Genomic DNA, 72,089 nt, shown 5'->3' with positions numbered 1-72,089 from the left:
TGCCTCTTGACAGTCAGCCAATCTTCTGTCCATGCTAGTATCTTCCCTGTCATACTATAGGCTCTTATCTTGTTAAGCAACCTCATATGTAGCACCTTGTGAACGGCTTTCTGAAAATCCAAATATACAACATCCACTGACTCTCCTTTGTCTGTCCTGCTTCTTATTTCCTCAAAAAATTCCAAAAGATTCGTCAGGCAAGATTTCCCCTTAAGTAACCCATGCTAACTACAACCTATTTTATCATGTGCCTCCAAGTACACTGAAACCTCATCCTTAATAATGGACTCAAATACCTTCCCAACCACTGAAGTCAGACTGTCTGGCCTATAATTTTCTTTATTCTACCTTCCTCCCTTCTTAGAGTAGAGTAACAGCAAGTCTGCAGTCCTCCAGAACCATTCCAGAATCTAGTGATTCTTGAAAGATCATTACCAATTCCTCTACGATCTCTTCAGCCACTTCTTTAAGAACCCCTGGGTGAAATCCATGTGGTCCAAGTGACTTCTTTACCTTCTGACCTTTCAGCTTCCTGAGCACCTTCTCCTTAGCAATAGCAACTACACTGAATAATGCCCCCTGCCACTCAAGTTTCTGGCATACTGTTGGTGTCTTCCACAGTGAAGACTATAGAATACTTAAGTTCATCTGAAATTTCTTTGTCACCCATTACTACCACTCCAGTGGTATTTTCCAGCAGTCCGATATCCACTCTTGCCTCTCTTACTTTATATATGAAAAAAACTTGGTATCCTCTTATATTATTGGCTAACTTACCTCCATATTTCATCTTTTTTCTCCTTATGGCTTTTTTAGTTGCCATCTGTTGGCTTTGAAGTGATTCCCAATCCTCTAACTTTCCACTAATCTTGTCATATTATATGCCCTCCCTTTGGCTTTTCTGCTGTCTTTGACTTCCATTATCAGCCACGGTTATGTAATCCTCCCTTTAAAATACTTCTATATCTTTGGGATGCCTCTATCCTGCACCTTCCAAATTGCTCCCAGAAACCCCAGTCATAGCTGTTCTGCTGTCATCCCTCCTCATATCTCTTTCTAATCAACTTTGGCCATCTGCTCTCTCATGAGCTCAGGGCATAGATCAACACTATGATATGAATTATGCTATTGTAGCCATTAGCAAGACTTGATTGCAGAAGGAGCATGTCTTGGAGCTCAATATTCTGGTGTTCCATTGGTTTGGACATGACAGAGTGGGAGGAGTTAAAGGAGTGGCGGTGTTACTAGTCAGGGAAAATATCACAGCAGTGTTCTGTCAGGACAGACTGAAGAACTTGTCCAGTGAGGCTTTATGGGTAGAACTGAGAAATAAGATAGATATGACCATGTTAATGGAGCTGTAGTACAGACCACCCAACAGTCCTAGGGATTTAGAGGAACAAGTTTGTAAAAAGATGTTGTAAGAAACATAATGTTGCGACAGTAGGTGGCTTTAACTTTGCACATATTAACTGGGACTCCCATACTGTAAAAGGACTAGATGGGATAAAGATTATCAAATGTGTTCAGGGAAGTTTCCTTCATCAATATGTAGATATCCCAATGAGAGAGCATGTGATACAGTACTGGATCTGCTATAGGGATTGAGACAGGGCAGGTGACAGAAGTTTGTGTAGGGGAACATTTTGAAATTAATGGCATTGTTGTCACTAGATTCAAAGTAAGTATGCAAAAAAGTTAGGTCTGGTCCTTGGGTTGAGATTCTAAATTGGAGAAAGGCCAATTTTGATGGTATCAGAAAGGATCTGGCAAGTGTAGATTGGGACAAGCTGTTTTCTAGCAAAAGTATAAGTGGGAGGCCTTCAAAAATGAAATTTTGAGAGTGCAAAGGTTGTATGTGCTGTATTGAATAAAAGGTAAAGAATGAAAGTGTAGGGAATCTTGGTTTTCAAGAGATATTGAGCCTAGTTAAGAGAAAAAAGGAAATGCATTGCAGGTATTGGCAGGTAGGAACAAATGAGGTGCTTATGGAGTACAAGAAATGCAAGAAAACACTGAAGGAATAAATCAGGTGGACTAAAAGAAGGCATGAAGTTGCTCTAGCAAACAATGTGAAAGAGAATCCCAAGGGATTTTACAGATATGATAAGAGCAAAAGGATTGTAAGAGTCAAGATCGGTCCTCTGGAAGGCCAGAATGCTAATCCATACATGGAGCCAAAACAGATGAGGCAGATTTTAAATATTTTTTTGCATTTGTATTTACTTGGGAGATGGACACAGAATCTATAGGAGTGAAGCAAAGCAGCACCAAATCCTGTACAGATTACAGAGGTGGTGTTTGCTGTCCTAATGCAAATCAGGGTGGATAAATAACCAGGGCCTAACAAGGTGTTATCTCGGACCCTATGACAGAAATTGCTGGGGCCCTAACAGAGATATTTAAATCATCCTTAACGACAGGAGAGGTACCAGAGGATTGGAGGATAGCCAATGTTGTTCCACTGTTTCAGAAAGGCTCTAAACACAAACCAGGAAATTATAGGTTGGTGAGATTGACATCAGTAGTGAGAAATTTATTAGAAGGTATTCTAAGGGACCAGATATAAAAGTACCAAATAGACATGGACTGACTAAGGATAGTTAGCATGGCTTTGTGTGTGGTAGGACATATCCAACCAATTATATAGAATTTTGAGGAAGTTACCAGAAAAGTGGATGAAGGCAAGGCAGTGAACGTTGTCTACATGGACTTTAGCAAGGCATTTGACAAGGTCCTGCTTGGGAGGTTGGTCGAGAAGATTTAGTCATTCAACATTAAAGATGAGGTACTCAATTGTATTAGACATTGGCTTTGTCGGAGAAGCCAAAGGGTGGTAGTGGATGGTGTCCTCTCTGACTGGAGTCCTGTGACTAGTGGTGTGCCATAGGGATTGATGCTGGGTCCTTTTTTGTTTGTCATCTATATCAATGACCTGGATGATAATGTGATTAAATGGATCAGCAAATTTGTGGATGACACCAAGATTTGGGGTGTAGTGGACAGCAAGGAAGGCCATCATGACTTGCAGAGTGACCTGCATCAAAGTGGGCTGAAAAATGCAGATGGAATTTAATGCAGACAAGTGCGAGGTTTTGCACTTCGGTAAGACCAACCAGGGTAGGTCTTACACAGTGAGTGGTAGGGAACTGAGGTGTGTGGTAGAACAAAGGAAGTTTAGAATACAGGTCCAAAATTTGTTGAAAATGGCACCACACATTGACAGGGTCATAAAGAAAACCTTTAGACTTTTGGCACATTGAACTTCATAATTCAATATATTGGGTTCAGAAGAACAAGAATTACTCCGGTAGTGCCCCCTTAACCATTACCCATCCCCTTTTCCCCCTTCTCACCTTATTCCCCAGTCCATCCATCACCTCTCTCTGGTGCTCCTCCCCCCTTTTCTCTCTCCATGGCCTTCTGCCCTCTTCTATCAAACTCACCCTTCTCCAGTCCTGTATCTCTTTCACCAATCAACTTCCCAGCTCTTTACTTTATCCCTCCCCTCCAGGTTTCACCTATCACTTTGTGTTTCTCTCTCCCCTCCACCCACCTTTTAAATCTACTCCTCAGCTTTTTTTCTCTAGTCCTGCTGAAGGATCTCAGCCCGAAACGCCAATTGTACTCTTTTCCATAGATGTTGCTTGGCCTGCTGAGTTCCTCCAGCCTTTTGTGTCTGTTGATTTATTGAGTTCAGGAGATGGGATGTTACGTTGAAGTTGTACAAGACATTGGTGAGGCCTAATTTGGAGTATTGTGTGGCATGTTGGTCACCTACCTACAGGAAAGATGTAAACAAGGTTGAAAGAATACAGAGAAAATTTACAAGGATGTTGCCAGCTTTGGAGAATGCGAGTTATAAGGAAGATTGAATAGATTAGTACTGTATTCCTTAGAATGTAGAAGATTGAGAGGAGATTTGATAGAGGCATACAAAGTTATGAAGGGTGTAGATAAGGTAAATGCAAGCAGGCTTTTTCCAATGAGGTTGGGTGGGACGACAATCAGAGGCCGTGGGTTCAGGGTGAAAGGTGAAAAGTTTAAGGGGAAATTTCTGCAGTCAGAGGGTTATGAGAGTGTGGAATGAGCTACCAGCACAAGTGGTGCATGCGAGCTTGATTTCAATGTTTAAAAGAAGTTTGAATAGGTACATGGATGGTAGGAGTATGGAGAGCCATAGTCCCAGTGCAGGTCGATGGAAGTAGGCAGTTTAAATTGATTTAGCATGGACTAGATGGGCTGAAGGGCCTGTTTCTGTGCTGTACTTCTCTACACTTCTGGAATTTTGTTTATTCCTCCATAATACTGATACATCTGATTTTTAGCTTCTCTCTCTCAAACTGTAGGGTGAATGCGATCACATTATGATCACTGCCTTATTAAGATCCCTAATCTAATATGGTTCATTACCCAATGCGGAATTTTCCCAAGTGGGCTCAACCACAAGCTGCTCTAAAAAGCCACCTTGTAGGCTTTCTACAAATTCCCTCTTGGGATCCAGCACCAACCTAATTTTCCCAATCTACATGCATATTGAAATCCTCAATGTCTATCGTAACAATTGTCCTTTTTAGATGCCTTTTCTATCTTCAATTGCAATTTGTAGCCCACATCCTGACTACTGTTTGGAGACCTGTATATAACTCCTATCAGGGTCTTTTTCCCCTTGAGGTTTCTTAACCCTACCCACAAGGATTCTACATCTTCTGATCTTATGACTCCTCTTTCTAAGATTTGATTTCATTTTACCATCAGAGCCATCCTGCCCCCTCAGCCTACCTGCCTGTCCTTTTGATACAATGGGTGTCCTTGGATGTTAAGCTCCCAACTATGATCTTCCTTCAGCCACAACTCAGTGATGCCCACAATGTCACACCTTCCAATCTCTGTTATACAAAATAATCTATCTTATTCCTTATGCTGTGTGCATTCAAATATTACACCTTCAGTCCTGTATTCATCCCTTTTCAATTTTGCTCCCATGTAACATTTCAACTCATTCCATTGACTGCAATTTTGCCCTATCATCTCCTGTCCTTCCTCAGTCTCACTGCTTCAGCTTGTATACCAACTGTTCCATCCTGAGCCCCATCAATCTGGGTCCCATCTCTGCCAAATTAGTTTAAACTATCCCCAATAGCTCCGGGAACCCTGCCCACAAAGATATTCATCCCCATCAAGATCAGGTGTAACTTGTCCATATCATACCTTCCCCAGAAGAGATCCCAATGATCCAGAAATCTGAACCCCTACCCCCTGCACCAATTCCTCAGCCACACATTCATCTGCCAAGTCATCCCATTCCTACCTCACTGGCATGTGGCACAAAGCTACCATTCAGAGATTATTGCCCTGGAGGTTTTGCTTTTCAGCTTTCTTCCAAACTCCTCTTTAGGACCTCCTCACTTTTTCTGTCTATGCCGTTGGTACCAATATGTACCACAACTATCAGCTGCTCACTCTCCCCTTTTAGAATGCCGTGGACCTGATCCAAGATATCTCTGACCCTGTCACCTGGGAGGAAACATACCATCCGTGTGTCTCTTTCACATCCACAGAATCTCCCGTCTGCTCCTCTAACTATGGAGTCCCCTATCACTACTGCACTCTTCTCCCCACTCCCCTTCCAAGCCACAGCACCAAACTCAGTGCCAGAGGCTTGACTGCTATGGCTTTCCTCCGCTAAGTCATACCCCCAACCCCCAGCCATATCCAAAGTAGCATACCACTTTGAGGGGAATGGCCATATTTGTTTTAAAGTTGTTCAAAATATTTTTCAGATCTGTAAGAAGTTCAGGATTTACATTAAGACTTTTGTTAGTCCAATCACAAACAAGAGAAAACCTGCAGATGCTGGAAATCAAAGCAACACACACAAAATGCTGGAGGAACTCAGTAGGCCAGGCAGCATCTATGGAAAAGAGTACAGTTGACATTTTGGGTTGAGACCCTTTGGCAGGATTGGGAGTTCCTCCAGCATTTTGTGCGTGCTGCCAACGTTTTTGGTAGAACAAGTTATTGAATTAACAAGGCATAATTATGTAGAAAAACGCAGTTTGGAGTTAAAATAAGTTGCTTTATGACTCTACTTACTCCAGCCATATTAGTTGCTTCCTCCATACAGGAAGCTTAATGTTGAGGAGAAAGGAGTAAACAGTTGCTGCAGAACAGCTTGTCCCAATGGCTAACAGCAGAACTGTTCAATGGCATGAACTCTCATCTGTGGATCCAGAAAGTTGACAGTTCAAGTGAATGTCATCGATCTGAAACTGGAACCAGTTTTGAGTTGATGCAGATTTGATGGCTCACACAATTTCTCATTTCTGTAAGGCACTAATTCTTGGTATTTCTGGAAATGTTATATCTTAAGAGTTTCAGATTCCAATTGCAGTCATCTAATAATTCTAAATGGTTTTTACAGTGACCATTTCAAACATTTGCCTCTGACTACCAGTAACATGGAAAACATTTCGATCTAAAATTTTAAAATATATGATATTGCTTTACAGGTTCATTAAGCTGGTAATGGTGATGAGCAAATTATTACATTCATATACGAAAGAAGGATCCTAATACAACAATCAGAGCTTTCATTATATTTATGTGCCAAACAGTTAACGAGAAGGAAACAATGTGAAAGTCAAAAAATATTGCTTTTTTTAAAAAGTAGAGCTGAAATTTTAATTTATTTTCAAAGTGGCTGAAATCGTCATGCTAAGAACAAGATATTATACACAGCCCTAGATGTTTTTTGAATTAAGTGACCTGCTGGGACATTTCTGATTTCTGTTGGAGGTCAGCTATATTTCTGGGAATTGGACCCACATCTGAGCCAAATCAGGCAAGAATGGCAGGTTTCCATTTCTAATGCAATCTAGAATTCTAGATGATTTGTTTCAACTCTTGGATTTAATTTAAATTTCAGGGTTTATTTAATTAACAGATTTAAATTCTTCTGATACTTTAAGGATTGACTTGCTAGTCCACTCATTTAATTAGTTTGTTGCCATATCTATCATTAAAAGATAAAATTTAAAGGTAATTTCCTGAAAATTTTCCTTTAATCAAATTATGTACATGTTCAGTACTTAATATTTGAGTAATATTGTAAATGTATTGTTTGATTAAGCATTCTTTGTTTACACAATTCATTATGGATTATATGTAAAAGTATGTGAATGATATCTGTCATCACACACCATGTCATAAGTGTGTACCTCACTGAAGTAAAAAAAAGAAGACACATTCTCCTGGGCTCCCATGTTTTTCTTTCAATTAGTTATATGTTTTAGAGTTACAGAACATCAGTGGCGATGAGGAAATTTAAAACTAATCCAAGATGACCTCCTACCTGAAGAGCAGCAAGACAATTGAATGGGGGAGGGGGACAGCATTCAAAAACAGCTCCTGAATGAAGTACAATTTACATTTAAAAGATCAGTTGAAATTGCTGTATCAATGGAAACAACAGCTAGAGACTCAATTGAGCTGCAGTCAGGGTTGAAAGTGAGTGTTAAAAAATTTCAGCGTCTGGACTACGGGTGCCAACCTGGGGTCCACAGAACCCTCAGTTAATGGTAGGGGTCCATGGCTTAAATATGGCTGGGAACCCCTGGTCTAGATGGAAGCCTGGTTGGCCAAACAAATTGTGTTACTTCTGTGACAGGGGCTCTAATACACCATACAAATGCAAATTTAAAGGTGAAACTTGCAGAAAATGCAACAAAGTAGGGTACTTACAAAGAGCATGTCAGGCAGACAGAACTGAATGGACTACACAGGGAAGAGAAAATATAAAAAGTTAAGTTGCAACATCAAAAAGAGCACTAATCTGCATGGTGTTAATGAAAACTCTGATAATGATGAGAGTGACACAGGACTTGGTAGCCTTGAGATTTACAATGTGAAGATTATCAAGAGACACACAATATGGCTTACACCAGAAGTGAACAGTAAATCAATTAAAATGGAACTGAACACTTGCTCAGCTGTTTCTGTCATTCCACAAAATGAGTTTGAATGACATTTCAAAGATACTGAACTGAAGCCTGCAGATATCTAACTAAGAACCTACACTGGAGAAAAGTTAACTCCTGTGGGAATGACATCCATAACAGTGAAATACAAAAGCAACATGCCTCATTGGGCTTGCATGTGGTAAAAACAGGAGCACCAGCATTGTGGGTCATGAGTGGCTGAGATAACTACAACTTTATTGGAGATCCATCCACCATTGGCATGCCACATCCCCTGCAATAGAGTCAACTGAAAGCAAATTAAGAAAGGTACTGGATGATGCCACAGCAGTGTTCAAGGATGGCATTGGAAAATCAAACATATCTTGAGGAAATTAGTGTAAAATGAAAACGCTTCAAAGTTTTACAAAGCCCATTCAGTTCCTGATACTATCCATGATAAAGTACCCAGTGAGCTAGATCACATGAACACTGAAGGAATTCTTTCAGATCAACACCCTCTGCCCAGGCTAGAGGATATCTTTACAGGCATTTTTGGAGGAAAACACCTCAGCAAAGTAGACTCATCTGAGGCCTACCTGCAGATGAAGATGGAAGAGTTGTTGTGTTCACTCTCCTATAACTACTGATGAGACTCAAAGCTAGACAACAGAACAATGTGGAATTTGAAACACTTCAACCGGTACCTGTATGATCATCAACCACGAGTGTCCATTTTCAATCTACAGAAGGGTGTTCCACAAACAGCAGCAGCACCAATGCAGAGATGGGCTCTGTTTCTTGGAGGACACAATTACAAGATCAAATCCAAGAGGACAACTAATCATGGAAATGTTGAAGGATTGTCCCATTTACCCTTGGAAAAGGAAATACCTGACAAATTTATAAAAGAGGACACTCCTCTTGATGTATTTTTCCTAATGCAATTCAAAAGTCTCCCTATTATGACAGAAATGATCCAAAGAGAAACCAGAAAAGACCCCACACTGTCTCAGGTCTACGTGGCCACCCAAAATGACTGGAATGTGCAGCAGAAATTCCAGTTCCCCATTTTTACCAGCACCAAAATGAACTTGCCCTTAACAGGGGTTACCTTATGTGGGGATTGAGGATTGTTGTACCATTCAAACTGAGAGCTGAAGTATTGGAGGAGCTACATGCTGGTCATCTAGGCAAGGTCAAAATAAAAGTCTTGGCTTGAACCTTTGTCTGGTGGCCTGGGATAGATCAGCAGATTGAGCAGCTTGCCATGCCCTGCTCAGGATGCCAACATGTTCAGAAGAAAGATGCCAAGAGCAAATGAAATGAAATGAAATCAAGTTTAATTATCATTCAAACCATACATATATACTGTACCTGTAACGTAATTCAGAAGAGTGAGCAAAGAAGCACATTCACTCAAAAAAACATATATATAGTTCAAGACCCTGAGCGACAATGTCTGGCGATCAATGGTACAGTATCCTGGCGGTGTGCAGACGCACACAATCCAGCCTGTCATTCCACTGCTTCAACACAGGAGGGCAGCACTGACAGGAGAGGCCAGGCCCCAGCCGAGCACGGACACCACGCTGTAACGCTTCCCTGTCTCCGTACTTGGTCTGCAGCAGCAGGCAAGCCCAAGACCTGAGGCCTAGTCCTCGTTACAACTGAGGCTGCACAGCTCCCATATCATCTGTCCCTCCACCAGATGAGGATAAAAGGCTGCAGCAACTTACACTATCACTGTCCAACAGAGTCTTGTGATTGCAAATGAAATGTCAGTGCCAATCTCCCATGGTTATACTGCAGTGCCTCTCCATCCCTGGGTGTGGCATCCATTGCCCTGGCAGAGGATTCATGTGGATTTTGCCAGATCATTCATGGGAACAAATTTCTTGGTAGCAGTGGATGCAGCTACAATGTGGCCAGGAGTGTTCCCAATAGCCTCCACTACAGTGTGCACACTGTTGATGTGTTAAGAATCCTTTTCTCAAGGACTGTTTTACAAAAGCACTAAGTGACAATGGACCAGTTTCAGTCATTCCTGAAAATGAATGGAATAAGACATATTACACTTGCACCATACCACCCAGCCACAAACGGCTTGGCGGAAAGGTTTGTTCAGAGTCTGAAGAATGCATTGTGAGCAATGTCAGGAGAACACAGTACACTTAAACTGAATCAGAAGCTTGCTAACTTCCTCCTGATGTATCACAATGCAGCACGCTCCACGACCAACAATTCACCAGCTATGCTGTTCGTAGGTCATCCCTTGTGCCCACACTTGGATCTCCTCAAACCCAATATCAGAAGGGGTACGCAGGACAAACAGCTGAGACAAATTGAAGTCTCCTCAAACAAGGAGGTTCAATGTTTCACTCCTGGACAAGCAGTCCTCACGAGGGACTACATATATGTATATATATATATATATATATATATGTTCAGATACATTCTAAATTGAGTTGGAGTTTATGGCTAAGTAGGGAGGAGTGTTGTTTATTTAATATTTCAGTAATATTTGAGTAATTTTGTAAATATATTGTTGATTAAGCATTCTTTGTTTACACAATTCATTATGGGTTATATGTGAAAGTACATGAATGACATACATATTCACACCACAATGTCATAATTGCACACCTCCTTAAAGTAAAAAAAAACAAGACACGTTCTCCTGAGCACCCAAGTCAAATCAAGTCAAGTTCAAGTCACTTTTTATTGTCATTTCGACCATAACTGCTGGTACAGTACACAGTAAAAATGAGACAACGTTTTTCAGGACCATGGTGCTACATGAACAATACAAAAACTACACTGAACTACGTAAACCAACACAAAAACTACACTAGACTACAGACCTACGCAGGACTGCATAAAGTACACAGAACAGTGCAGGCATTACAATAAATGATAAACAAGACAGTAGGCACAGCAGAGGGCAGTAGGTTGGTAGTCCGATGGCTTGGGGGAAATTCTGTTACATAAATAAACAGCCGAATGGGGGCGTCTGGGATTCCGTCCGTTTCTGTACTTACACCGAGTATTTCGTTGCCACAGATGTAGTCCAATTTAATGTCCACTGGAGAGCAGAATGGACGGGAGAGCCAACCGGCTAGGACTTACTTTTCTCCTGGCCCTGACTCCTGCCCGCTCGCCTTGCTTCTGCTTCCTCGCACACCGCTTATGACGTCCCCACCTCCGGCCACTGGCATCAGGCGACTCCGAGGACTGCAGGCCCGATTCCCTCAGCAAGCCGAGGTCGCGCAATCCAACCAGCAGATTTTCATGAAGGTTTGTTTTTGGACGATCTCTGTATTGTAGCAGTACCTGGCGATGGTAGATAGTCACTCTGTTATCCATTACCCTAAACCCTAACTGTGCCTTAAAATTAAATTAAATTACTAAATTAAAAACTAAATTAAACTGGCACCAGATCCAAAAGGCCGCTGCTGCCGTGTGCAGCGCAGCCTACTGGTTACCCATGTTTTTCTTTCAATTACTTTTATGTTTTGGAGTTATAAAACATAACGATGCACATTATTGCTTGGACCTTTCTCTTGCTGTCCACTTTTGTGTTGATTACTCCTTTTATCTGTCTTTGCAAATTTGTATTGCATCTGGACTTTGTTTGGGACATTTTTCATTTCTATTTTTGTATGCTTCCTTGTATTTGTTTCTCTAAACTGCATGTTTATAGGCACCATAGCTTTTTATTCCAGCTATAATTCAATACTGCAGACAAAAGCTGGCAATTCCCACCATGTTCATTATCAGAACTTTATTGGACATGTGCTAAAACCTGTAAGTATTGTTCACAACCAAAGAAATTCCAAGCTATAATGTTTCTCATGTTCCTTCTGGAAAAACCCTACCTTAGGTCTTTAAATAATGACAGAATAAGATAATATAGTAATTAGATCCAACATACTTCTCAGCACAACTTATTTACACTAATGATCAAAAGATCGATGCACTGCCTGAGATGCTCCTGAATGCATCAGATTATGCTGAACCCAGATTCAATGATTACTGCCGTCTGCTCTAAAATTTCTGAATAAAGATGAAATTGACCTTGACTATGATGTTTTCTTGTGGTCAAGAAGCCTCTGAATCCAACCATCTGCAGCAGCAGATGAAGAGTAGCATATTAAAGCAAAAATAAATTCAACGGCCACTTTAGTAGGCACACCTGTACACCTGCTTGTTCATGCAAATATGTCATCAGCCAATCATGTGTCAGCAACTCAATGCATAAAAGCATGTAGACATGATCAAAAGGTTTAGTTCTCGTTCAGACTAAACATCAGAATGCGGAAGAAATGTGTCCTTCTTACGATGTTATTGGGTTTGCTGACCACAAAGTTCTAAACTCATATGAAGAACTTAAGCCCCATTGGATACAAAATAGCCAAGAGTACTCTCACTGAAAGGAGATTATACTGTAACTACCCAATCTTCAAAGATTAGTTTGCTTCCCTGTTTATTCTCCATGGCAAACTTAGCTGCCAATGCCCACTATTCAAGCAGTGGGTCCCCTCTTCCTGCCAAGGGAAAGATATTACCAGCTAACAATGTAATTTAAAACACATTTCACTTATTTTCAGTGATACACATTTAAACCTACACAACACTTTTAAAATACATTTAAAACTCACAGAGGATTTCTACCTTAAACATATCCAAATTACAAACCATTTCTAAACACAAAGGACAAAATATTACCAAAACACAGGTATGATTCCTATAAACTAAGAAGACATACAAGTCATCTGTCTTAGGAACCGAAGCTAGAGGAATGGATTCTAATTCACCCGGTGTTTCTTGCACGTTTCTTGATTTCACAAACCTGTGATATTTCCACAGATGTCCTTTCTACACAAATGTTCCAAAAACTTTTTGGAGACACAGTTGCTAGCTAGCTATAATTAATGCTATAAAGTGAATTTTCTTGATTACATAAACCTTCCAACTATAAACAAAATAGTTCTTTGATATGCAGTGTGATATTATCCATTTGGTCTGCAAACTTCTTTGAACTAAGCAATTTAGTCAGCTTGTTTGTTTTGAAGCAAGCCAAATTAAATAACCCATTGTCTTATACAGCACCTCTTTGAGCTACGTGGGATGAGCCAGCCAGTCTGAGCTATAAAGAGAAAAGCTGTGTTTTAAGCATCAAGCTGATTACTGCTTTCCACTTACATGTTAAGAATTGAAGACTGACTCCCTTTTAAGACCAGAAGCTAAACAAAGCATATTAGTTGGAAGCTTACTTATAACTGTTTGTGATCTTACAAGTGGCAGCTGCTATGTTTGGAAAGTGAATTTAGCAAACATGAACGAGAGGCCTAGAAAGCGAATATCCATCACATACCGTGGGATGATTATTGGTGCCGGACTGAGACACTTTCTGAAAGTTTGAGTATCTCGGAAACTGCTGATCTCCTGGGAATTTCATGCACATCAGTTTCTAGAGTTTACAGAGAATGCAACGTAAAACAAAACAAAGCATCCAGTGAGCGGAAGTTCTGTGTGCAAAAGTGCCCTGTTAATGAGAGAGGTCAGAGAAGAATGGCCAGACTGGTTCAAGCTGACAGGAAGGCAACAGTAACTCAAATACAATAGTGGCATGCAGAAGAGCAACTCTCAACACATAATACGCTGAACTTTCAAGTGGATCTGCGACACCAGCAGAAGGCCACAAACGTACACTCAATAACCACTTTATTAGATACAGGAGGTACCTGATAAAGTTGCCACTGAGTGTTTATTCGATGTTTGCACAAGCCCATGGACCTAAGCTTATTTCCATTTCTATATTTTTATATAAAGTGATAGGCCAAAACAAATCTATTTGAGGCTAGAAGTCTGTAAACAGAATGCTTATGCTTTTTATGTAGAGATTAATATATCTAAGTACTTAAATTTTATCAAAAAACATTTGGAGACATGCACTATCCAGGAAAACATTCCCACCTCAATCCCAGAAATACTCATACAAACATACACAGGTGTTATTTCACAGCACCTTAACCTCCAAAAGCAGGTGGGCTTAACACAAATTTCCCCATGGGTGAAAGAGACTAATCAGTAATGCTTATCAAGCCAAAGTATATATTAGTAGGTGGAAAAACAAAGTAACTGTAGTCTCACTTCGTCAAAGTACATCACATTGGGACTGAGTCTAATCAACAGGTACAGTACATCTAAACTCCACACGATTACTCTATGCCTTTTATAAGGTTACTGTACATTTGTTTTCAAATGTAGAAATGCTGATATTGCTAATGTGGTATTTGTAAACAGTTCAAATTCGGTTTTGTAAATACAGTAATAATAACTTGCATACATTATTTTATTGAAAGGTAACAATGACATTTGAGGAAGCATCAATTTTACTGTAAAATGAATTATGGTTGTTATCTATTTTTACAGCTCCACTGTCTGTAAAAGCACAGTGGAATGAGGTAACTCAAGGGGGTCACTTTTCACTGGTTTGCTCTAGAGTATTTGAAGCCACTTGTCTGAAGAGCAAAGCTGTGAAAGCCAATTTGGTGTGCATTTCCTTTGTGCAGTTTATAAGTTAAAAATCTTTATCTCCTGAGGATGCCTATCATTGTTCTTAACACTACCAAAAAACAGAATCATGACTACCCATGATAGTTAAATTGGAAGATGAACTTTGAAAAATTGTGGCTGAACTGCAGCCACGACGGACAAAATTGCAAAATCATTGCCCTGCTGTTTATACCAATAACTTGCAAATGTCTTGGAAATACTTACTTTTCGGAGGGAAAGTAATTCAATTTACATGATACCTATTAACAACCCTTTATTGGAGCTGTTCCTTTCCAGCAGTTGGGTTACACAAAGAAGGTTTCATTATAACCATATAACCATATAACAATTACAGCATGGAAACAGGCCATCTCGGCCCTTCTAGTCTGTGCCGAACGCTTACTCTCACCTAGTCCCACTGACCCGCACTCAGCCCATAACCCTCCATTCCTTTCCTGTCCATATACCTATCCAATTTTGCTTTAAATGACAATACCGAACATGCCTCTACCACTCCTACTGGAAGCTCGTTCCACACAGCTACCGATCTCTGAGTAAAGAAATTCCCCCTCGTGTTACCCTTAAACTTTTGCCCCCTAACTCTCAACTCATGTCCTCTTGTTTGAATCACCCCTACTCTCAATGGAAAAAGCCTATCCACGTCAACTCTATCTATCCCCTTCATAATTTTAAATACCTCTATCAAGTCCCCCCTCAACCTTCTACACTCCAAAGAATAAAGACCTAACTTGTTCAAACTTTCCCTGTAACTTAGGTGCTGAAACCCAGGTAACATTCTAGTAAATCTTCTCTGTACTCTCTCTATTTTGTTGACATCTTTCCTATAATTCAGTAACCAGAACTGTACACAATACTCCAAATTTGGCCTTACCAATGCCTTGTACAATTTTAACATTACATCCCAACTCCTATACTCAATGCTCTGATTTATAAAGGCCAACATACCAAAAGCTTTCTTCACCACCCTATCCACATGAGATTCCACCTTCAGGGAACTATGCACCATTATTCCTTGATCACTCTGTTCTACTGCATTCTTCAATGCCCTACCATTTACTATATATGTCTTATTTGGATTATTCCTACCAAAATGTAGCACCTTACACTTATCAGCATTAAACTCCATCTGCCATCATTCAGCCCACTATTCTAACTGGCCTAAATCTCTCTGCAAACTTTGAAAACCTACTTCATTATCCACAACGCCACCTACCTTAGTATCATCTGCATACTTACTAATCCAATTTACCACCCCATCATCCAGATCATTAATGTATATGGCAAACAACATTGGACCCAGTACAGATCCCTGAGGCACACCACTAGTCACCGGCCTCCAACCTGACAAACAGTTATCCACCACTACTCTCTGGCATCTCCCATCTAGCCACTGTTGAATCCATTTTACTACTTCAATATTAATACCTAACGATTGAACCTTCCTAACTAACCTTCCGTGCGGAACCTTGTCAAAGGCCTTACTGAAGTCCATTTAGACAACATCCACTTCTTTACCCTCGTCAACTTTCCTAGTAACCTCTTCAAAAAATTCAATAAGTTTTGTCAAACATGACTTTCCATGCACAAATCCATGTTGACTGTTCCTAATCAGACCCTGTCTATCTAGATAATTATATATACCATCTCTAGGAATACTTTCCATTAATTTACCCACCACTGATGTCAAACTGACAGGCCTATAATTGCTAGGTTTATTCTTAGAACCCTTTTTAAACAATGGAACAACATGAGCAATACGCCAATCCTTCGGCACCATCCCCATTTCTAATGACATTTGATATATTTCTGTCAGAGCCCCTGCTATTTCTACACTATCCTCCCTCAAGGTCCTAGGGAATATCCTGTCAGGATCCGGAGATTTGTCCACTTTTATATTCCTTAAAAGCGCCAGTACTTCCTCCTCTTTAATCGTCATAGTTTCCATAACTCCCCTACTTGTTTCCCTTACCTTACACAATTCAATATCCTTCTCCTTAGTGAATATCGAAGAAAAGAAATTGTTCAAAATCTCCCCCATCTCTTACGGCTCCACACATAGCTGTCCACTCTGATTCTCTAAGGGACCAATTTTATCCCTCACTATCCTTTTGCTATTAATATAACTGTAGAGACCCTTCGGATTTATTTTCACCTTATTTGCCAAAGCAACCTCATATCTTCTTTTAGCTTTTCTAATTTCTTTCTTAAGATTCTTCTTACATTCTTTATATTCCTCGAGCACCTCGTTTACTCCATGCTGCCTATATTTATTGTAGATATGTCTCTTTTTCCTAACCAAGTTTCCAATATCCCTTGAAAACCATGGCTCTCTCAAACTTTTAACCTTTCCTTTCAACCTCACAGGAACATAAAGATTCTGTACCCTCAAAATTTCACCTTTAAATGACCTCAATTTCTCTATTACATCCTTCCCATAAAAAAATTGTCCCAATCCACTCCTTCTAAATCCTTTCGCATCTCCTCAAAGTTAGCCTTTCTCCAATCAAAAATCTCAACACTGTGTCCAGTCCTATCCTTCTCCATAATTATATTGAAACTAATGGTATTGTGATCACTGGACCCGAAGTGCTCCCCAACACATACCTCCGTCACCTGACTTATTTCATTCCCTAACAGGAGATCCAACAATGCCCCTTCTCTAGTTGGTACCTCTATGTATTACTGCAAAAAACTATCCTGCACACATTTTACGAATTCCAAACCATCCAGCCCTTTTACAGTATTGGCTTCCCAGTCTATGTGTGGAAAATTAAAATCTCCCACAATCACAACCCTGTGCTTACTACAAATATCTGCTATCTCCTTGCAAATTTGCTCCTCCAATTCTCGCTCCACATTAGGTGGTCTATAATACACCCCTATAAGTGTTACTACACCTTTCCCATTCCTCAATTCCACCCAGATAGTCTCCCTAGATGAGCCCTCTAATCTATCCTGCCAGAGCACTGCTGTAATATTTTCTCTGACAAGCAACACAACACCTCCCCCTCTTGTCCCTCCGATTCTATCACACCTGAAGCAACGAAATCCAGGAATATTTAGTTGCCAATCACACCCCTCCTGCAACCATGTTTCACTAATAGCTACAACATCATATTTCCAGGTATCAATCCATGCTCTAAGCTCATCCACCTTTCTTACAATGCTCCTAGCATTAAAATAAATGCATTTAAGAAATTCTCCACCTGTTCCTCTCTGTTTATCTCTAACAGTACAAAGAACTTTACTATCTTCTTTTTCTTCCTTCTCCCATACATATGTTCCTACACTCGGGTTCCCCTCCCCCCTCATACCTAGCTTAAATCCACTGGAGCCTCTCTAGCAAACCTACCTGCAAGAATATTTGTCATCCTCCAGTTCAGATGTAAACCGTCCCGCTGGAACAGGTCCCACCTTCCCTGGAAAGCTGCCCAATTATCTATAAATCTGAAGCCCTCCCTCCTGCACCATGTCTTCAGCCACGTGTTGATCTGCATTATCTTACTATTTCTAAACCCACCTGCACGTGACACTGGTAGCAATCCTGAGATTTCTATCCTGGAGGTCCTGTCCTTTAACTTGGCACCTAGCTCCCTAAACTCACCTTTCAGGACCTCCTCACTCTTCCTACCCACGTCATTGGTCCCTACATGGACCACGACATCCGGCTGCTCACCCTCCCTCTTGAGAATACTGAGAACTCGATCCGAGATATCGCGGACCCTGGCACCAGGGAGGCAACAGACTATCCGGGATTCTTGATCTCTTCCACAGAACCTCCTATCTGTCCTCCTAACTATCGAATCCCCTATCACTACTGCTCTCTTCTTTTCCCTCCTTCCCTTCTGAGCTGAGGGTCCAGTCTCGGTGCCTGAGACGCAACCACTGCAACTTGTCCCTGGTAGGTCGTCCCCACCAACAGTGTCCAAAACGGTATACTTATTGTTGATGGGAATGGCCACAGGGGTGCTCTGCTCTTCTGTCTATTCCCCTTCCCTCTCCTGACAGTCACCTAACTACCTGTCTCCTGACTATTTCTGCCTCTGCCTTCCGAATGATCCGAAGTTCATCCAGCTCCAGCTCCAGTTCCCTAACACGGTTTGTCAGGAGCTGCAGCTGGATGCACCTTTCGCAGGTGTAGTCATCAGGGACAGCTGTGCTCGCCCTGACTTCCCACATACTGCAAACGGAGCACTCAACTGCCCTAACTGCTGCCTCCATTACCTACTCCTAATCTAATTAGATTAATTAAAGGAGTTTAGCCGGCCTTACCTCACCTGGAGTGAAGCTCGTACTCAGCCTCTGCTCGCTATTTAAATTCTCCTGCTGCCTCACGGGCCGACTTTCACGCGCTTGCGCAGTTGTGCCCCGTTCAAACCTCGCCTCTGCCTGTTCCCACCAAAGCCTGATTGAGCCAAAGCCGACCCACTCTGCCTCAGTCCACTCCGATGATGGCCGCTGTATATGGCGGTCTATCTTTTTAAACCTTTGGTGTGCTACGTCATGCGCCTGTACAGTCTAGCCTCTTTGCCGTGATCAGTTAAAAAAAATCAGCTTCTCTTCGAGCTTCTTTTACCTCTTCCCTCTCCGCCTCTTGCTGTGATTTAAATTCATTGTCTCTACCTGGAAGATAATCCAAAAGGATCTCTCAGTAAGAGAATCTGGAAGAATTCAGCATGTCAAGCAGTATCTGTGGAGGCAAAAGGTGTACGTTGGTGTTTCAGGCCAGGATCCTGCATTAAGACAGAGCGAGAAGAGGAAAATTGCCAGACTTCAGAAAGATTTCTCATCCATCTTTTGTCAAACAAAGTCAGTCTTAATTCCAGTGGAATAAAATTTGGAAAGGACCTTAAATAAATCTTATTTCTGAAAGGAGTTTGGAAATAGTTCTGAAAAACTTATACTGATTTGAAATTTAAATCTCTTCATAACCTGGAATACAGAATTTTAAATGTAGATCATGTTGGGTTTCGTATTTGCCTTTGGACAGGTTTAGTTTTGAGACATCTAAATGAAGGCCACTGTTACATGGAGTCTGTAATATGGGCATGAAAAATTAAGATGAGAAAATAAGGTAAACCAAGAAGCAATGGATGAAGAGATAGAAAGTCAGGTTTATAAAACATGCAGGAGTTATTAAAGAAATGTTCAGAATTTCATTACAGAATAAAATGAACTCAGGAATAGTTGCAGAAGCTATAATCATAAAATTATGGTAATGACAGAGGATGAATCAAGTTAATTCCTGTTTTACATGTTAGTTTTTAATGGATGAATACCAAAAGAGTGCTACTTTAGAGAGATTAGTAGTAAGAGGATTTTGTAGAGTCGTTTGAAATGTCAACTGATAGATGTATCATTTCACAAAAATAAATGGGATTTGAGGTTGTTACATTACTTTATACATTATAATGAACTCAATCAAGGAACATCATGAAAAAGTTATTTTGTTAATATTCACGATTTTGTGTCTAACTAAGCTGCAAGTAAAATATAAATTACTGTTAATGTTCGGCAGGTCAGGCAGCATCTGTGGTGAGAGTAATAGGGTTAATGTTACAGTTCAGAGTGAACGGCCATTAGATCATCCTGCACCTGGTCCCCCAGTTGAACACACTGCCAAACTGCCTGAGCCCCAACCTGTTCCAGATACAAAGGTCTGGTGAGACTGAGATTCTGAGGCATATCACAAGGCAGAGTGATGCACCATCAATAACTCTCAGAGACGTGAGTTAAGGTAGGCTTTTATTGGCTGGAAGAAAGCACAAGCAGCAAGAGCCCACTACACAACATCCTGGAGACTGAGGAAGGGGCTGTGCCTCCAATCGCCTTTATACCGGGGTCTGTGGGAGGAGCCACAGGAGCAGTCAGCCGGGGGGGGGGGGGGGGCGTGTCTAGACAGGTATATGTAGTTCACCACACAAAGCCAGCTCTGTATTGTAAGCAGATCTCATGTGCAGATACTGCCACCTTTCCTCTGTAATGCTATAATATCCATTGACAGATCATCACTGCCAAAGCATTTTGAATTATTTTAATTGGCTCTAAAATATGTTCAAATTTACTACAATTCTTTATATAAAAGAAAAGAAAAAATGTTACATTTATTGAGTCACCTGAAAGTGACAGTAAATATTTAAAACATCTAATAAAGTAAAATATGTAAACTACTTTCAGGTGTAAAGGGCCACAGACATTATGTAAGCCCTCCTTGATATGTAGCTGACATAAAATGCATTAGTATGTTAGTGCTCAACTGCTGGAGTCAGAGCTGATCCAGCTGAGAGCACCGTGGGAAGAGCATTGGTTAGACATGTAGGAATTTAAGCTTCATCTTCTGAATTTAGCTAAGACATGCTGGGATCTGCTGAATGTTTCCAGCATTTTCTGTTCTTACTTCAGATTTACATTTTGGGTTATTTTGCTTTGTTAATTAAACTTCCACTTGAAATTTTAAGCATATACTCTTTATTAATTTTTATTAATTTTCCAATTCCCCTTGAATCCAAAATTAAGACCATGGAATTTCACGTGATGCTGATTGTGATTGGCTGCTTTCTGCAAGGGAGTCAGGGACTTAAGATTGCGGCATTTAATATCCAGAGATTTGGTCAGTCAAAACTTGATGATCCCGTAACTCATGACATTCTTATCCAGGTAAGCACAATTCAGAAACACATTTTGTGACAGAAGCATATCGAGTAAGCACTTAATTTAGTTCTTCATTAGATTTTACAAAGGTATGATCTCATCACCATTGAAGAAGTCATGCATTCTGATAACAATGCAATTACAAATCTCGTGGAAGACCTGAATCGGTAAGTAACAAGAAACTTTAATCACAGTTTCAACGCAGTAGCAGAATAATGCAAGCTGAGGTTTAGGTGAATAATAAGCTGTGCTGATTTTAACTGTGTGAAATCTGAAGATTTCAACTGCTAGGCCACATCACCATTCTACATCATGAGTCTCCTGCTTAAAGCTAGTGGCAGAGATGATTGACAGGTGGGGCTGCATTTCTGGAAGTCAATCCTGAGAACTGAAAACTAGGACGTTGAAGTGTTAGTAGACTTTCTGAAAAATATACGTGCATGATTCCATTTTCTTATGCATTATACAACCAAAAATTAATCTTTTCTGGAGTGAACAACCATTTCCAAGTTGCATGGTGCCTCACTGGAAATTCGACCCAGAGCTTTCAGGTATGACTCACCTTGTGCTCCTGACATAACCTTCTTATCAGGGTATACAGGATGCTACTGTTTCCTGTGCAGTGCTCCATTTAGAGTATTGCAGACAAATTTGGATCATTCTGACACAAGATATTCTTCCAAAAGGAGCAATAGACTAGAATACCTGTCAGTAGAGTCAATTGATCCTTTCTCACTCCCCTCCTGCCATAAGGTTGTGCTAAACTCACTATCTCTGCCCAGTCTCCATGCTGACATGAAACTATAGTGCCTTGCTTTGCAGGCATCAATCTCCTGAACTGCTAGTCTCACTGATTATCATCACAAGACACCAATCTCCCGAGTTGCCAACCCATCCCAACCATTCATAACAGCCAGGACCCCATGCACTCCCCCATTGCACTGGCGAGAGCTCAGACCAAATTGGCCAGTGCCATCAGCCACTCTGATCCTCCAGTTACACCTTGAACTGCTGTGGTGGTTGTCATATTTTGGAAATAACTCAGAACTATATTATGAAGTCTATCAGTTAGGTTGCTTCAGCTGTGCTTGAGATCCAAAGTTCACTGTTGCATTCTACTGTATTGCCCACTTAGAAGGATGTTTTAGGTGTAATAGAATTTGAAGGCCATTATGGAAAGAACTTGCAGTGGTGCCAAAGTGAGAACAGTATTAATCAATAAGTGATTGATGAATGTAGAGCAGTGGATGTTGTCTACATGAACTTTTGTAAGACATTAGACAAGTTCCCTCATGGTAAAAATTTAAGATGCATGGAATCTACAGTGACTTGGTTGTTTGAATTCAGAATTGGCTTGAATGGCCGACAGATCTTACTCTGATCAAAGATCCTTGGCTAGCATTGTTCTGCAGGGATCCATACAGTAACTCCTATTGTTTGTAATTTCTTTGCAGCAGCAGAGGCAGAGAGAAAATCTACTGAGGGTTATAAGATCAAGAGACATAGTCAGAGCAGGTAGCAATATCCAAGTCCAGAGCACCCTGAAAGTCATTACGCAGGTGAAGAGGGTAATAAAGAAGGTGTATGCTATGCTTAACTTTATTATTTGAAGAACTGAATTCAAGAGCTGGGAAATTATGTTGGAGCTTTATAAAACTCTAGTTAGACTGCATTTGGAGTATTGCATTCAGTTCTGGTCATCTCAAGATAGAGGAAGGAGATAGAGGATTTAGTGAAGGCCTTTTAAGGACAAAAAAATAGAACTGCAATTATAATTAGATATCTATTTCATCATTGGCCAAAAATGACAAATAGTATCAACAATTCCAAAACGTGCTTGGATTAAAGGGTAGGTACTATTGGGAGAGGGTGGACAAACTAGGGTTGTTTTCTCTGGAATAACAGAGGCTGAGAGGACACCTGATAGAAGATTGTAAAATTATGAGAGGAGAGGCATAGCTAAACTAGATAGCCTGTATCTTTTTTCCAAGTAGAAATGTGTAATGTTATTATTTTGATCTGATATTTTAATCTGATTAACAATTACTTTACTCTCTCTAATGAGGTTTTCATGCTGCACAATTGAATAAGATTTTATTGGAAATGGAAAATACCTACTGAAGATGGAATTCAAAATTGAAGCCAATGTTTGGATCTGACAGATATTGCCTCCCACTTTAAAATGTTTTTTTTCATCTTGAGCATAACTTGAAGATATTGCATACTTTTCCACTTGGAAATTTGCATGAATTATTTTAAGACACTAAAAAATGTTTTCTTTTCAGTGCAACCCACCTAAGCTACAACTTCATTATCTCTGACTACCTTGGACGCAGTTCTTATAAGGAAAAATATGCATTTGTATACAAGTATGTCATCTATTTTAGTTCAGATATTTTATTCTATGTTGTACTGATGGAACTTTGGGTTAAGGCAGATGAGTTATGTTACCTGGATTTATTTACTTGTTCTGCTAAAATTGTTCTATTTTCTTAACTGAGTAAGTTCCCCCATCCCATGATCTCCTTTGATTCATGAACTGAAAGGAGGAAAAACCATGGATCTATATACAAGTATTTTTTCAGAATCCCTAAAAAGACACAAAACATAAAATATGATGGAAAAGCTGCAGATCTGAAAATTGACTAGACAATGATGGAAATACCTGGTTAGAGGTTCAGATATTTAGAAAAAGCAGACATTTCTCCACTTCTTGCCATCCGGCTGAACAGCACACTCACCTTATTCCCCACCACCGCTCTGGAACGATCATGGACCCTGCTTCCTTGTGACAATCTAATTTACTTGATTTATAGCTCGAGTTACTCAAAATTTAGCTATTTCCTTTCATTTCCAATCCTGTGAGTGCTTTTTCCATAGTATCAGCACTGCTCATATGAATGCTCACCCCTATCACCATTGTAACTGGAATCATTACATGATCAGTGGACAATTTAAGATTTTTAAAAATACATATTATCCATTGATTTAAAGATTTAGATGGATGTAGGCCAAATACAAGTAAATGGGACTAGCTAATACAAATGCAATATATTCACAAAGAGGAACCATTGAAACAGGGAACAAAAATAGGAGTGAAATTTAGATTTTGCATCTTGAAATGCTGTTGAGAAACATTCAGAAACATGTCTGCAGACTATATTTTAAGCACATACTGCTTATAAAATTATTATATAATTACAATGTTCAATGACTTTTTAATTTTATGAGTTTCATTCTCTGGGGTCTAATTTTGACAGAGAAAAAATTCTCAAGCCTATGGGATGGTACCACTTCGATGATGGGTGTGAAAAATGTGGGACTGACACGTTCATGCGTGAACCTTTTATAGTGCACTTTCACTCTCTCACCACAAGTAAGGATTAGTCATCTGGTTACTAAGCATTTCTTTTGATTTTTTTTGAGAAAATTTTGGCTAACTGAAACTGTAATTTATTCAGGTGAACCTGATAAAAAATAAATCTATTTTAAGTGTTATGATTATCCATCTTCTAATCTTGAAGTACAAATGATCTACTACTCTACGATTCCAGAGTCAAGGTTTTTCATGACATTGCAAGTTTTTTAATTATTTCATTAAAATTTTACAGTATCTTTTCCACCTTACAGAAAATCATTTGACCGATAGAAGGATGGCAGGCTGGTTTTAGCTTTCACATGATTTCTCCTTAGCATGATGTTGTAAGGCTTTCGATAATCCACAATCTGATCTTTCTTCTCTGTAATTCAGGCAACTGACAAGTTACTAGAGATCACAAATTCATCACATTTAAGACTGGAGCACAACTGTGCATCCTACCAACCCAGAGGTCAAATTTTAAATCTGCAACACATTACTTTATCTTATACTGAGAATGCCTGGTACTACTGCTAGCATCACCAATGAAAATTACACAAAATCAGCCAAATTAGGGAGTATCAAGAGCAAGCTATACAGAGACCACCATCTTTTACACTGTTGGAACCAAACCCATCTACAAAACCAGCCAATAAGCATAGCAGGAATTCACCAATTGTCACCTCCTTCCTGGCCATCAGCTAGGCACTTAAAGTTAAACTGTTTTTACTTTGGCACAAATGCTTGTATTTTCATATTTAAAAATATTTTACTCCTGTCTTTAGTTTGAGAAACTAGTTATGTATCTGGCAACTGATGGATTCTTCTGAATGGATTCACTGTCATTTTTATTTAATTAAGATGTGGTTCTTCAAACGTTATGAATATTCTGATAGATATTTAAATATTTTGATAAATCCTAATATATTCTGATATATCCTTATTTTGGTAACAATATCCAATTGAGTTATACTAATAAAATAGCAGCATGTATGCGCTCTTACAGATAGTAATAGAATAATTTTTAAAGTGATGAATTTTTGAAAAGTATGTTCTGAAATACTTGCCCAATTGTATTGTTTTCTAGCTCCTAGTAAATGAAGTCTTGTTTTAGAAACTGTCTCATTTTAGCTTGTTTCTTGATGTTATGCATTTACTTCTTTTTTCTGATTCTTGGAGGCAATGCTTTGAAATGGCAGGTTTTTGGAGTAGAAATTTGTCTTTGGTCAATGGTGCTAAGTTGACATTTGGCATTAAACCTCCATTGTGCTCCCTTCCCAATTATCCATTTTGTGGAAATGGTTACAGCTGATACTATATGTTATTTTTGGCCAATGATTAAATAGTGATCTAATTACAGTATAATTCAAGTTCTATATTTATTTTGTCTTTAAAATACCTCTGATGGGTGTAACAAAATAAACAGCTTTCACAAACTTCTTCCTAATAACATGTGGTACAATTTGTATTGACAGTTGTGAAGGACTTTGTTCTGGCAGCCATCCACACCAGTCCAAGTTATGCTGTCAGAGAGGTTGATGCCCTATATGACGTTTGGGCTGATGCAAGAAAACACTTCAATACAGAGGTATTGTTGACAAAGCCAATTGGCAAATCTGCATTCAACATTATTGCATTAAACATCCATCTACTCAATGAACTATTTTATGAACAATCTTTCTACCTCAGCTTTGTTTTTACGCTCCACTTTTTTGTCTTCTTTCCTCCCAGTAACCTGTCGTTCTCCAGTAAGTTCCCAATAATTTGGTTACAGTCTATTTTTGTCTGAGTCTCTGCCAGCTTCCTCCTCACTCATACCTTTGTTTGACAATAGCAGGGCAATTTTGGCATAATGCAGTCTTTGAGGTTCTTGTATCCTGTGTGAGCACACTAGATCCTGTTACTCATCTCTTTTGATAGGGAACCGAGAACAGAATTTTGACAATTGATGAACCTTAGGTGCAAATCCACATCACAATCCTATGATCCATGGAATGGCAGCCATTTATATTTACGTAACAAATACCATAAAACTCTAAAACATAGGGGCCGATTAATTAGTCTGTTCAGCCCATTGAGTCTGCTCTGCCATTTCATCATAGCTAATTTATTATCCCTCTCAATCTCATTCTCCTGCCTTCTCCCCATTACCTTCAACGCACTTACTTGTCAAGAACCTATCAACCTCTGCTTTATATATATCCAATGACTAGGCCTCCACAACCATCTGTGGGAGTGAATTCCACAGATTCACCACTTCCTAGCTATTGAAGTTGCTCCTCACCCCTGTTCTAAAGGGATGTCCTTCTATTCTGAGGCTATACCCTCTGGTCCTAGCCTATCCCACTATAGAAACCATCCTTTACACAACCAGTCTATTTAGGCCTTCCAATCTTCAATAGGTATACCCCAAACTGTACAAGTGTGCATAAATATATGAGAAAATCTGGCCAAGGAACTGACCATGAACTGGATATAAATACAGCAGAGGACATAACTTGGTGGCACAAGGCACGGAACAAGCTTCAGGAGCTTTGGATTCATTCTGTAGTCCCCTCATTATGTATAGGCATCTAAATTGCAAAATAACCAGGGGACTATTAAAATTGTCCATCTAAGCATACTTGGGACAGAGAATGAGCAGTAAATCTGGTGATCAACCCCAACTCCACTCAACATCAAAGGTTCAATTAAAATTATCCAGTTAGATTCATCTTCTTCGCTCATGGAACAAACATTGCTATACCAAAAGCAGACCAAAAGGTAGATTGTATAGAAAAATATATTTCTTTCATTGAAAGGTAGCGATATTAACACTTCTGGTTTATTCTAGATAGCACAATAGATCGAGCAACTGATTAATAATGCTCTGGTTCCTTTCATCACAGCATAGCTGATGTTTCATCTCTTGCTAATGTCAAATAAGGCGAATTAAATAAGCAGAACAGTGTGAAGTTCAGTAAAACCAGAGGTGCTGAAATGTGGGATGAAAACAGAAAATGCCAGCGACATTCAACAGGTCAGGTAGCATCTGTGGAAGGAGAAAGACATTAATTATATTTTCTTTCCACAGGTGCTTCCTGATGTGCTGAGTGTTTTCATAATTTTGTTTTACTACAAAGTGAAATTCCCTCTGCTGAACTATTATTTTAAATAGCATACTCCTAAAAGCTTGTTTTTATTTTTATTTGTATTTGGTTATATAAAATAAAATATTAGCTATTTTGACAGATGTAACAGTGTTCAGTACTTTTTGATCATGTAATTTATGCTCCCAAATAACAGCTTACTCACTCATTGCAGTAGAACACATCCAATCTAACTCACTTCATTGTCTCTTGGTTTTTATCACACAGAACATTCTGATACTTGGAGATTACAATGCAGCTTGTAGTTATGTCAAGGAGGAGGACTGGTCCAAAATACGATTGCGTAAATATGAGAAATTCCGTTGGTTGATTGGTGATAATGTAGATACAACTGTTAGTAGAAACACACACTGTGCCTATGACAGGTATTGTTCAGAGCACATTGACTCAAATATTTGTACTGCATGTATTTTCTATCTCAAAATTTGCTTCAGTTCATCTGCATTCTCATCTTGACATGACTTTGCTTTTATTCTTTAGGTTTGTTGTAACCACAGATGGACTGCTTGACACCATAGTTCCTGGCTCAGTGAAGGTCTTCAATTTCCAGGAAGCCTATCACCTCGAATATCAAACGGTAAAAATAAAAAAAATATTAATTTGGAATGGAATTTCCTCACAATGTTAGAAAAATGCAAAATATTTGCCAACATAATACTGAGGACCCAGGTTGCAGCAGTTGATTTGGGTATATTAATGTAAGCTCCCTAAGAGACGATAGCCTTGTGGCCAAGTTAGTATTTTCAAATGCTGGAGGCAGTGTCTGCTGTGGCTGAAATGGCCCACATAGCAATGGTAAGCCCTGTTGGGTCTAGTGTACCTGAAGGTAGATTAAATTGGGTTGGTGTCCTGCTTACTCTTCATGAGGGTTGTTTTATCCTCTGCATAAGACCATAGGACATAGGAGCAGAATTAGACCATTCAGCCCATCGAGTCTGATCTGCTATTCCATCATGGCTGATCCCGGATCCCACTCAACCCCATACACCTGCCTTCTCGCCATATCCTTTGATGCCCTGACCAATTAGGAAACTACTGCCGTAAATACACCCACAGACTTGGCCTCCACCAGAGTCTGTGGCAGAGCATTTCACAGATTCACGACTCTCTGGCTAAAGGAATTCCTCCTTACCTCTGTTCTGAAAGATCACCCCTCAATTTTGAGGCTGTGTCCTCTAGTTCTGGATACCCCCACCATAGGAAACATCCTCTCCGTATCCATCCTATCTAGTCCTTTCAACATTCAGTAGGGTTCAATGAGATCCCCATATATTCTTCTGAATTCCAGTGAATACAGGCCCAAAGCTGCCAAACGGTCCTCATATGTTAACCCCTTCATTCCCAGAATCATCCTCGTGAACCTCCTCTGGACTCTCTCCAATAAAAACACATCCTTTCTGAGATATAGGGCCCAAAACTGTTGACAATACTTGAAGTGTGGCCTGACTAGTGTCTTATAAAGGCTCAGCATTATTTCCTTGCTTTTATATTCTATTCCCCTTGAAATAAATGCCAACATTGCATTTGCCTTCTTTACCACAGACTCAACCTGTAAATTAACCTTCTGGGAGTCTTGCACAAGGACTCCTAAGTCCCTTTGCACCTCTGATGTTTGAATTTTCTCCCCATTTAGATAATAGTCCACATTATTGTTCCTCTTACCAAAATGCATGATCATACATTTCCCAACACTGTATTCCATTTGCCACCTTTTTACCCACCCTTCCAATTTGTCTAAGTCCTGTTGCAATCACAATGCTTCCTCAGCACTACCTATCCCTCCACCTATCTTCATATCATCTGCAAACTTTGCCACAAAGCCATCAATTCCGTTATCTAAATCATTGACAAACAATGTGAAAAGTAGTGGTCTCAATACTGACACCTGAGGAACACCACTAGTCACTGGCAGCCAACCAGAAAAGGCCCCATTTATTCCCACTCACTGCCTCCTGCCTGTCAGCCATTCCTCTATCCATGCCAGTATCTTTCCTGTAACGCCATAATACTTTGTCTTGTTAAGCAACCTCATGTGTGGCACCTTATCAAACGCCTTCTGAAAATACAAGTAAATGACATCCACTGCCTCTCCTTTGTCCACCCTGCTTGTTTCCTCCTTGAAGAACTCTAACAGATTTGTCAGGCAAGATTTCCCTTCACAGACACCGTGCTGACTTTGATTTATTTTATCATTAGTCTCCAAATATCCTGAAACCTCACCTTTAATAATAGACTCCAACACTTTCCCAACCACTGAGGTTAGGCTAACTGGCCTATAATTTCCTTTCTTTTGCCTTCCTCCCTGCTTAAAGAGTGGAGTGACATTGCAATCTTACAGTCCTCCGGAACCATGCCAGATTCAAGTAATTCTTGAAAGATCATAACCAATGCATGTGCTATCTCTTCAACAACCTCTTTCAGAACTCTGTGATGTAGTCCATCTGGCCCAGGTGACTTATCCGCCTTAAGATCTTTGAGTTCGCTTAAGAATTTTTCCTTTGTAGTAATAGCAATGACACTCATGGACCTCTGGCACACTGCCAATATCTTCCACAGTGAAGACAGAAGCAAAGTACCCATGAAGTTCATCTGCCATTTTTTGTCTCCCATTACTACCTCATCAGCATCATTTTCCAGTGGTCCAGTATCAACTCTCACCTCCCTTTTACTCTTCAGAGGTTTCAAAGGTTCATTTAATGTCAGAGAAGGATACTGGAAGGATACAGTATACATCCTGAAATGCTTTTTCTTCGCAAAACATCCACAAAAACAGAGGAGTGCCCCAAAGAATGAGCGACAGTTAAATGTTAGAACCCCAAAGTCCCTCCCAGCTCCCCCCTCCCGTGCATAAGCGGCAGCAACAATCCCCCTCCCCCACCAGCAAAAAAATACTTTATCTTTTCCCTTCTTATAGCTTTTTCAGTTGCCTTTTGTTGGATCATCTAACCTTCTACTCACTTTTGCTACCTTATATGCCGTTTCCTCGGTCCTTCCCTTGTCATCCCTGCCATTTGAGAACTTCTTCTGAGGGACGTATCTATCCTGCAGCTATTCCCAGAAGCTTTAGTCACCTCTACTCTGTCGTCATCCCCGCCAGTATCCTCATCCACCTGGGCAAGTTCTTCTCTCATGCCTTTGTAAATCCCCTTATTCCACTGTGATACTGATATATGTTGGTTATGCTTCTCCCTCTGAAATTGCAGTATGAATTCAATCACATTATAATTACTGCCTCCTAAGGGTTCTTTTACATTAAGCTCCCTAATAAGATCTGGGTTATTACACAACATCCAATCTAAGATAGTCTTTCCCCGAGTAGGCGCAAGCACAAGCTGCTCTAAAAAGCCATTCTGTAGGCATTGAACAGATTCTGTCTCCTGTGATCTGACACCAACCTGATTTTCCCAATCCCCTTGCATATTGAAGTCCCCCATTACAATTGTGTCATTACCCTTATTACATGCCTTCTCCAGCTCCCTTTGCAATCTCATGAAGTGTTTGCTTCCCTTTTTTTGGGAAACCTTGGCAAAGTTTGTCATTCCATTACTGCAATACTAAGCAGCTGCCTCCTGGTTAAGACCATAAAACCGTAAGGCATAGGAGTATGAAGTTTAAAGTTCTAAGTAACTTTCTTATCAAAGTATGTATGTGTCACTACCTTGAGATTCATTTTCTTGCAGAGATCCACTATAGAACAAAGAAATACTGTACAAAAGAGTCAATGAAAAATTACACACAAAGACTGACAAAACAGCCAATGTGCAAAAGACAAACCTTGCAAATACAAAACAAAGAAAGAAACAAATAAACAAATAAATAAATAATACTGAGAACATGAGCTATAGAGTTCTTGAATGTGAATCTGTAGGTTGTGAAATCAATTTAGTGATGAATGAAGTCATCCATGCTGGTTCTGCAGCCTGATGGTTCGGGGGTATTAACTGTTCCTGATTGGTGGTGTGGGACCTAAGGCTTCTGTTCATCCTTCCTAATGGCAGCAGCAAGAAGAGAGGGGGTCCTTTGTGATGGATGCTGCGTTCTTGTGGCATTGCTCCAGTAGAATTAGGCCATTAAGCCCATCGAATTTCTTCTACCATTCGATCCTGCTGATTTACTTTTTCCCTCCCAACCCCATTTTCCCTGTAATCTTTAATACCCTTATTCATCAAGAACTTCTCAACATCTGCTTTAAATCTACCAAATGACTTCTCTTCCACAATCTTCTGTGGCAATGAACTCCACAGATTCAAACAAGAGAAAATCTGCAGATGCTGGAAATCCGAGCAACACACACAAAATGTTGGAGGAACTCAGCAGGCCAGGCAGCATCTATGGAAAAGAGTACAGTTGATGTTTTGGGCTGAGGCTCGTCAGCAGGACTGGATGAAACATCGACTGTACTCCTTTCCATTGATGCTGCCTGGCCTGCTAAGCTCCTCCAGCATTTTGCGTGCGTTTCACAGATTCACTACCCTCTGGCTGAAGAAATTCCTCCTTATCCCTATTCTGAAGGGACACCTTTTTACTCTGAGGCTGTGCCCTCTGATCCTAGATTCTCCCACTACTGGAATTGTCCTCTCCATGTCCACTTCATCCAGGAGTCCAATATTCAGTAGGTTTCAATAAGATTCCCCTCATCCTTCTAAGCTCCAGTGAGCGTGGGCCTAGAGCCATCAAACCCTCTGCATATGTTAACCTTTTCATCCTTGGGATCATTCCTATAAACTTCCTCTTGATCCTCTCCAACATCCTTCCTTAGATATGGGCCCTTCTTCAGATATCTTTGAAGTGCAGATGTATGCACCCAAATGCTTTTTACTCTAAAGCTAGTTCTCAAATGAGAACATCTTCAGTTGTTTTCCCATTGATCATCTAGTGAATATGTCCAAACTACTGAATGTGTTTTTATCTGAGCAGTCTATATATGATAGGGTCCACATGTAATCTAAGATATCAGAATTCATGACTCTATCTTCCAACATATGTTCAGAATGCATCAAAGGCAATATTTAGTATGATTAAATATGAAAATTACAGACCTAGGTATTTTAATCAATTAATAGGCTTTACATTTAATTCACTTTACAGGTCAAAGATGTCTCAGATCATTATCCCATTGAACTTGAAATGGAAGATGATCGTAAGTAAATAAATATTACTTCCTATTGACCGATGATAGATCAAAATAATATGCTATAATTTGAAACAAAAAAGGAGATGGTTATTACCTTCAGGAGATCTTGCACCACACACCCCTCTTTACATTGACAACAAAGCAGTTTCAAACCCCTGGGAGTGCACATTCCACACAACCTCTCATGGCTCCAGAACACATCCTACATAGTCAGGAAAGCTCACCAATGCCTCTACTTTCTGAGGAGGCTGAAGGGAGCTGGACTATGTACAACTATATTCGCGTCATTCTACAGACGTGCAGTAGAGCGCATCCTGTCAAGCTTGTCACTGCACAGTACAGAAACTGCTCCGTGGCAGACGGGAAGGCTCTAAATGGATAGTCAAAACTGCCCAACACGTCACCAGCACTGGCCTACCCGCCATCAAGAAAAGTGCCAGAAAAGGGCCTGTAACATCATGAAGGATCCCACCCACTCTGGTCATGGACTGTCGGTCCCACTCCCATCCGGGAAGACGCTATGTAGCATCCACACAGGACCACCAGACTCACAGTTACTTTCCCCAAGCAGTAAGGCTGATCAACACCTTCACCCACTAACACACCCCACCCCACAACCCCCACAACCACTACTTTATCATTTCCTTAGAGTCACCTTATATTTGCTGTGTTTTTTTTTATTGTACTCTTTATCTTGTTGTGTTTTTTTTTTGTGCTGCATCATATCTAGAGTATCAATCACTTCCTTCTCTGTTACACTTGTGTTCAGGAAATGACAATGAATCTTAAAAGGAAATATTTGGAGAACTCAGCAGGTCAGGTAGTTTCTTTGGAGCTAATGTTTCATGTAAAACCATCAGAACAGAGTGAAACAAAATCATTTGGTTTTAAATTACAAAGAGGTTGGAGGTGAAAAAACAAAAGGAATATTTCTGATATGGTGAGACCAGGTTGCCATGGGATAACCTGTAAATGAGGTCATGCTATTGTTAAGTTAATGGTGACATGTTAGGGAGTGAGTATACAAACAAAAGAACATAAAAATTGTGAACTGCAGATTGGAAGAACATGACAAGCAAGTCAGGATGTGCTGAAAGGGAAGGGAAATGGGCAAAAGTCACAGATTGACTGACCAGTTCTGCTGTAAATGTCACAGATTGACTGTTCAGTTTTGCTACAAAGCGAGCTCTCTAAAACCATAGAAATTGATATTGAGTTAACTCTGCTTCTCTTTCCATAGATGCTGCCTGACCTTTTGTATTTACGTTTTTTGATTAAGCATGCCCCCTTCCTGTAGGTTGAAGAGCAGGAGGAAAGGTTAGAAGTTTCTTTTCTTGCAAGAGATTGGAGCATTGAATGCTGTGTAACAGGGGAAAGTTAAAGCAAATTTCCAGATCTATTACATGGCTTATATCATCACTATTATTTGGGGAAATTTAGATAACTCCCTCCAATGTTTTCTGCCCTTTGTGAATAATCATTTGAAACAAAGGAAGCATAAGTTTAATTCTAAGACACAGGAATCTGGAACAGGAGAAGGTCGCTCTTCATACTGAGAAGGAGGTTCTAATCTAAAGTGTGGCTCGAGGATCTATACGGGAGAAATGGGTTTGAATTGATAGGTCACTGGCACAAATACAGGGTAAAGAAGGAACTGTTCCATTGGGACAGGCTTGACTTGAATGAGGCTAGGACCAATATGCTGTAGATAAGGGTGGTGGGGAGGGTAATAATGAGGGGAAAGTTAGAAAGTTAAATCGAAAGTTCAGGGGTCAGTACAGGGTATTGAAATGGGCATTAATTACCAGAATCTGTCAGAAAGGGAAAGAACAAGCAAAAAAAGTATATACCTTTTAATTGCAATGAGAACTGAGAAAAATAAAGACTCTTCAACTGAATAATCCAGCATTTATAACAGGATAAATAAATTAACGCCATACATAGAAATAAGTGGGTACAAACTAATAACCATGATATGGTAGCAGTGTTGCAGAGTGGCCATGGTAGGAGTTAAATATTCCAGGATCCTTATCCATTAGGAGAGAAAGGCAAAGTGTAAATGGTTGTTGTTGGTAGTAGAACTGATAATAAAGTGTAAGATACAGACAGTAGAGATAAAGGCTTTCAGCTCAGAAAATGCATAACTAGAATCAGCTTGAGTGAAGCTAAGAAAAAAACAAAGCGCAAAAATCATTGCATGGAGTTATCTAAATTTCCCCAAATAATAGGGATGATAAAAGCTACGTTATAGATCTGCAAATTAGAGGTGCATGCAATAAGACCAGTGGATTAAGTGTGGGGATCTTTAACCTTCATATAGACTGAGCAAACCAAATTAGCAGTAGTAATGTGGAAGATAAAACAATTCATCTGAAGGACAATGAAGCATAAGGGAAGTTTTCTGGATTAGTATGTTGAGGAACCAATGAACAGATTATTTTAGATCTAGTTTTGAGCTATGAGAAAGGATCTCTCAGAGAATTATGGGACATTTAGGAGACAATGATAATATTTTATATAAAGTTTGAAAGTTTGGGAAACTTATAGGACTGGAAGATTATTTACACTTCTACTTTCTGCTTGTACTAAGTGGAGTGCAACCAAAGTTGACCAGTTCAACTCCCAGGATGGTGGGTTTGTTTTACAAGGAGAGGTATAACAGATCAGATCAATAATCTTAGAATTCAGAAGAATCTTACTGAAACTTACAAAATCCTGATGAATCATAACATTAACACTTGATACCTATTGGGTTTAAATCAATATCTAAAAGGCCCTCAGGAGCAGATTTGAAACAGGAAGCCCGCCTCTTAATGACAACTCACTATTGGTTTTAATGGATTTGAGGCAGGGAAAGGATCATAGGACTCATGCAATTTATTGAACCCATCTGAGGAATTTGCGAGCTTCTATTTTCTTAGAGCTTCTAGTTTTTACCCATGAAGGTTGTATTTCACAATTAGATAGCATGGGCTGAATCTGATAAAAGCAAATTTCCAGCATCGTTTTGTGGCCAAATGGTGCAGAGATGCTTTCTTTAGGCCTACAAGCAGACAACAAACCTACTCAGCCCCATCTCTCCCTGACATGACCACCTCACTGATGCCATCCCTGACCTCCCTTGAGCACTAACAAACCACATGTTCAAAGTTCAAAGTTCAGAGTAAATACTTCATATGTCACCATATACAATTCTGAGATACACAGTAAATACAAGAAGCACCATAGAATCAATGAAAGACCACACACCCTCCAGGACAGACAAACAACCAATGTGCAAAAGACAACTAACTGTGCAAATACAAAAATATTAATAATAATAAATAATAAATAAACAAGCAATAAATATTGAGAACATGATATGTTCTTTGAAAGTGAGACCACAGGTTGTGGGAACAATTTAGTGACAGTGCGAGTGAAGTTGAGTAAAATTATCCCCTATATTTTAAGAGCCTGATGGTTAAGGGGTAAGGACTATCCTGAACCTGAGATGTATTCTCACATAAATCACTCATCCTTCTCATGAGCTCTACCAATATTCACAACACATATCTGTTGTTGCGTTTTCTGGAGTGGTAGGCACACAAACTCAGCAATCTGCTTGGTTTCTGCTGGGGGCGAGGAGAGTAAACAAAATGTACATTCAGTAGAGCTAAAATATCATGGCATTCCCTAACCATTCCGTCTCTTATTATAAGTAAATAACAAGCACTTCATTACATTATCACTTTATCTGCTAAGATGAATACTTTTCAATATCTTTTTAAGGTATTTCTTGTGTTTATTAATATCTTTTCAGTATCTTTTGATTTTATATAGATGACGTTAAGTATAGCACTAGAGAAAGTAGCACCTCAAAAACAAAGCGACCAGTTTGAGTTTACATAAAACTGAAATGTGATAAAATGTCCTCTAAGGAGCAATGTTAGAATCAGAATCAGGTTTATTATCACCTGCGTATGTTGTGAAATTTTTAAATTTAGCAGCAGCAGTACAATGCAATACATAATATAGAAGAAGAAAAATAATAATAAATAAATAAATCAGTTAATCAATTACAGTATGTGTATAATGAATAGATTAAAAATTGTGCAAAACCAGAAATACTAAATATTTTTAAAAAGTGAGATAGTGTCCAAGGGTTCCATGTCCATTTGGGAATCAGATGGCAGAGGGGAAGAAGCTGTTCCTGAATCACTGAGTGTGTGTCTTCAGGCTTCTGTTCCTCCTATCTGATGGCAACAGTGAGAAAAGGGCATGCCCTGGATGCTGGAGGTCCTTAATAATGGACGCTGCCTTTCTGAGACACCATTCCCTAATGATGTCCTGGGTACTTTGTAGGCTAGTACCCAAGATGGAGCTGACTAAATTTACAACCCTCTGCAGCTTTTTTCGGTCCTGTGCAGTAGCCCCCACCCCCATACCAGACAGTGATGCAGCCTGTCAAAGTGCTCGCCACGGTACATCTATAGAAGTTTTTGAGTGTACTTGTTGACATGCCAGATCCCTATAAACTTCAAATAAAGTATAGTCGCTGTCTTGCCTTCTTTATGATGACATCGATATGTTGGGACCAGGTTAGGTCCTCATAGATCTTGACACCCAGGAACTTGAAACTGCTCACTCTCTCCACTTCTGATCTCTCTATGAGGATTAGTATGTGTTCCTTCACCTTACCCTTCCTGAAGTCCACAATCAGCTCTTTCATCTTACTGATGTTGAGTGCCAGGTTGTTGCTGCGACACCACTCCACTAGTTGGCATATCTCACTCCTGTACACCCTCTCGTCACCACCTGAGATTCTACCAACAGTGGTTGTATCATCAGCAAATTTATAGATGGTATTTGAGCTATGCCTAGCCACACAGTCATGTGTATATAGAGAGTAGAGCAGTGGGCTAAGCATTTATTATCAGTGACAAATGTCATTTTTTTTGTTTTGCGGCAGCAGTGCAGTATAATATATAAAGAACAATAAGAAAAATATATATAAAATAAACAGTGCAGAGAGAGCAAACATTAGAGAGATAGTGTTCAAGGGTTGGATCGTTTTAGAAATCTGATGGTGGAGGATGGAGGGGAAGAAGCTGTTCCTAAGATGTTGAGGGTATGTCTTCAAGCTCCTGTACCTCTTCTTTGATGATAATAATGAGAGGAGAGCATGTCCTGGGTGATAGGGGTCCTTAATGATGGATGCTACCTTATGAAGAAAGGGTAAGGTTTATGGGGGGAATCCCAGGGCTTTTGGCCTCAGCAACTGATTGTCCATCTGATAATGGTTGTGCTTTTAATCAAGCTGAGGTAAGATCAGAGAAGAAATTATATCTTAGGAGTTTGTATGGTATGAAGGGATAATGTCATGAAGGGATTCAGAAACAAGTATAAGCATTTTCAAAATTGCCTAGTTGTTTAAGTGGGAACCAACATATGCCAGGATTGAATTGAATTAACTTTATTTCTTACATCCTTCACATACATGAGGAGTAAAAATCTTTACATTACGTCTCCGTCTAAATGTGCAATGTGCAATTTATAGTAATTTATAATAAATAGTATGTACAACAGGACAGTCAATATAACATAGAAATACAATTTTATTAGCATGAACTAATCTGATGGCCTGGTGGAAGAAGCTGTCCCGGAGCGTGTTGGTCCTGGCTTTTATGCTGTGGTACCGTTTCCTGGATGGTAGCAGGTGGAACAGTTTGTGGTTGGGGTGACTCGGGTCCCCAAATGATCCTTCTGGCCCTTTTCAGCCACCTGTTTCTGTAAATGTGGATGAATTGGACTCTGAATGAGTCAGGACAATAATAGCAAGAACTCACTGAATGCTGATCCATCACTATAAATTGTCCTACCTAACATTGAATTTGGTCAAAATATATTACTTTTTGTACTTGTGAAATAATAAAAACTTGCTGATTTAACTTAAATTGGGCCTTTAGAAATGTGTAAGCCCATATGCTACCCATTGAAAGTCCTCTAGTTCCTAACTATATGATATATATATTTGGTGTTCATCATACCCATGTGCAATGCATCATTAATCTGCGTTAGGGTTAGGATTAATTATCTATTTACATACATTTGTGGATATATCCACTTCAATTGAAAGAATTGTTTGATACTTTTAAATGCAATTGTCAGCTAAGTAATTTGAGGTCATTTAAGCAAACACATCAGTTTGTACCAAGTTTGAGGGAGGTCAATGTTCAGCCCTGATAGTTTCTGATTCTGGTATCAACTAAGATGGAAGCAGTACATTCCATCCTGCCACTGCTGGATGCATCGATGGACTGATGGACTCTGCGGAAGTCCAATGTTCCACAGGCTTTTGTTCAGACTGGGAAATCTGTCTGCTGAGCCTGAACTGGGTTAAATCTTGTGCAATGATAAATGAATGTGAGACATCAGCTGCAAGGGAAGCGATAACAAGCTTTGTTAAATTTTTATTTTAAAAGTTAAGTTCAATTCAATGTTAATTGCGAATTCTTAGAATGCGGATGTACGTTTTTCTGTGATCTAAATGTACAAAAAATATATAAGCAAGTTCTAAGTGTTGTCTGCTTGTGAATGTTACAGATTGGCAGCTGTTGAGCCTGGGACAGGGCCTCATTGGTTGCCAAAGCTATCTTGGGTCTAACAGGGTGAACGCATGCTGGTGCAGCCCATATGTATTGGTATTGGTTTAATGTTGCCACATGCACTGAGATATAGTGAAAATCTTTGTTTCTATGCCTGTACATAATTATGTCAAGGCAGTGAAACAAAAGCTGAATACAGGTTATAGTACAGCATCTACAGTACTGGGCTATATTGTCAGCGCAAAAGTGCAAGATAAAAGAAGCAGGACAACCTGGATTTTTGGAAAAATGAGAAGATCATTGTCAAAGTGTTTGCTAAATAATTCTTGCAAAGTGAAGATTCCTCAACTCTCACCCAGTTTTCTTCTCTTCTTGTAGCAAAGAAGCCCGATTTTTACTACAAGAGTGGGGAGACAAGCGGCATCAGCGGCGGGAAGTCTGGCGGTCCTTGTAGCTGTGCAGGGGTCAATTTCAATTCTTGCGCTGGCCGATGTGGTGCCTATTCAAAAAGTTTTCCTTGCGGCTGTACATCAAGCTGCTCCAAATACAACGACTGTTGTGCTGACTACAACAAGTATTGTTAAGGTTTGTAATGGCAGGGCCAGTTTGCAAGGTATCCATCCAAAACCTGTTGTAACTCTTCTAAATGTTCATGAGCTCTATTCCTGCCTTTTGTGACAGTTGTCTATTTATAGAAGATAAAATAAAGTATGTGAGAGTTTCAATTAAAACATTAATGTAACTACTACACACCTTTATTCTGCAAGTGGATCACAGTGCAGACCAGGAAGATAATTATTTACAAATAAAATAAAGCTAGCCAGTGAGTGGAATCAAAGGAGACAAATCTTCAAATGATTAATAGTGGAGATGAACATGATTAAGAATCTTGTATGACTCAAGGCTAAAAATACCAAACAGCTATAGTAGGTAAAGCAAGCCTAACATTGAATTATGCTCGTCAAAACATTAGAGGCGGCATTAATCAAACTTTATCACACTTTGCTCAAGTTCTTTAATCCCAAGAATTAACATCCGGATGCTGGATGCAACAAAGAAAAGAGTATGAACCACTATGAGGTGTACAGATGAAATGTACTGCTTCTAACCGAACAGTGGTTCTCACCACCCTCCTCTATGCCAGCGAGACCTGGACTGTCTACAGTAGACACGCTAAACAGCTCAACCACTTCCACTTGAGCTGCCTCCGCAGACTTCTCCACGTACGATGGCAGGACAAAGTCCCAGACACGGAGGTCCTGGAGCGGGCTAGCACCCACAGCGTCTACACCCTCCTACAGAAAGCCCAAGCCAGATGGGCTGGCCATGTCGTCAGGATGTCTGACAGTCGACTACCAAAGCAGCTGCTGTATGGAAAGCTGAGCCAGGGCAAGCGCTCAGTTGGAGGGCAGAAGAAACGTTTCAAAGACTGCCTCAAAGTGTCCCTCAAAGACCTCAACATCAATCCCAGTAGCTGGGAATCGCTTGCTCTGGACCGCCCAACCTGGTGAAGCAGGACCACTAAAGGAGCGTATGCAGCAGAAATCAGACGCACCGCAGAGGCTCAGAGGAAATGCGCCGCGCGCAAGGCTCGAGCTACCTCCACTTCCACTGCAGCACCTACCCTCATGTGTCCCACATGTGGGCGAGCTTTCAGGGCCCAGATTGGCCTCACCAGTCACCTCCGGACCCACAGTCACAAACTCTCCACCTGACAGAAGTCGTGGTCGTCTTCGACTCCGAAGGACGAACAACAACAACCGCTTCTAAAATCCTACACTTAAGTCAACACTCTAAGTCTTATCAATTATATGTGTTTTCTAGTACCCTTACTTAAGGGAGGTTATACTGTATCAAATTAAAATTTCAAAGACAAATTTACTTAACTAATTTAGTGTCTTCTTTGTTGTTGCCTGGTTTTGTTCTGTTGTTGTTGCTGTTCATGTTGTTTGCTGAATATTGTGGGCATGGCATGTTGGCACCTCTCTGCACAAATTTACAGAAAATATGTTGGGGAATTTGTTGAAGGAGCTCAGGGAGGATACTGGGAATTCAGAAATGGTGCAGTCTGGAAGTAACATTGCTCAAGGGTTAAATATCCTGCATTAATGCTTGGACGCAACTGTAATCTGCAAATGCAGGCCACAATAATATTTTGCTTATTCTAATGGATGGAAGCATCCTTAAGATCATGTAACATTTTAGATAGGAAGCTTTCCAGGCACTGAAATTCTCAAGTTAAATTCTATAGCTATCGTCCTTGTAAGTTGTCTGTACTTCAAAACTTCCCACACTTCAAAAATGGTTTGTTGGCTGTAAAGCTCGTTAGAACATCCTGATGGAAGGTGTAAAAGGCAGGTACTGCTTTTAATATCATTCACATCTCTGTCAGTTCACCAGTGCTGTTCTGTTTCAGTCCCATCCTCATGGTAGTACTGAGCTAAAGAGTAAACTTTACATTGTCTTGTTTTTACGTGCTTTCAGCTGTAACGATGGAACCCAAGCTGTTTTGACAAGGGCCAAAATGGAAAGGTAGAGGTGTTGGAAACTTGTGTCCGATTCTGTCACCTTCTATTTACTTGGGAAACAGGAAGGCAGGCCACATTGCCTGTTCAGGGAGTTTACTACTGAGTTCATCACTGCCATCTTACAATCCGCGCACCGCCCCTCACCCCCCGAGCAGTAACACCAAGGACGCATTGGGAGAGCTGTACAGTACCATCAGCTCTCTACAAAACAAGCATCCAGATGGTCTCTTCATAACTGCAGGAGACTTCAACCATTTTATTTATTGTGTTCTTTATGCACATTGCTTTTTTATGCTGCATCAGAGCCAGAGTAACAATCATTTCATTCTCCTTTGCACCTGTGTACTGTAGAAATGGCAATAAACAACAATGAACCTTGAACCTTGAATTGCCCACAGCATTAACTTGATACGCTTTCATGAAATTGTCCCTCTCTTTCTTTACCTTTGAATTATTAATTGTATCTTTTTCTTCCAGGTTCTGGATAATGGTGGTGAGAAAGTTGCCAGGGGGCATGAAGGTTTAAATAAAAAGGCATTATGAAATATAATAAAGCCTATGGTTGCATCATCACTGTGTTTTGGTATTACTAAACAAACACATTTATCACCAGCAGGCTTGAAGCCACAAACGTACCTATATAGACAATATATATAGACAAAACATACCTCAAAAAAGGAACAAATCCAATGTTTAAAAGCAGTGTTATGTGATAAGTTCAGTTTTTGAACACTGTGAACAGCTTTGGCCTCAAAAGCTGCCAGGTGAACATTTTTTCAAAGTGCTTGTTATAAAGAATTTTTCCTGTTTTCTTAAAGCAGCTGATAAACCATGAGATATACTATATTTCACACATAGAAAAAAATCATTCAATATATTAGTTAGGTAGACATTCTCAATATTCCATTCTAACCCAGTGAGAATCGGCGAACACCTATCTAAGTCCTCACCTGATCTCCTGGCAGGAGATAAACCTTCAATCAGAAACTCTCAGCAGCCAGAGGGGGTATTTCTGACTGACATATCCTTTCTATTGATAGGAAAATAAAACTAACTGTAAAACACCCACCAAACACTACATTGAGATTAATTAATTCAGTGCACGATAAAACACTAATAATTTGCTATCTGACTATTCTGATATCCCAATGGTTTGAAATGTGGTTCACAGGTGACGTTTCCTGTGTTCCTCTAAAATATATTGTAGCTTGATTTCAATGCACCCTTTAAACATACTGGCTTCACCAGAGAATGCATTACCTCTTTTATTATTCAAAAATAACATCTAAAAAATACTGAATTTAAAGAGTGTTTGGGCAATAATAGGAATAATGTTCAATAGTCTGCTAGTCCTGCACCACCAAATCCCAAGTGACAGATTATCAGAGTTTTATATATTACTACTCATCTTCAAACAATTCATAAAATATAACAAAGAATTATGTTGAGAATTAAGAGTCCGAGCCAAAACGATGTGAAAGAATACATTGTCATTGAATTATAATTAGAAAGTAAAACAGCATTAAATCATGCTGTATTGAAGGGTATCATTAACTCAAAGCATCCATTCCAAAATTCTATCAACTTGTTAATTTATTCTGCTCATGACTATGTTATAAAACTCAAAAGACCAAACTTCCCATAAAATGCAAAGTACAATTAAATAAGACATGGAGCTGCTTCTTTGAAGTTGACCAACATATAGTATGTGCCCTTGATTCACTTTACTTGAGACACTGTTACAATTACATACTGCAGCCCTTCCCCATTTCTTTCCTTCTACGGTCCACGTATGACACTCTCACCATCAGAGCTGTACACATGAGGGCTGAGAGAGGACGCTAACTGCAAGCTTTGTGGTCTGCAGGGTTCACTGGCACACATACAGTCAGGATGCAAAACAGCTTTAACACAAGGATGGTATAGATGGCATCACAGGGTCCTGCTGTCCCTTGCTGATACACTGGAGCAGGAGAGGTGTAGAAAGAGACCAGCTGGCAGAGAGACAAACAGGGCAGTCATTTTCATCAAGAAGAGGGCCATGCCAGTCATATCAAAGAGGCCTAAATCCAATCTGCTGCAAATTGCCAAAACATGATGAGGGTCAATGTGGGGAGGAATCTGCAGTTCCCGGAGGTGGTGCAACCCACACTTCAACCAGACATCATACTGTGGTCCACCAAAGACAAGAAAATCATCCTGATGGAGCTCACAGTACCATGAGATGAAGGATGTGAGGAGGTTCATGGGTCGAAGGCCCTGAAATACCAGTCCTTAGTCCAGGAGTGCAGGAAGAAAGGATGGCAGACGTGGCTATTCCCAGTAGAGATCGGTTGTAGAGGGTTCCCAGCAAGATTGGCATGGAGGTTGCTGTCTGAGCCAGGCTTTGATGAAAAAAGCAAGAACCAAGCAGCTCACAGGATGGGGGAGGAAGCAGAAAGAGCCTCTTGCTGGATATGGAGCAGTTCAGGGAAGTTGAACTGGAAGTCAGGAGCAGATGGGCAGTGACTTGACCACCACTGCTGACCAGCCAACTGGAGAATGTAGTGCTTAAGGGTTGAAACACTCTCTGAAGGTTGGGAACCACCTGACGACATCTGCTCCTGGCCAGAGGCTATGGTTATGTCATCAGGTAACGGAAGAGAGCACCCCGGTGTATGATGCAAGCAAACTCAAATTCAATCTTTCCTGTGAGAATGTTTAAAAATTCAGAATAGCGTTACAGTAGCAGAACTAATAAAGCCACTGCCTCACAGGACCAGAGACACAAGTTCAATCCTGACTTCAAGTGCCTTGTGGAGTTCTCCCTGTGACTATATGGGTTTTCTCTGGTGCTCTATTTTTTTCCTACATCCCAGAAGTAGGCAAGCTGATAGGTTAACTGGATAGTGTAAATTGCCATTAAAGTGTAAGATCTAGGGAGAATTAATGATACTGTAGAGAAAATAAAGGAAGGCATTAATAAAAGTTTAATAAACACTCAGTGGCGACTTTATTGGTTACACCTATACCCCGCTCGTTAATGTAAATATCTCATCAGCCAATCATGTGGCAGTAACTCAATGCATAAAAGCAGGCAGACATGGTCAAGAGGTTCAGTTGTTGTTCAGATCAAATATCAGAATGGGGAAGAAATGTGATCTAGGTACTTTGACTGTGTAATGATTGTTGGTGCCAGATGGGGTGGTTTGCGTATCGCAGAAACTGCTGATCTCCTTGGATATTCATGCACAACAGTCTCTAGAGTTTACAGAGAATGGTGCAAAAAACAAAAAAAAATCTAGAAAAGTGGCAGTTCTGTGGGCGAAAATGCCTTATTAATGAGAGAGGTCAGAGGAGAACGGCCAGACTGGTTCAAGCTGACAGGAAGGCAACAGTAACTCAAATAACCTCTAATTACAAGAGCATCTCTGAATGCATAACGTGTTGAAACTTGAAGCAAATGGGCTACATGCAGGAGAAGACCCGGAACATACACTCAGCGGTCACTTTATTAGGTACAGGAGGAATCTAATAAAGTGGCCTCGGAGTGCAAATGGGTGGTTGATGGTCAGCACAGAGTCAGAAGGCCAATGGGCCTAGCTCTGTGCTGTATCTTCTCCAACAACTATGAGCTTCTTGAAGCGAAGATGATCATAAGCAATTGTAATGAGCTGTAAAGTTATTCAACCATAAAATATAATTGACATAAAATTAAATTTTGGCAAAGTCTGGTTCTCTTTATTCAATAATGTGGGTTGAGAACATTAGAGAATATATTATGCATATTAGACTACTACTTATTTTTAGAAGGAGTTACTTTCAAGCATTAAATTAATCATAGCGTAGGCATTTTCTGCCCAGTGAGGAAGGAAACAGTGCTAGATCTTGTTCTGAGTGATTGACATGGGGCAACTGAGATATGTTTCATTCAAGGAGCGTAGAGGTCAAATGTTCAGGAGTGGAATGTGGAAAAGGGTAAGTAATATTCAAGCATACTCTTAACTGAAGGAAGGCTGACCTTAGTAAGCTAAGGAGGGCTATGGCCATGGCTGACTGGAATCAAAAATTGGTAGGCAAAACAGTATACGTGAAATGCAAGCAGTATATAGAATAGAAGAGGATTTGCACATAGAGTAGGCACATTATCATAAGGAGAGGGAAGATGTCTGACGTTGGAATTTCCTGGATCTCGGAAATTCTAGAGCATTCTAATGAGTGCACTGGAAAATTGTAACAGCAGCATGTCAATAAAGGGTTTTATCATGAGCCTACCATTGCTAATGGGCTTTATTTCCTGAGTATGCTTACAATGCTTTTGAATTATTCAGTTAAAGTTCCCTTGTGTTCACTTTACTGATTTTCATAATGGTTGGCATTCTATTGTGAATGACACAATCTGTTCAATAGCAATGTCAAGAAAGAAGCATTTGGAAGTTGTGCTAATAAATACTGTGGTAACAAAATCACAGGTTACTTACTGTACAGGAGGTCACTCTGCCCACTATGTTCATACTGCCTCTGACTAAAATCAGTTCAGCTGGTCCCACTATCCCTTCTCCCATAAATCTGCATTTTTTTTATCTTTCAAGTATTTATCTACTTCCCTTTTTGAATACCACAACTGAATCTGCATCCATTACATTCCCCATTGAGGTACTCAGATCCTACTTCACGATGCATTAAAAGATGTTTTCTGTTATGAGTTATTTGGGAGAAAATTAAAAGCCAAATTCTCTAAAGGGTTAATGGGAAAATCATTACTTTAGTTTTCAGTATAATACACTGAGCATTCTAAAGATAGCACAGTAGAGAAACCAATAATAATTGATTCCAGGTAGACTCTGTTCTCATTTTTTCCATTTATCATTCTTCTATTCTTCCATTCCTTTCTCGCTCCATTTCTTTAAAATGTCTTACAAATGGGAAAAAAAAACTTCTGCTCCACATCAAGTCAACCTATCTTCCCTCAGTTTTGAACAAGGATCATTGACTCACAACTTTAACTGGTTCCTCACTCATTGATGCCACTTGACTGACTGAGTTTTCTAATAATTTTCTTTAATTTTCAAATTCTAGTATATGCATCTTTGTTTTCCATAATAACTGACTGAAGCTATCAAACACATAACAAGCAGCAAGATAATATGATAGTGATTATGTACTAGGAGTAAACCACCAAATAACAGGCTACATTTAATGTATCTTCATTTAATTAATTTAATTACTAGGTACTTGGAAAATAATAACAAGTCTTCAATTTATTGCAGCAAAGGTTATGAATTCCATAATTATATTAACATTATCAGTTTGTTTACAACCATGAAGTTATATAATGCAGGCCTTGCTATATTTAGACTTGCCATTCTTAAGCTTGGTTTGTATGTATTTGCCTAACATACCTTGGCAATGAAAATAATAGTGTAATAGATATGGCATTGAGTAAGAAAGCTAATCAAATGAACATTATTGCAACATTAAATGACAATTCCTTCCCCGCAGGAAAGCACAAAAGGTTGCTCACATACTCTTCTAAATTACTGGGTATTTTTGCAGCAACAGGATACGGGGAAGTGAAACCAAATTAAAAAAACAAAATTAAGCACTGGGTGTCACATTTGCATGGAATAACCAAGTGATTAATTGCAAGAGAATACAACCCAAAGGAGTGATAAATTAGGGTTCTGTTTCTACCCTAAATTTAACACATATATTGCAAAATGAAAAATCCAAGAAGGAGGCCCAGTCCATCACAGGAAAAGCCCTCCCCACCATTGAGCTGTGCTGTCATAAGAAATCAGCATCCATCATCAAGGTCTGCCACCATCCAGGCCATGCTCTCTTCCCACTGCTGCCACGGGAAAGGAGCTGCAGGACCCTTAGGTTCCACACCACCAGGTTTTGGAACTGTTACTACTCTTCAACCATCGGGCTCCTGAACCAGCGTGGATAACTTCGTGCACCTCAGCACTGAACTGATTCCACAACCTATGGCCTCGCTTTCAAGAATTCTACAAATCATGTTCTCAGTATTATTATTTTTTTATTTACACAATTTGTCTTCTTTTGCACATTAGTTGATTGTCAGTCTTTGTCTGCAGTTTTTCATTAATTCCATTGTCTTTCATTCATAAACTGTGAATGCCTGCAAGAAAGTGAATCTCAGTGGTACATGGTGGCATATATATACTTTGATAATAAATGTAGTTTGATATTGAACTTTGAAATCAAACCCAAACAGCAAGTACTGAAAAAGCTTAAGATCAAAAATAATGCAGAAATTACAAAAAGCTTAAATTACTTAAAATGTTTATTAGGATAGAGATCATCCATGAGAAAAGGCATAGAGTTGATAACCTTGCATCAGAACTACTTGATATTGGTGTTGACCTCTCTAAAGACATTACATGGCCTACTGAGTACTGCCAGTAATTTTATTGAAGATTGCTTAGATAAGTCATAGAGCCACAAGCACAGAACCAGGCCTTCCAACCGAAATGGTCCATGCTGACCGAGATTCCCATCTAAGGTAGGCCCATTTGCCCACATTTGGTCCATAGCCCTCTAAACCTTTCTCATCCATGTACTTGTTTGTAATGTCAGTATTTGTCTGTAGTTTTTCATTGATTCAATTGTATTTCTTTGCTCTATTGTGAATGCCTACAAGAAAATGAATCTCAGGGTAGTATATGGTGACATACACATACTTTGATAATAAATTTACTCTAATCTTTGAACTTTATCCATGTCCTTGTCCAAGCACCTCTTAAATGTTGTTTCGGTATGTGCACATTACATTCAAAATATACTTGAAAAAAGTCATTTCCAAGTTACCTAAAGGATAAAAGAATAGAGCAGATTTATTGGTTTAAAAATAAATTATTATCACAGTATAATGGAAAAGAATAGACATTGGAGAGAGGAGAAGACAGTTTGGCATCTTTCTCAGTATTTCTGTGTTGATTTATGATATCACTACACTGCAGGTGTCCAGAGAGAAGCTTGTGTTTGTGTTCTTTCAATAATTCTTTTCAGCTTCCTATCTGTTTGGAAAGTTTAGCAAGGATTATTCTGGGTTCCTCACAACATACAGTGTCAGTCACTTTTTGCCCAATTTTGGTTCATCATGAGTTAAATATTTTGTGCTGAAGGCACCTTAATATATGTCAGAAAATTGAAGTTATTTTAAAAGTGTTTTCTTGATATCAAATAGTAAAGTGTCACCAATAAACTGGAAGATAAATAGCAAAATCATCTGAACTCACAACCGTAACTTGTTTTAGTAGAGCACTAAGCAGAGTATGCTGATAATTAAACTTGACCTTGAAGATTTTGATTTTTAATATATTGAATAGCAACTTGCTCAAATTTAGAATTGATAACATTGCAGCAAGGGACACAGGCCATCTAGGACTGAATGAACAGGACTTCTCTGACCTGTCACGGTGAAGGAGAGTGCGATGGCCGTGGAAAGTGTAAATTAGGGGCAAAGAGCGTATAGAGCATCGAAGAGTACAGCACAGAAACAGACCCTTCAGTGCATAATTTCTGTGCTGAGTATGATGCCAAATTAAATTACTCATTTCTGCCTGCACAGAGTCCATATCCCTCTATTCCCTGCATAGTCATGTGTCTATCTAAAAGCCTCTTGAATGCCACTATCATACTTACTTGCACAATGACAAATGACAGCATGTTCCAGGCACCTACCACACTCACTGTAAACAACTTGCTCTTCACATCTCCCTTTAAACATGCCCTTTCTCACTTTAAAGCTAAGCCCTCTAGTATTCAACATTTCTACCCTTAGAAAAAGATTCTAGCTGTCTACTTACTCTATGCAAGCCTCTCATAATTTTATAAAGTTCTATTAGGTCTCCTCTCAGTCTTCAGGCCACAAGAGAAAGCAATCTCCAACCTCTCCTTACAGCTACTACTCTCTAATCCAGGAAACGTCCTGATAAACCTCTTCTGCACACTCACCAACATCTCCACATCCTTCCTGTAGTGGGGTGACCAGAACTGCATACAATGCACTGTGCGGCCTACTCGAAGTTTTATACAACTGCGGTGTGACTTGCAACAAGAAGCTGTTCTTTTCAAGCAACACACTCAAAATGGTGGTGGAACGCAGCAGGCCAGGCAGCATCTATAGCAGGGGTTCCCAATCTGCGGTGCCCGCATCCCCAGGGGATGCCAGATGGAATTTCAGTGGGTGCGACAAAGAGTGGCTTGTGTCCTTGAGTGACGAGTCACGAGTCATCACTCAGCCAGCTGCCAGTGTGCCTTGAGAAGTGGTAGTAGTGTTTGTCCCAAGCACACTCCAGTCTCCCGCTGCCCGAGTCAAGAGAGACGTAAACTCACTCCAGTCTCCCACTGCCCGAGTCAGCGTTGAGGATTCTCATCAGCGTTACCTGGGAAGTTACACCTCAGAGTTGAGGAGTCTCATCAATGTTAGCTAGAAGGTTACATCTTAGAGTTAAGAATCATCTCATAATGCCAAAATCTTTATACATCCTGAATCAACCATCGAGTAACGACTTCGCGTTAAAACCAAACCCGCAGACAGTAGGTAAATTATTCAATTATAAAATTTTAAAAAGCTGCATTTTGATAAAAAGCAGCTGAAGTCATTCATTCATATTTGACTCAATGCATTAAAGAAGTTTTTGAATTTCAAAGGTTTTTTTTCTCATAAAAGGTTTTTTTCTTGAATCATTGATAATTTTGAATTGTGTTAGTTGAGAAGGTAACATGGTTAGCACCGAGGACTTTGAATCATGTGATGGGAGTTGATATCTCCGGTAATCATCAGAAATAGGTGTGTAAATTCAGTAGAGAGTAACCTAGTAAGTCGCGTCACGTCCCCGCAGCATTTCCACCTGACGATTTATCTTGGCATAACCGCAAATATCGTAATATAATATTTGAAAGTGTATTTCTCGCGATACTTTGCTATAGGCGTGTCTGGTTGAGTAAAGTGGTCATCCCTGACTTAGTCAGATAGTTTTTCTCATATTAAAGTCGCATGATCCAAGATGGCGGCGCGACACAGCTTGCAGCGGCCACTCCGGAACTGATTATCTGCTATTTGTGAAGTGGGGTGCCGTGCGCAATCCTAATCGATTGAAAACAGATGTGGGAGCATGGAGGAACATCGGGAAATTTCAGGAAGACCTTCTTTGTTGCTGCTGCTGCTGTGAGGTCCGGGACTCTGCTGGGAAGAACAGGCCCTCAGTCCTCGGGGTCGCGTTGCCGATGGCCATTGGCGGGGTTGTCTTAATACGCTCGGCAGAGGATGGTGCTCGGAGAAGCTGTGCCGGAGGGGATGGTCGTCGGCTTGGAGGTTCGACTGACTCGGAGTCCTTTCGACGGACTCAGGTCGCTTTCGGTGTGTGCTGCATCTGCGAGGCTGGTTTCGACGGAGCTTCCATTGTGTGCTGCGTCTGCGAGGCTGAGTCGGGCGGCGCCTTGGAAGTCCATAGCGGGGGTACTCCCTTCTGCCGCCGGTGTGGGATGGCGAGTCTGTCGGGACCCTGGGGACTTGTGGAAACTGTGTGGTGATTTCTTTTGAACTTACAGTCCTTTAACATCTTGGATTATTTTTACTGTGCCCATAGTCAGTTTTTTTTTAATCAATTATGCTATTGTTTGCACTGTTGTAACTATATGTTGTAATTATGTGGTTTTGTGCAGGTCTTGTAGCTTTAGTTTTTGGTCTTGTTTTTGTCTGGTGCATTTGGAGCTCCTTTCCGGGGAACGTGCTAGACGGTAGCATGATATTAATATGCAGCAGCCTCTCCGGACTCTGGATTGGGGATTGCCAAACGTTACGTGGATTTTCTGGTGTAGTCTGTTTTGTCATATGCTTTTGTGATATCATTCTGGAGGAACGTTGTCTCATTTTTTAACTGCATTGCATTTGTGGTTTCTAAATGACAATAAACTGAATCTGAATCTGAATATTAGCTCATATTTTTCTCTTTACCCTTAACCCTTCATTAACCCTTCATCATGTCAAAAAGAAGGAAATGGAATGATGACTATGTGTGCTTTGGTTTCACTTGCACAACAGGAAATGACGGCTCGCAAAAACCCCAGTGCATTCTTTGTAGCGTTGTGTTTTCCAACTCAAATCTGAAGCCATCTGAGCTTCAAGAGCACTTCAAGAACAAGCATGGCAGAGCTGATGTTGAAGGACATGATGTTGGGTCATTGAAAATCAAAACAGCTCGTTTTGATTCACAAGGAACTCTTTCAAAATTAGGTTTCATTTCTGTTGAAAAACCACTACTTCTTGCTTCATACCAAATGGCATATAAAGTGGCCAAATCCAAGAAGCCCCATACAATTGCGGAAGATCTCATCGAGCCATGTGCACTGGAAATGGCAACAATTATCCTGGGCAAAGAAGCAAGAAAAAAATTTGAACAAGTGCCCCTATCAAATAATGTCATTCACAACCGAATCAGTGATTTGAGTGAAGATATTTTGGACCAAGTCATCTCAGATGTCAGAGCTAGTCCTCTTAAAATCTCCAATCAATTGGATGAGTCAACTGATGTCTCCAGTTGTAGTCAACTCATCACATTAGTGAGGTATGTCAATAATGGTGCTGTGAAGGAAGATCTCCTGTTTTGTAAAGATCTGAAAACAAACACAACTGCAAAGGATGTGATGCAGCTGGTGAAAGACTTCTTTGCCAAACATGATTTAGATATCAAAGTCATTGGTTCTGTGTGCACTGACGGGGCACCTGCAATGCTTGGAAATAAACCTGGCTTTTCTGCATTGATGAAAAAGGAGATTCCAGACTTGCAAGTTACCCATTGTTTTCTTCATCGGCATGCTTTAGCATCAAAAACATTGCCTCCAAATTTGAAGAAAGTCTTTGATACTTGTGTGAAGATCATCAACTGGATCAGGGGGCGTGCTTTGAACCATCGCATCTTCAAATCATTTTGTGAGGATCTGGGAAGTGAGCATTCAGTTTTGCTTTTCCACACAGAAGTCCATTGGTTGTCACGAGGACAAGCTTTAACCCGCTTCTTTGAACTGCGGGAAGAAATCAAAGTTTTTCTGGAGGAGCGTGAATGTGATTGTCAGGGTCCGGTCTGGTCCTGAATCCGCGTTCCGGGTCTCGATCCGAGGGCTCCGGACTCCGGGTCCTGCAGTTGTCCCTCCCGTCACCCGTGAACTAGTTAGGACCCTCCTGGCTCAAGGAGACACACCTGTAACTCATTGAGCTGCAGGTGTTTATAAGGGGCCTTGGGACTGGGACCAGGCGGGTGGTTGTTTTGTTCTGTTTCCTGTTTCTTCACCGGCTCCGAACTCTTCTCCACATTCTGTTATCCTGCCCAGGCTCAGATCTACTCCTCATCATGCTTCTCTGCCCCGTACCAGTACTGCCAGGTTGGTCCGCTCCCCTACCTTTCTTCCCATGCGCTGGTCCTGCTTCTCTGCTCATTAGTGTTGTTCACGCGGTCGTGCTGTCTGCCGGCCTTTCCCAAATTTCCTGTTATCATGACTGTTGTGTTAGTCACCCTGGACCTATGCCCGTTCCTACCCCCTGCCTCCATTGGGCAGATCTGGCCGACCTGCCGCTGCCCTGTGGTGGTTCTGCCCGTTCCTATCCCTTGCCTCCGTCGGGCAGGCCCGGCCGGTCTGCCGCTGCCCGGGCGGGGGTTCTGCCCTGTCCTCCTCTTCCGCTCGAACCCTGGGAGTGTGCCCCACACCCGCCTAGGGGTCCCTGTCGTGCCCAGGCCTCCGGTGTTTCCGCCTGGGAGGCGACCCTACCCGGGACATATGCAGCCCGCCCAGGGAAGGCTCTCTTCTGCCCCGTCCTCCTCTCCCGCCCGAACTCTGGGATTGTGCCCCGCACCTGCCTAGGGGTTCGCATCGTGCCCAGGCCTCCGGTGCTTCCGCCTGGGAGGCGCCCCTACTCAGGATATATGCGGCCCGCCAACCTATCTAGCCACCTAGACCTGTCTGCCTGCCTGAACCCCGGGGACCTGTCTGCCCACCTGCCTGAACCCCGGGATCCCCCTCCGCTCCGCCTGCCTGAACTCCGGGAGCCCGCTCCGCTCTGCCTGCCTGAACCCCGGGAGCCCGCTCCGCTCTGCCTGCCCGAACTCCGGGATCCCCCTCCGCTCCGCCTGCCTGAACTCCGGGAGCCCGCTCCATTCTGCCTGCCCGAACTCCGGGAGCCCGCTCCGCTCTGCCCGCCTGAACCCCGGGATCCCCCTCCGCTCTGCCTGCCTGAACTCCGGGAGCCCGCTCCGCTCTGCCTGCCTGAACCCCGGGATCCCCCTCCGCTCCGCCTGCCTGGACTCCGGGAGCCCGCTCCGCTCTGCCTGCCTGAACTCCGGGAGCCCGCTCCGCTCCGCCTGCCTGAACCCCGGGATCCCCCTCCGCTCCGCCTGCCTGGACTCCGGGAGCCCGCTCCGCTCTGCCTGCCTGAACTCCGGGAGCCCGCTCCGCTCCACCTGCCTGAACCCCGGGAGCCCGCTCCGCTCTGCCTGCCCGAACTCCGGGAGCCCGCTCCGCTCTGCCTGCCCGAACTCCGGGAGCCCGCTCCACTCTGCCTGCCCGAACTCCGGGATCCCGCTCCGCTCTGCCTGCCCGGACTCCGGGAGCCACCTCGCTCTGCCTGCCTGGACTCCGGGAGCCCGCCCCGCTCTGCCTGCCCGGACTCCAGGAGCCCGCTCTGCCTGCCCGCCCGACACTCTATCGACCTGAACCCCAGCTCTACCCTTAAATACCATGGTATCCCCATCCTGTCCTCCCCCTAGTACTTCAGTGTCTGCGTCCTGCATTTGGGTCCATCCGGCCGCCGTTCCTGACAGTGATCTGGTTGGGGCAATGGAATCACAGGAATTCGCCCAAATGCTGTCTTACTTAGCTGACAGTTTCACTCATATGAATGACCAGAGTGTTTCTCTTCAAGAAAAAGGGATAAACATATTGAAAGCTTGTGAAAAGTTGAATGCCTTCAAAGAAAAGTTACATCTTTGGCGTTGAAGGATCGAAAGAGGCAGTCTCTCAGATTTTCCTTCACTAGAAGAGATGGTTGATGATGCTGGATCCATAACTCCTACTGTGCGTGAAGAAATTGTGGCTCATTTGGAAATGCTGTCAGAATCGTTTGATGGATATTTTGCTGCTGGAGACCTGAAGATTTCAGAAGAATGGATCATGAATCCATATTCCTACAATTTGGAGAAAATGTCAGATGATGAAGAGCTGAAAGAAGATCATATTGATTTGCGGACAAATTGAGCTCTTGAAATGCAATCTGAATGCAAGAGTTTGGAGGAGTTTTGGCGTGCAGCACCGGATATGTTCCCAAGACTTGGTGGAAAAGCACTCCGTGTCCTCATTCCATTTGCAACAACATACTTGGGTGAATCTGGATTCAGTTCTCTTTTGTCAATCAAGACAAAATCTAGGAATCGCCTGAATCCACAGGCAGACCTGCAGATCGCGGTCAGCAAGAAAGTTCCACGTTTTGACAAAATCATGAATGAGAAGCAGGAGCAAAGAAGTCATTGAATTTTATGTTCACCATTGGGATTGATTTTACTGTTTACAATTTTTTCTGAATAAATTAGAATCCAATTGCTCAATTTAGATTTGCATTTTATGCACTGAATTAAAAGCTTATTTTTTAACTTCAGTTTGTTCACCCGCAGTATTGTATGTGGTTCAATTTGTGGTTCAAAAATTAGAAATTAGACTTCTTCATCTTCAAATGTGATATTACTTTTGTAGGGGGTGCAAACATTAATCAAACATTTCCTAGGGGTGTGGGGTATAGAAAAGGTTGGGATCCACTGATCTATAGGAAGAAGTACAGTCAATGTTTCGGGCCAAGACCCTTCGTCAGGACTAACTGAAAGAAGAGGTAGTAAGAGATTTGAAAGTGGGAGGGGGAGGGGGAGAACCAAAATGATAGGAGAAGACAGGGCAGGATGAAGCTAAGAGCTTCATTGGCAAAAGGGAATCAACTTTAGGCCATTGTCTGCCACACCATCACCAACCTTATCAGCTCTGGGGATCTCCCATCCACTGCCACCAACCTCATAGTTCCCACACCCCGCACTTCCCGTTTCTACCCCCTACCCAAGATCCACAAACCTGCCTGTCCAGATAGACTCATTGTCTCAGCTTGCTCCTGCCCCACTGAACTCATTTCTGCATACCTCAACACTGTTTTATTCCCCCTTGTTCAATCCCTTCCCACCTATGTTCACTACACTTCTCACGCTTTGAATTTTTTCAATGACTTTAAGTTCCCTGGCCCCCACCGCCTTATTTTCCCCATGGATGTCCAGTCCCTATATACCTCCATCCCCCACGAGGAAGGTCTCAAAGCTCTCCACTTCTTTTTGGATTCCAGACCTAATCAGTTCCCCTCTACCACCACTCTCCTCCAAACCAAAGGTGTAGCTATGCCTGCCTTTTTTGTTGGCTTTGTGGAACAGTCCATGTTCCAACCCTATACAGGTATCCATCGACGACTGCATTGGCGCTGCTTCCTGCACACATGCTGATCTCGTTGACTTCATTAACATTGCCTCCAACTTTCACCCTGCCCTCAAATTTACCTGACACCTCTCTCCCCTTTCTTGGTCTTTCTGTCTCCATCTCTGGAGACAGCTTATCTACTGATATCTACTATAAGCCTACTGACTTTCACAGCTACCTGGACTATTACTCTTCCCACCCTGTCTCTTGCAAAAATGCTATCCCCTTCTCACAATTCCTCCGTCTCCACCACATCTGCTCTCAGGATGAGGCTTTTCATTCCAGGACGAAGGAGATGTCTTCCTTTTTTAAGGAAAGGGGCTTCCCTTCCTGCACCATCAACTCTGCTCTCAAACGCATTTCTCCCATTTCCCGCACATCTGCCCTCACCCCATCTGCCCACCACCCCACTCGGGATAGGGTTCCCCTTGTCCTCACCTACCACCCCACCAGCCTCTGGGTCCAACATATAATTCTCCGTAATTTCCACCACCTCCAACGGGATCCCACTACGAAGCACATCTTTCCCTCCCCCATCTTTCTGCTTTCCACTGGGATATCTCCCGACGCGACTCCCTTGTCCATTTGTCCCCCCCATCCCTTCCCACCGATCTCCCTCCTGGTACTTATCCTTGTAAGCGGAACAGGTACTACACCTGCCCTTACACTTCCTCCCTCACCACCATTCAGGGCCCCAGACAGTCCTTCCAGGTGAGGCGACACTTCACCTGTGAGCCAGATGGTGTGATATACTGCGTCCGGTGCTCCCGGTGCAGCCTTCTATATATTGGTGAGATCCGATGCAGACTGGGAGACCGTTTCGCTGAACACTTACCAAGGAAAGCAGGATCTCCCAGTGGCCACACATTTTAATTCCATGTCCCATTCCCATTCTGATATGTCTATCCATGGCCTCCTCTACTGTCAAGATGAAGCCACACTCAGGTTGGAGGAACAACACCTTATATTCCGTCTGGGTAGCCTCCAACCTGATGGCATGAACATTGATTTCCATTAATGCCCCTCCTCCCCCCATCCCTGATTTATTTATTCCCCCCTTTTTTTCTCTCTCTTTTTTCTCTCTCTGTTCCTCTCACAATCGCTCTTTGCCTGTTCTCCATCTCCCTCTGGTGCTCCCCTCCCCCTTTCTTTCTCCCTAGGCCTCCCGTCCCATGATCCTTTCCCTTCGCCAGCTGTGTATCCCTTTTGCCAATCACCTTTCTGGCTCTCAGCTTCAACCCCACCCCCTCCTGTCATCTCCTATCATTTTGCATTTCCCCCTCCCTCTCCTACTTTCAAATCTCTTGCTATCTTTTCTTTCAGTTAGTCCTGACGAAGGGTCTCGGCCCAAAACATCAACAGTGTTTCTTCCTATAGATGCTGCCTGACCTGCTGAGTTCCACCAGCATTTTGTGTTTGTTGCTTGAATTTCCAGCATCTGCAGATTTCCTTGTGAGCCGTTGTTTTCATCCTTTTAAAATTTCTTTCACCAGATTTTTTGCTGCAAATCCATCAGCCAGTCCATGAGAACTGGTATTACATTCCCCCTTGAATCAGCTCACTATGGAGGTGTGGTCACACAGAGCTATCAAGTAGCAGAATATTCACCCATGACCAGTGACAAAGTGTTTACATGTCAGAATTGTGCACAATTTGGAAAAGACTTTGCAGGTACTGTAGTAGCATCCCTATGGACCTGATGCATTTGCCTTTCATGTGACAGAGATCGCGGGTTTTTAGAAATCTGATGAAAGAGCCTTGGCAAGCTGTTGCAATGCATCTTATGAACTGCTGCGATGATGTACCAGCTTAGCTAATGATCTCACTCTGGAATACTTGAATGTTGGAGAAATACTATGTACGTGTGTATATGTGCTCTTGTGTGTGAGGTTTCTCGTAAAAAATGCTGACAAGTATATAATGCTGTCGGGATATTAGATTATAGGAGCATGTGATCATCTTAAAGAGATATAAACACAAGTTCAAGTTCAATGTTGTCATTGGCTTGTATACACAGGATATACTGTAAATGCCATGAAAATTTGCCTTTTGTAGCAACACAGTACATTGACGCCAAACATAGACTTTAATTAGCATAAACTACACATAACTTATGCATGTGTGAAATAAACAACAACGTAAACGTAATGAAACTAGCGCAAGATTAAGAGAGAGGGAAAATATAAATCATAGATGTTTGTTCATTGAAATGATTTCCAGAAAGAATAATCAACCTCCTTTTAAGTAAATAACCCATTCCCCTGTGATTCACAATTAATAATCTGGCAATCAAACTTCGAAATAATCAATTAGACATACAATAAAGTACTGAATGCATCATCCACTAGAGGGGGACATGGCATTGGTTACCCTGACACAATTAAATGTTTTATTGAGAAATTTAGACTTCTGTACGTGAAGGTATAAAAAAGATTCTTCAACACCAATATTTTCAATGTATCATTTGTAAAAGTTCTAGAGCAAAAGAGATTAAAGCACAAATCATTCAGTTTAAGATTAAGGCCTAATGGATTGGTTCAATACACTTAAAACCATATTATACTCTAGAGGTATAAACTTGAATGAAGAAGCAAGCAGGAGTTAGAAAATGTTAAGATCAACTCTTCTTTGCATCCAACAATGGGGTTATGCTCACATGTTAGTATGTGTTTACTCTAAAATTATCCAAATATTAATACATCATTGTCCTGTGGGGGCATGGCTTATTCTGATTATAGAAAATCACATCCACCGTGATTGGTTAGTTTAGAAACTGCAGCTGCTCTTTGCATTGGTTAGCTGCCCAGTGTCTAGTTCCAAATATCCTGGGTATATACTGAGCACACGTGGGGAGGTTCTTTCTCTCTTGCTTTGTTTAAGGCAAGCGGTGCACATAGCCATTGGGAAGGTATGCTCTGTGCGCGCTTTTAACTAAGTACATTTGTTGAATGGACCTATGTTTGTTAAATATTCCGCTTTGTAGTGTCTGTAACTTGGGGAACATGAATGTTTGGTTGAATTTTTACTCTTTGTAAATAAATTATTAATATACATATTCACAGTCAATGTTTTCTGTCTCACTGCCAGACCCACGAACCTGATTCAGCATTACATTTTGGTGCCGTGAGTAGGGTTTGAGTTTTTGTGCAAAATGCGTTTCTTTAAAAGGTTATTTAAAAGAGTGGGCCATCAGTATGAAAGATGCAGAGGCCCAGGGTGGATAGATAACAGTGAGGGCTTTGAAATCTCGCTAACTTACTGATGGGTTACGGGATGCTGGTACATTGGTCAGACCAGTTAGATTTTGCCGGGGTTGAAATGGGACTTCACATTGTTTCTATACTTAAATCATTGGGTTTTCCCAGTGGGTTGCTTTCCGACTGTTTGCAGCAATTGCAAAGCATCAGTATAAAATGATAGTGAATCTTAAGAGTGAATTGGAAAATCTAAGTCAATGCAGTATTATTCTGAGAGAATCACTATTGATGGATCAGGGTAGGGCTGCAAAGTTGGAGGATAAGAATACAGAGATAGCTTGTCAGCTAAAGAAACTACAGCATTCAGACGCTGCAGGCCGAGCTGGTTAACAGCCCAATCCTTTTAAGGTAAAGCCATGATGAGGCAGAGTGTTGGTCCTTCTGTGGGGCTAGGACATGGGGATGTCCTATTTGCTGCACAAATCACTCTCTCACCTAGATGGGGTCAGTTGTGCTGTGAGGATTACATTCCTTGACTTCTCTAGTGCCTTTAACACCATCCAGCCCAAGATCTTAAGGCACAAACTAACGGAGATGGGAGTAGACTCTCACATGGTGGATTGGATAGTGGACTACTTGACAGATAGACCTCAGTATGTGCGGTTGGGAGACTGTAGGTCTGACACGGTGGTCAGCAGCACAGGAGCGCCGCAGGGAACCGTACTCTCTCCGGTCCTGTTCACCCTGTACACATCAGACTTCCAATATAACTCGGAGTCCTGCCATGTGCAGAAGTTCGCTGATGACACGGCCATAGTGGGGTGTGTCAGGAATGGACAGGAGGAGGAGTATAGGAAACTGATACAGGACTTTGTGATATGGTGCAACTCAAACTACCTGCGTCTCAATATCACCAAGACCAAGGAGATGGTGGTGGACTTTAGGAGATCTAGGCCTCATATGGAGCCAGTGATCATTAATGGAGAATGTGTGGAGCAGGTTAAGACCTACAAGTATCTGGGAGTACAGTTAGACGAGAAGCTAGACTGGACTGCCAACACAGATGCCTTGTGCAGGAAGGCACAGAGTCGACTGTACTTCCTTAGAAGGTTGGCGTCATTCAATGTCTGTAGTGAGATGCTGAAGATGTTCTATAGGTCAGTTGTGGAGAGCGCCCTCTTCTTTGTGGTGGCGTGTTGGGGAGGAAGCATTAAGAAGAGGGACGCCTCACGTCTTAATAAGCTGGTAAGGAAGGCGGGCTCTGTCATGGGCAAAGTACTGGAGAGTTTAACATCGGTAGCTGAGCGAAGGGCGCTGAGTAGGCTACGGTCAATTATGGAAAACTCTGAACATCTTCTACATAGCACCATCCAGAGACAGAGAAGCAGTTTCAGCGACAGGTTACTATCGATGCAATGCTCCTCAGACAGGATGAAGAGGTCAATACTCCCCAATGCCATTAGGCTTTACAATTCAACCGCCAGGACTTAAGAACTTTTTAAAAGCTAATATTAATGCTTTTTGAGATAGTGATTTAGATGCATATCATATTTTTTTTTTACTGAGTTAAGTATTCTATGTAATTAGTTTTGCTACAACAAGTGTATGGGACATTGGAAAAAAAGTTGAATTTCCCCATGGGGATGAATAAAGTATCTATCTATCTATCTATCTATCTATGTCTGGTTGGATGATGAAAATGAGGGAGAGAGGGTAGTGTGGACCCTCTGGTTTATCCCTCGCCTTCCCCCTTGCATGTCTGAAACAGTTCAGGCCAAGCCAGTGATCACACCTTCCCACACCTGCTGAGGGGGGCATCAGCCTGTAGGCTCATCTAAAGGGAGGAGGGGGAGGGGAAGAGGATCTGGAATGTGTGTGGGGTGGTACAATGGACACCTTCGAGACAACAGAGCTCAGAGAGTTCTCCACTGAGGAATTAGCGAGTTTAGGGGATAGGTACAGACAAAAGGCTGGGGAGTCTTTGGCCTCATGGTTATTGAGGATATTGGATGAGAGAGTATCAGAGTGACCCTATCTGACAGAGAGGTGGGAGCCTATTGTCCCAACACGCAATCAATAGTGCCCTGAGAACACTGCTTGCTTCCCCTGAGCATAATACATCAGTATGGGTTTGAGTAATGGCTGTAGTTAAACTTAGGTATCCCACTCTTACTGAATGGAACTTAAAACCCCAAGTGGAATGGAGCACAGTAGAGGAGGGCACTAAAGTTCTACGCCAGTGGCTCTTATCACAAAATTATACTGCCATAGTGGTAGCCCAGCAGAGGATATTGAATTGGCTTCTGGAATGATAGGGCATGTTGGTGGCTTCCCAAATAAAGGGAGTAGCACTGTCTTTAATAGCACCAGTTGTTGGTTATCCTATAAGCACAGTGATTCAATTATTGCAAGGATTAGAGTACGTAGAAGAGGGTGTGCATAGCCAGGGAAGGAAGTTAGATAAGCAGAGATGTCCCATAAAGAAATGCTTTTAGCATTGCTTAGAGCTGGGGTCCCGGTGGAGCAGATAAATAGGGTTCCAACCCCACCCTCTATGCAATGTGGAGGATGTACTGTCCGGGGAAGCAAGGAAATGAGGCTGTTGAGGAGGAAGGGTCATTCTTCAAGCCCTCTGCAGATAAGGGCTCCTATTGTCCTCTGCCAGATTCCTTGTATCCCATTCAGGGTTCTCTGCAAAGGATATCAGCGAATGTTTGGCTGCAGTGGGAATTGGAGGTGGCTAGCACATTCACGTCTCAGAGTCACAAGAAGGGGGTCATTTGACCTGCATCCCTCTTCCCTGTAAATAGAGTGTGAATAATTTGAATGCAGAGAGATGTTAGGAGTGGCCACATGGTGTGTGTGTGTGTGTGTGCGTGCATGCGTGCGTGCGTGTGTGTGTGTGTGTGTGTGTGTGTGTGTGTGTGGACATTGCCTTTAAGACACTGTGAATGTGTTGGGCACCACCCAGTTGCGTTTTGCTTCTCGGTCGTTCTCTGATAAGTATGCTATTTCTCTGTGAAAATATACTGTCTTGTTTTGTTTTTGCAATTCCATACGGAGTTTTAAAAGAAGAGGAATACTGCCTGGGCTTTGTGTTTTGTGTACTAAACTGTTACTTTGTTTTATGTGTTTGTTTAGTCAGTTACTTGTTTCCCCATGAAATTGGTTTTAGGGATGACTCACATTTCATACTGGCCATATGAAATTTACGTTGATGGGGTAGAAATTTGGGCAACTTTATCCAGGATATAAGGTGCCTATATTTCAAAGGGACACAAGCATTTGGGAAGCAATTCCAGTAGGGTTGTTATGTGTTTTCTAAATACCCAGAGACTAATCAGGAGTGAGTACATTTATATCTCCCTGCATTGAAGTGGTGGATGCTGACTTGTGGTAGGAGATCCCGTGACACATTCTTGGAGATGGTGTTTGAATGGGTCAGATTGCTGAGTTTGTATGAGGATTCCTTACTGCATCACTGATATTGATCCCTTTGGCAAGAAAACAACTGTTGGGAGAAATTATCTGGGTTCTCGGGTTTTGGCATTCTGGTTTGGGAGAGCTGGGAGGGGGTAGTCTATATTAACAGCCTTAAGGGACTTGAGTCTTAATAGCCCTGGTGGAGTAAGTGCTTTAAGGGTGTGGGGGGGGGGGGTGGTATTTCCCTACGTACCATTTGTTTAATTGGAATGTCCTGATGCTTGGTGTTTTCCCCAGCTGATGGAGTGTTGGTGTAGGTGGTATTTTGAGTAGAGGCGCAAGGTGCAAGGTAGATAGCAAGTGTGAACAGGAACAGTATTCTGGGATGGCTGTGTCTTTGACAAATGGTGTTGTGAAGCTGGGCACTTGGTGGATGCTGAATGGCTCTTACTGGATATGCAGTTCCTAAACCTACCCGTGGTTCCCCAGCACCCTGGATGAGCACCTTACCCATGCTGGCTGGCGAGAGGGAAGGTTTTGATAGCCTTTCTCAACATGGTCCACCAGGTTGTCCCAGCAACTGATTTCCTGCTCACAAAGGAAGGTGGCACTTGTACTGTTATTGGTCAGGAACACTGCACCTACATTCCTGATGGGTGGGCGAATGTCACTCACCTGGTTGATCTTATCTGAAAGTCAGTGTATAAAATTAAGTGGGGGGGGGGGGAAACCAGTTCATTAGCTATACCATTCTGGGGTGGGGCTGGTGGACTACTTAGTATACTGAGAGGAGGCTAATGGGTTTACACTCTTCTGTCTTACATGTCATTTAGGAAGTTCATGAGAGTCATACTAGTCTGAGGGCTGGATCACCACATTCACAACTTTTGAGAGATGGGATGTCCTGTGGGGGGTGCAGCTTATTCTGACTATCGAAAGTCATTTCCACCATGATTGGTTAGTTTAGAAACTGCAGCTGCTCTTCGCATTGGTTAGCTGCCTGGTGTCTGGTTTCAAAAATCCTGGGTATATACTGAGCACGTGTGGGGAGGTTCTTTCTCTCTTGCTTTGTTTAAGGCAAGCGGTGCACATAGCCATTGGGAAGGTATGCTCTGTGCGCGCTTTTAACTAAGTACATTTGTTGAATGGACCTATGTTTGCTAAATATTCCGCTTTGTAGTGTCTGTAACTTGGGGAACATGAATGTTTGGTCGAAATTTTACTGTTTGTAAATAAATGATTAATATACTTATTCACAGTCACTATTTTCTGTCTCACTTGCCAGACCTGCAAACCTGATTCAACGTTACAATCATTTAATCAGAAGAGCACAAGAAAGGCAGGCTAAAGAGCTAATAAAGAGAGGTGGAGAAAAGGAAGTAGAAAACAATATTTTGATCAAAAATCAGTCCAAAGCACTTGTATCAGATTTATACATACATAAATACATACACATTTTAATTTACCATATTCAGCTGGCTGAAGGAACTAATTTTTATGTCAAACTTTTGAAACTATTTGATTACACTAGACTACATTAAGGTTGCCCAGATCAACAAAAGCCATTTAGATTTCACGATCACCTCATAATGAAATATTTCATTGGGCAGGTTCAATTCCCGTCACTGTCTTTAAGGAGTTTGTATGTTCTCTCCGTGACCGCATGTGTTTCCTCCAGGTGCTCCCGTTTACTGCCACATTCCAAAGACACAGATTAGAGTTAGTCAGTTGTTGACATGTTATGTTGGCATCAGAAGTCTGGTGACATTTGGTCTGTCCAGTACAATCCTCATTGATCTGTTGGGTGCTGACTTTCACTGATACTATTGTGTTTCTTATACTTACTGCAATTTCCCACAAGAAAATGAATCTCCAGGGTTGTATATGGTGACATATATACACTTTGATAATGAATTTACTTTGAACTTTGACTCAAATGACACATTTCACTATGTTTTAAGGTACATGTGACTAATAATGCTAATCTTTATAAGAATTTTACCTTCCCTTGTTCAAAAAGCTTTAGAAAAGTCTCAATTGCTAACTTATTGGTGTCTTAACAAGTCACTTTTTGCTAATGGCTTAAATGGTTAATATTTCTAACTTAAATCTTTAAAATGAATTATTATTTATTGCATTTTTAATAGTGCCTCATGGTTTCTGAGTGTCAGATTCTGAATGAGTCCATCTCCCACTATCAAGAAACAGAGTGATTGGGGTGGCAGTCAGCATAACACTTTACAGTGCCAGTAACCCAGGTTCAATTCCCACCACTGTCCATGAGGTTGTTATACATTCTCCCCATTCCAAAGACGTACAGGTTAACTGGTCACTTTATTAGTGCAAAAAGAGAGTAAAATAGTTGGGTAGTGTTCATGGACCATTAAGAAATCCGATGGCAGAGGGAAAGAAGCTGTTCCTAAAACTTTAAGTGTGGGTTTTCAGGCTACTTTACCCCACTCGACAGCAGTAATGAGAAGAGAGTATGTCAGGAAGGGTCCTTCCTCCTGGATGCGACCTGCCTGTGGCACTACCTTCTGAAGCTGCCCACAATGGAACTGATTGAGTCTACAATCCTCTGCAGCTTTTTTTTAAGCTGTGCATTGGAGACTCCTCACTAAGTGGTGATGTAATTAGTCAGAACACTCTCCACTGTACATCTGCAGAAATCTGGAAGAATCTCCTCAAACTCTGAATGAAGTAGTGTCACTAGTGTATTTTCTCATGATTGCATCTATGTGTTGGGCTCAGAATAGATCCTTTGACATTCAGGAACTTGAAGATGCTCACTCTTTCCTCCTCCGACACCTTAATGAAGACTGGTGTATATTCTGCAGACTTCACCTTTCTCAAGTCCACAATCAGTCCCCATGGTATTTCTATAGGGAGAAACACCGCTGACAATTTGGGCCGAGACCCTTTGTCTCGGCCCGAAACGTTGACGGTGCTTTTCCCTATAGATGCTGCCTGGCCTGCTGTGTTCCACCAGCATTTTGTGTGTGTTGCTTGAATTTCCAGCATCTGCAGATTTCCTTGTGTTTGCCCGTGGTATTTCTGATGTCTTCTGACAATTTCTAGTTTCTCCATTCCTAGTGACCCATTTCCACATGGACCTTTCACAACCCCATCCCACAGCAGAATTGCATTCACTTGTTCATTGAATAGGGGACCCATCTTCACTTGGCTGAACCTTTTCTCACATTGAAAACCAATCCATTTTCCTCCATAGATGCTGCCTGCCCACTAAATTCCTCCAGCTCTAGATGTCCTGCACTCTGACCACCCCTTTTCCTCTCCAACCCAATGCAGGGATGCAGTCCACAATGGTGATACCACCATCCAAACTGACTTCCCCTTCCCTTTCAGCATCTTAAGAGGAACCATTTCATCCACATTACAAGGTTCACTCTTCCATTTCCAAGACCCACTCCCCTACACAAGGCATCCTCCCTCCGCACAGGCACAGGAGATGCAACACCTTCCCTCTATCCCTTCCCTAAACACTACTGTACATCTAGGTGAAGTAATGACCATTTGGAACATCTTTTATTTTGCCATTCAGTACTCGTATGGTCCAAGTGCATCAGTGAATCAAAATTCAAATTGGGTGACCATTTTGCAGCATACCTTTGTACAGTCCAGAAGAGCAACCCTGGGCTTTCAAATATCTGTCACTAATTTTCCATCCTCATCCCACTCTGGTTTCTATTTGGCTGCTTACGCTGTTCCAACAAAGCGTAATCATCCCCAATTTATATTCAACAATTGCTGATAACCAGCCCCTCCCAGTTTGTATCAGAGTTCTGATGATCTTATCAACTAGTGTAAAATAGGAGACTAGTCCTCAACGTTCACTTGTCTTCAATTAACTGGGTGGCACAGCGGTGTCAGTAAATGGGAGTCCTGGAAAATCAAAGGCTGCTTTTCAGTTCCAAAGAAGGATCTTGGCCCGAAACGTTGACTGCCAACTCATTTCCATGGATGCTGCCTGACCTGCTGAGTTCCTCCAGCATTTTGTCTGGGTTGCCATAACATTGTCTGGTTTAATAATAAAACCACAACTCACATTTCAGACTATTGTAGAAAATGCAGAGAACAAAAACCTAGTAGGCAATGTGGCATACAATGCACTTCCTCACGAACTGGCCGTTGTCAAGCAACAGTTCAAAAGAATTCCTAGCATCCTGCAGCTATGATGTAATCAAGCTGGCTAAACAACCAAGTTATTAAACCGGAAGCCAGAAAATCATTTTTAATGTTCTGTCAAATGCTGTTAAATAAAGACTAAAAGGTAGAAGCCAACATTTTAAAATAGATTTTTTAGAAATTATTTGGGAAAATTACATTCTTCATGCAAGAAACTTAAATATATCTGGAACTTCCATCATTTGATTTCCTGTATTGAAGCTGTGAAATAGCAAAACAGTAGTGGCTTTATTCTACAAGTGATTTCTGTTTTTGGAAAGACATAGGTTACAGATTAAAATCTTAAACAAGACAGATCAATCACATGAGAAATGCATTGAATAATGCTGGCATTCAGAGAAGTGAATAAGCCTCTTAACACACATGGGAACTAGAATTATGCGATTAAGAATCATTGTTTCATTTGGTGCTTTTGTTTACAAAGACTCTGCTCTGTGATATAACCCTCAAAAGCGACAATGCAGTTCGTGAACACATCCCCCAGTTAGAACAAACTATTCAAACTGTCATCCTAATGGGCCTTTACCCAAAAGATCACAGGTGCTAAAAATATTGCAAAATTTACTACTTATTAAACTATCAAAATTACTCCATGGTATGGTGAATATTCATTTTAAAACTAAGACAAATGCATAATAAGTGCCTCGCTGTTTAAGAATATCGTAATGCAAGTCCAAGAAATCTATTCAAAATGGCTTGGAGGTCCAGTTCAGGAGGGGTTGACAGTAGACTGACACAATCCAATATTATGCAATGATTAAGAATTAAGCTAAAAAATTCCATCCAAAAAGTTTTAACAATAAAAGGAAATAAATTAGCATTAATATGGTAAGCAATTAAATTGGCACATTGCTGAACTTTCCAATAAGAAGCTCAACTGTTTAGGATATTGAGGCTGCATTAGAGCCAAAAGAACATCACAGGTATGATTCCAGCTTGTGGCAGGCTAGTTCATGTCAGCAGAGTAGCAACGATGTCCACCAGTTCTGATCCGAAATGTTTCTTCTACCACAGATGCTGCCTGAACTGATGAGTTTTTCCCAAGCATTCTCTGCTTCTGTCATAGCAAAATTAGTCCTGGTCGGTGAAGATAATTGAGACGAGGGACAGCTAGACCTCACTAACTACCTTTCCCATTTTCATGCTCAATTTAATGCAGACCCAAACAAAAGACACCAAATCTCAAATTCCAAGCTTATGGAATGAATGAAAGATTGGTTATTTACAGGCCCTTGGAGATCTTTACCAATGCTTTACAAAGAGCCAACACTTACACCCAACAGGGAAAGACAAAGACAGGAGGAACAAATCCATTATTACTTAAGTTTTGAGAAAACAGTTTATTATAAAAGACACAAAAAACAGCATTTGAAAATGAAACAGTAGGTAAGTTGCTCTTTATTATTGCTCACACTTACATTGGAACGTATCAACATTTCCCATTCTAGAACAGAGTTTCTAAATACTGTTAACTCACAAATCCAGCAAGTGGTAGATCATTTGGAAAAAACATAATAAATAGATTACACTTCATATACAAATTGTGCAGACAGTTTAGAATACAAATGAAACTAGTCTTGAAAAGTACTGGGAATTTCAGAGTGATTATGAACCACTCATAGTTGATCTGTTTTCATATGGAGCAGTTTGCAGCTTAATCTAATGTTGCTTTCACCCTCTCTACCTATGAATGTGCTTTCAATTAAAATTAATACTGCAAATAGACCAATGTAAAACTCAGTAAGACCATGCAGAAAATGAAGCTCACAATATTACTTGAAATAAGCCAAGTCATCAACACAGCCCTTACAAGAGTATTTTTATAATTATTAGTAACCAGTGATTATACAATTACTCTTCATTAATTAATGGCACCATAGAACATTATTGCACAAGACCACAACTTTAGAGTGAGGTACCCTTGCAGAGTTTAAGTAGAAGGGCAGAGGGACACATCAAATTGTCATGGTCCCAAGGTTAATCTCTAATCATGATTTGATTAAATCAAAAATTCCTTACTTATCAAAAGCATAATCTATTCCTCCTTATCATGCAACAAGAAAAACTCAGGACGTCAATAATCTAGAGTGCCCTCACATCAGGCTAGCAGACACACAGTTATTCTGCTCCCAAGAGAAGCATCATGAGGAAGGAATCGTAATAGAAATGTATTAAATTGCAGGAAACTACAATGTTGATTCCCGCAACTTTGAGGCAATTGTCATAGCCATCAAGTTTTGTACTGTGATCAAAATGAAATACATTCTTGAAATCCTCAAAATTACTTAAAATGACATATTAAGGCCAGAAGGTCAAGTTAAGTGGCCAGAAAGACAATGTGAAAGTCTCTCAGATGAAGATTATACCAAAAATGTGAGTGAATTCATTAAGGCAGTGAACTGTCTCCTTAGTGTTCCAGATCCAAGCAGCTTTCTGTACAGGCAGAGCTGAATTGACACTTAAAATACTGTTGACAGTAATGGCATTAAGACATGGGTCATTACAAATTATTTTATAATAAGGAACAGTAGCCACCACATGCTCCATCCTGATCGGAGGCAAAGTCTGAAAGCCTCACAGCGTTAACATTCTCAGCTTCCCAGAGTCCAGGGGTTTGGATTATTTTTTCTACCACTTCCTCAAAAGCACACACAACTCCATCGCAGGTTTTAGCGCTTGTCTCTGTGCACCAAAGCAAAAAAAATGTTAGGAGACTTCAAGGACAGTATTAATTCAAAAGCCTGAATTATTCCCAAGAGACTGGCTCAAATCCCACCACAGAAAGTTGAGAAATTTGAGATGTTAAACAAACAAACGAATAAAAAGTTAGTATCAATATTTTAGTGCTGTGTGTGATATATGTAATTTGGGTGCACTGTTGTCAGGAGGAATATTGTTTATTTGGTTGTATATATGTACAGTCAGATGATAAATGAATCTCAGGGTAGTATTTAGTGACATATATGTACTTGGACAATGAATCTACTTTGAAAGAGAACCCAAATCAAATCCGGGAATCAATGGTGTAAAAGTTCATCCTCAGCCAGTGGTGCCACCCCGCCCCCCGAAATTTAGTTACAATGCCTTTAATGGAACACATTTCAAATTTCAGTACCAACATATAATGTGCATTTGCTATTAAAATTTAATGGTTGTAACCAGAAATTATGTCATCCCTTGTGCCTTTGGGCTATTGAGTAAAACTATGCCACTGGCAAAAACAGAACACAACAAAGAAATTGCTGATAGATGAGGCACTTACCTATAAAAAGCATTGAATGCTTTCTGGCAAACCTAAGTCCTTCATTCCGGTCAACTTCATGATTTACCTATGAAGATACATGTTTTAAAATAATTTTTAAAGCTACATATATAATAGATGCGCTACATGGCTTCATTAAAATGTTTCATATCATCCTTGACCCTAAGAGAATGCTTTGAAAGAAAATATTGCTAAATGCATGCAAGATTCATTGGACATAATGAACTACAATATAGAAATACACCCTATCCTCATTATATGCGTCTTCAGACAACGCAGATTCACAGTTATGCATTGAACCTATTTCTACCAACTTCTCCTTATAGACATCTGAAACTCACAGTTATGCGAGGTCGTTGGGACGAGAAGCACAGCTTTCCTGCCAATACAAGTCACGTGCGCATGCCTCACAGTCTCACTCCTGCCAGTCTTGCATTGGTTTTGGCAGTGTGTGGATGTGCAATCTTGTGCTCTTAAACCTTTGTTGTTATTACCTATGGTGCACTGATTTTGTGCTTGAAATATTTAACTATGCCTCCTAAGCGTCCTATGACAAGTTCTGGGCCGTCAGCCAAGTGGCAGAGAACCACTTTAACACTTGAAAAAAGTTGGAAGTTATAAACAGGGCCGCGTCAGGTGAAGGTAACACAGCTCTGGGATGCTACTTCGGCCTGAGTGAGTCCACCATCAGAAACATAAGAAAAATGCTGAGAAAATAAAAAGTGCAGTGATTGATTCATCACAAGTGTCTTCAAAGATTGTTACCAAAGTGCATAACCCGATTATGACAAAAATGGAGAAAATGTTGAGTTTGTACATTGAGCATGAAACAAAGAAAAAAAACAACACTCAGTGCTGATCATCTTTGTGTGAAAGCTTTGGAAATTTATGGTCGCCTTCGTACAGAGGCTAGTGAGGAAGTGTCAAGTGATATTGTTAGCTTTAATGCAGGTAGGGGATGGTTTTCTATTTTTGTTAATCATCACAGGCTTCACAACTTAGCTGTGCGTGGTGAGCAAGCTAGTGCTGACCACGAAGCTGCTGAACGCTACCCTGTGCAGTTGGGGGCTATGATAGCTGAGTTAGGCATCACACCAAAGCAGGTGTTTAATGCAGACGAGACCGGGCTTTTTTGGAAGTGTATGTCGAAATGCAGTTATATAAGTAAGGATGAAAAGATTTTCTATGATTTATTACATTGAACGTTACCTTAAGCTGATGAAATATAATACGAATGTTGCCTTGTGGTACTGCTTTTGTGTCATATTGGTATGAAAATGTGAATAAATTACAGATAAAACATATTTAGGAAGCCCTCTGGAACGCATTCCTATCTTCTCCATTTAGATAATTATTCACATTATGCGCTCCATACAATGCGTCGACTGTGAGGAACGTATCCCCCACATATAACAAGGATAGGGTGTAGAAAGACCTACACACCCCTCCCCCCTCCACCACCACACACCCTGTGGGACACTAAGCACATTGATTTTTTTTTAAACTTTTTACTTTCCTACGTCACCAGGACTTGAGGACCCGAGTTATAGAG

At 41.1% G+C, this 72,089-nt stretch overlaps 2 protein-coding genes across 4 annotated transcripts in view; one reads left to right on the top strand and one right to left on the bottom strand.

Annotated features, from left to right (window-relative positions):
- The first annotated feature begins 14,022 nt into the window (after window positions 1-14,022).
- LOC140741421 (deoxyribonuclease-1-like) lies at window positions 14,023-42,517 on the top strand. Of its 3 annotated transcripts, XM_073071590.1 has the most exons (11): window positions 14,023-14,156; window positions 21,057-21,197; window positions 21,270-21,358; window positions 23,477-23,560; window positions 24,452-24,567; window positions 26,025-26,137; window positions 27,906-28,063; window positions 28,179-28,275; window positions 32,787-32,838; window positions 39,795-40,001; window positions 42,422-42,517. In XM_073071590.1, the coding sequence occupies exons 2-10, from the start codon at window positions 21,060-21,062 to the stop codon at window positions 39,998-40,000; spliced, it is 1,053 nt and encodes a 350-aa protein (XP_072927691.1). In that variant the 5' UTR covers window positions 14,023-14,156; window positions 21,057-21,059; the 3' UTR covers window position 40,001; window positions 42,422-42,517. The 3 variants fall into 3 exon arrangements, with proteins under 3 accessions (XP_072927691.1, XP_072927692.1, XP_072927693.1); XM_073071591.1 differs by lacking the exon at window positions 39,795-40,001; XM_073071592.1 differs by lacking the exons at window positions 39,795-40,001; window positions 42,422-42,517 and adding an exon at window positions 34,073-34,098.
- Window positions 42,518-68,642: 26,125 nt separating this feature from the next.
- The window catches only part of LOC140741420 (ras-related protein Rab-18-like), a 15,016-nt gene continuing 11,569 nt past the window's right edge, over window positions 68,643-72,089 (bottom strand). Inside the window, exons 6-7 of the mRNA XM_073071589.1 lie at window positions 70,538-70,604; window positions 68,643-69,957 (exon numbers count right to left, since the gene is read on the bottom strand). Coding sequence (XP_072927690.1) covers window positions 69,788-69,957; window positions 70,538-70,604 — 237 coding nt within the window. The 3' untranslated portion in view covers window positions 68,643-69,787. The remainder of the gene's footprint in view (window positions 69,958-70,537; window positions 70,605-72,089) is intronic.

Source organism: Hemitrygon akajei, chromosome 18 (assembly GCF_048418815.1).
Source record: "Hemitrygon akajei chromosome 18, sHemAka1.3, whole genome shotgun sequence".
Classification (NCBI taxonomy): Eukaryota; Metazoa; Chordata; class Chondrichthyes; order Myliobatiformes; family Dasyatidae; genus Hemitrygon; species Hemitrygon akajei.
The sequence above is the reverse complement of the archived record's forward strand: the minus strand, read 5'-3'. Positions and strand labels throughout refer to the sequence as shown.

Coding starts and splice junctions, on each gene's coding strand:
- LOC140741421 (XM_073071590.1), top strand. CDS start 21,060: ATGGAATTTCACGTGATGCTGATTGTGATTGGCTGCTTTCTGCAAGGG. Junction 21,359..23,476: donor CTCGTGGAAGACCTGAATCG/GTAAGTAACAAG, acceptor TTTTCTTTTCAG/TGCAACCCACCTAAGCTACA. Junction 28,064..28,178: donor ACACACTGTGCCTATGACAG/GTATTGTTCAGA, acceptor TTTATTCTTTAG/GTTTGTTGTAACCACAGATG.